This window comes from Eucalyptus grandis, chromosome 8 (genome assembly GCF_016545825.1).
Source record: "Eucalyptus grandis isolate ANBG69807.140 chromosome 8, ASM1654582v1, whole genome shotgun sequence".
In the NCBI taxonomy this organism is placed as follows: Eukaryota; Viridiplantae; Streptophyta; class Magnoliopsida; order Myrtales; family Myrtaceae; genus Eucalyptus; species Eucalyptus grandis.
This window is the reverse complement of record NC_052619.1, coordinates 73092293-73155236: the sequence shown is the minus strand read 5'-3', so window position 1 is coordinate 73155236 and position 62944 is coordinate 73092293. Positions and strand designations below refer to the sequence as shown.

General features: G+C 38.9%; 3 protein-coding genes across 5 annotated transcripts; 1 reads left to right on the top strand and 2 right to left on the bottom strand.

The window, feature by feature from the left end:
• Window positions 1-9856: 9856 nt before the first annotated feature.
• On the top strand, window positions 9857-14626 carry LOC120287673 (amino acid permease 4-like). 2 transcript variants are annotated; one of them, XM_039300849.1, is made up of 7 exons: window positions 9857-9979; window positions 12128-12278; window positions 12510-12743; window positions 12897-12990; window positions 13122-13336; window positions 13447-13586; window positions 13751-14626. In XM_039300849.1, exons 2-7 carry the CDS (start codon window positions 12128-12130, stop codon window positions 14402-14404), a joined length of 1488 nt encoding a protein of 495 aa, XP_039156783.1. In that variant the 5' UTR covers window positions 9857-9979; the 3' UTR covers window positions 14405-14626. The 2 variants fall into 2 exon arrangements, with proteins under 2 accessions (XP_039156783.1, XP_039156784.1); XM_039300850.1 differs by lacking the exon at window positions 9857-9979 and adding an exon at window positions 11793-11944.
• A 3204-nt stretch (window positions 14627-17830) lies between these two features.
• LOC104415995 (auxilin-related protein 2) lies at window positions 17831-26533 on the bottom strand. The gene is given in 9 exon segments (XM_010027440.3): window positions 17831-18350; window positions 18572-18748; window positions 18935-19024; window positions 20137-20156; window positions 20159-20201; window positions 20327-20427; window positions 20524-20659; window positions 20753-22433; window positions 25671-26533. Coding segments are annotated over 9 exon segments (2916 nt in total). The 5' UTR covers window positions 26300-26533; the 3' UTR covers window positions 17831-18311.
• Window positions 26534-29938: 3405 nt separating this feature from the next.
• On the bottom strand, window positions 29939-39410 carry LOC104415997 (ultraviolet-B receptor UVR8). Of its 2 annotated transcripts, none has more exons than XM_039298738.1 (12): window positions 38926-39410; window positions 37148-37334; window positions 36621-36767; window positions 34986-35067; window positions 34539-34694; window positions 33439-33618; window positions 32928-32999; window positions 32065-32136; window positions 31776-31894; window positions 30787-30872; window positions 30640-30692; window positions 29939-30339 (listed from the first exon to the last, which is right to left on the bottom strand). In XM_039298738.1, the coding sequence occupies exons 1-12, from the start codon at window positions 39026-39028 to the stop codon at window positions 30277-30279; spliced, it is 1320 nt and encodes a 439-aa protein (XP_039154672.1). In that variant the 5' UTR covers window positions 39029-39410; the 3' UTR covers window positions 29939-30276. The 2 variants fall into 2 exon arrangements, with proteins under 2 accessions (XP_039154672.1, XP_010025746.2); XM_010027444.3 differs by having other exon boundaries at window positions 29939-30345; window positions 38926-39398.
• Between the last annotated feature and the right edge of the window lie 23534 nt (window positions 39411-62944).

Genomic DNA, 62944 nt, shown 5'->3' with positions numbered 1-62944 from the left:
GCGTCTTTTTACATGGCTGATCATGATTGCCTCTAGTATTCGTACTTCTAATTTTCTCATCAATTTGCGTTCCTATCTAAGAATTAGCAAAGGACCATCATATATTTTGTTGATTGGTTTAGCGATCTATGTTTTGAAAGATGCATTGTCGGCCCTTTCCGTCAATACATTTACAAATCCAATGAATGATACAAAATGGTTCCATTTCCATATATTGAACCTCGAACCAAAGTGCACCCAAAAAAATGAACTTTCAATAAAGACTTGATATATCTATCAAGATGTTTATCGAGATGTCAATATTGCATTGAGAAATTGACCTTGTTCAAGCTTTGATTTGATTTCATTTGGTGTCGAATAGATTTGTTTAACCGTCCTAGTGGTGATCTACAGATCTAGGCCTCGCCCGTCTAAAGTTTTGCTCTAGTGCCCTAAAGTCTCATGTTCTATATCTATGCACTGTCTACATGAAATTTACGTTGGCATTTCAGTTTGTTTAAATGTAGACTTGTCATTGTTTGATTAACTTTTGTTCTTTATTTGTCTTTTTAAATTTTCATTGATGAACAATCTACTAACTGCATTGGGAAAAGAATTTTTATCTACTTTCAGTTTTGTGCATGATTATGCCGTTCAGTGAAGTGTCTCCTGTAATAATATTATTGCTTGACCAATTAGATCAGTGTCATGTATTCCATCAAATGTTTTTATTCATTAGGACTTCCGAAGATTGGCGATGTAAACTTTATCCGTCACTTGATGGCATAAACATTAAATGAAGAGAAGGTATTGTCTTCATTCGGTGTAGGTGGGTTCAACCTACATGCACTGTTAGATCATGTAAGTCATACATAAGATCCCCTCACGGCTGAACTAGGCAAAGCACCGGGTTCGGTACTTCTCTCTGATGACTTGGACTAATCATATATAGGAGTGTTATGGCTTAAAATCATCCGCTAACAACGTATATGAAAGCGCAAATCAGGTTTTGTAACATGTTTTGCCGGTAAAGGAATACTCTACTTACTATACACTCTTACGTAATGGAAGAACAAGTTGAGCTAATATCTTGTGCATGGAGTTCTCTTACTGGCAGCAAACTCTTAATTCATAAATGCAGAACACTTAAAGATATTGGAAGCAAGCTAATACATAGTTTAGCACAAGAGACTACCTTTCCTGAATTTACTTGCCCGAATGCATTGTCTCCATGGGTATCCACCAGTGACTGATGGCTTAATCGTGGCCTTAAAAGAGATTTTGGAATGTGAACTTGAACTCACTATGCCATTGCCAGCAGAACTCTAATGTCGGTTTAGATAGCGCAGCCAAAACAAGGACTTGAAACAAGAACGGGAAAAAGTTGTCCAATAAATGCTTGCAGTTACAAATTGATTTGGTGTAGGCGTTTTGTTAAACACGTCAAAGGTGGTAGCCCCATACACTTATGTTTCTCCTTAATGTATTCGAACTAAATCTCAATATGTGGTTGCATGGATGCAAACTAATATGATAAATTATAAGTCTTTTCCCCCATCTTTAGGCTCTTTGTAGATTCTGAAGCCCACCACCAATTCTCTAGCAACGTAAGGCCTAGGATTTTGGGCAAGCTTGCTCTTAGGACGCACAATTCTAGCTCAAGCATTCAAGGCCAGATTCTTATGCACGACTTCGACTCAGGAGTGAAGGAAAATGATTGTCGGCCCACTTGTCCAGCCCATTCATGGGTGGAGCCTATAGATAAAACTCGAAAACTCAAAATCAGAAGGAAAAAGTTTGTACCATAATAGAGCACAGGCACGGCACGCTAATATAAAACTAAGCGAACCTAAGAGAGTACAAGAATGTTTGAATGAATGATTCGACCTGTATCATCGTCAAATATAGGATTTTGGAACTACTATTGCTTTGGTTTAAGGTTTTTAATTTTAGGACGTGGGCTAACAGACCGGCCGCCTGTGTGGGCACATCTGATTTGTTCAACTAGCCATGTAGTATCGTGCCATGCCGGCCAAGCCATTATGATGCTAATCCAGAATATGGGTCCATATTGTTGTAGTGCTGAATGAAATCTTATTAAATTATGATAAGCATGTGTGTTGGAAAAAAATGTAAAAAATTTCATAGCAAGGCCTATCTTTCAATACACTATTTGCCCAAATCAAATGAGTAAGAAGATTAAATTGAAAAAGTCCTCAACTTTAGGGGTAGTCCCAATTTCATCTCAAATTTTTTTTCTCATAAAAACTTTTAGATTAGTCCCATGGATTATTAAATTATGATATGCTTTGGTTTGATCTCCTTTGATGTCAAATGGATTTGTCTGATCGTCCTGGTGGTGTGCTCGGTCTGCCCCGTCTATAGTCTTGCCCGAGTGCCCCTCAAGTCTCACGTTAAATGGCTATACACTGTCCCTAATGAAATCTATATAGGCATCTCCATTTGTTGAATGTAGACTTTTTGTTGTTTGGCCAACTTTTATTCTTTATTCGTCTTTTTAAAGTTCTCACTTATGATCAATCTACTTACTGTCCTCGATAGTAGAATCTTTTATCTGCTACTTTACTTTGGTGCGTGATTTTGCCGCTCGGTAAACTGTTTTGTATGATAATTGTATCGCTCGAACAAGTAGCATCATGTCATGTATTCCACCAAATGTTTTTTATTTATTTATTATGATTTTCCAAACATTTGTTATACAAATTGTATCTATCACATGATGATATAAAGATTACATGAAGAGTAGGTACCGCCTATGCTCTTTATAGGTGAACCCAACTCACATGCAATGTTAGATCATATGGATTGTATGTTAAGGTCCACCTCACATGTGAGCTAGGCATACACCGGTTCAGTACTTCTCTCTAGTGAGTCGGACCAATCATATATAGGAGTGTTATGGCTTGAAATCCTCAGCTATCTTTGCATACGCTGCAAAGCAAATAGACTTCATCTCTCGCGCTTGCTTGTACTCACAATGGTACTCATTGTGCTATTTACTTGTGTGCATTATTATGCCGCTCAGTAAAGTGTTTTATGTAATAATTGTATCGCATGAACAACTAGCATCAATGCCATGTATTCCATCAGATATTTTTATCTAATATGACTTTCCAAATATTCGTGATATAAACTGTAGCTATCACGTGACGACATAAACTGAATTTGCATGAAGAGTAAGCATTGCCTACTCTCTCTATAGGTGGATCCAATTCACATGTACCATTATATCATATGGATCATACGTAAGGTCCACCTCACATGTGAGCTAGGCATGCACTTCTCTCTAGTGACTTGGACCAATCGTACATAGAAGTGTTATGGCTTGAAATCCTCGGCTAACAAAGTATTGGAAAGCACGCGTCAGCCATCTTTGCATATGCTGCAAAGCACACAAACGTCCTTGCTTGGGTTGACAATGGTACTCATTTAGCGTTTTCTTCGCTAAGCAAGCCACTTTGCATCTGTTACATGTTTGTCCGTTAAAGGACCTCATGAGATAATTTATGTACTATACACTCAACAGCATTACGTGATTGAAGAACAACAGACCATCGAACTAATTTCTTGTGCATAGAGTTCTCTTACAGTCAGCAAACTATCGATTCGTAAGTGCAGAACAGTTAAAGATATTGGAAACAAATTAGACATAGTTTAGCATAAAGATTACGTTCCCCGTGTTTGCGCACCTGAACACCCTTTCTTGAATGGGTATCCATCCACTATTGACTGATGGTTTAATTCTGGCCATCAAAGAGGTTTTGGAATGGGAACGTGAATTCACCATGCCATTGCCAGCAGACCCCAAATTAGTCTAGATAGCGTAACCAAAACTAGGACTCGTGACAAGAACTTGAAAAGGTTGTCCAATGAATGCTAGCAATTAGGAAAAAAGGTATTTGATTTGGTGCAGGCGTTTTGTCACACAAAAAACGGTTTGACAGCCCCAACCATTCATGGAGTCTCCTTCATGTATCTGAACAAAATCTCAATATATGGTTGCATGCATGCAAATTAACATTATAAATGAATAAATCTCTTTCCCCATCTCTAGGCTCCATGTATATTCTGAAGCCCACGACACATTTTCTAGCAATGTAAGATCAAGGGTTTCGGGCAAGTTTAGTCCTGGGACGCGCAGCTTAGTTCAAGCATTCAAGGCTAGATTCTTACACAGCAGATGGAGTCAAGGAATATGATTGTCGGCGCCCTTGGCCCGCTCATTCGTGGGTAGACAACTACTTATTCATTCGCTGCATTCCTTTTCGTTCCTTGGATCATAGAGGTAATTAACAGTATTAAACTCATAATCAGAAGGAAAAATATTATATTTAGGGTATATTTATTTTGCGGAAAATTGTATAGAACTAGAACACCGGTGTTACTTATATTACTTATATTAATAAATAGGACTTGGAAGAAATTTTGTTTATCGAAATAATGGTCCTTTTTACGATTGGTATGAGTTGTGATGTAATATTTAAAAATAAATAAATAAATAAAGTTGAATGTTAACTTAGAATTTGCTTCATGCCTTATAGATCAAAGAATAATACAAGCTCTCATCCGTGGGGCAAACGTACAATACAAGCTTCTTAGCAAAGGAAGCCGGACAGGATCCCATCACTAATCACGGATCAATCATGGTTTGAATTATATCCAAGTGGTGCTTCTATTCAACGGACTTTTGCAGCCCTCGAAACTTCCTCAATCTACTAAGAGCGTCTAGCTAGCCATTCTGCTGAATTTGAAGAACGAGCACAAATCCAATTCAAGATCCACATTACAAGGAGCCACATTACACAACTGAATCAGGGTGTGCGCTGGATGAATTTTTTAATGATAATTTATGATCTTTAGACGTAAGTCGTGCTTTTGAGGATTACATAATAGTCAGATGAGATAGGTTATCATTCTCTGAAAGGAGAATTTATATTGGAAGTATTGATAAGTTACGTGATGATATTTTGTATGATAAAAATTGATCTTAAAACTTGTAATCTTGAATTGTCACGTGAGAAATAAAATTTTCTTTCGGTTTATAGGTTGGGGTAACAGGCGTGATCTACATAACGGTAGGTTGCGATCTTTTGAGTGGTATATTATGATATTACCTTTAAAGAGTTTAGTGGAACTAGTAGGCAAAATCAATTTCAACTGAGGTTTCATATGTAAGTTAAGTGCTTGAGTCATTGATCTAAGAAATGATAAGTTTAAGTGATGATTAATAAAGTTATGAACTTGAGAGGGATTGAATTTTTTTAAAAAGTAGATAAGTTCTAATTTTGGTGATCTAGGAAGTAATAGGCATCCAATCTCAAGTGATGACTTTTTGAGTGGCGACGTTTTTATGAGGATTTGTGGTTTAAGTTCTTGTTCTGGTGATCCTTGATCCTACAAAGGAATATAGTATATTGCCTTGGGAGAAAATTGAGATAAAAATTGAGGAAGTAGACCTTATCTTAGTGTTACAATTAAGAGTACCAGAGTCTATTCAAATATAGTGATGTTAGGAATGTTTAGGGTGTATTATAAGTTATTAATTCCGTGGTGCTTAAAAGGACTAATTTTGAATTAATGATATCAATGAGCTCTGTTTGATGAGTTAGTAAGAACAGTAAAGGTATTTTGAGGTTTTTATACTATGCATTAGAATTGATTTAGACAAAATCTTCACATGGATGATGTGACATTCTAAGGCAGTCTTAATTTTAAAGAGTCACATAGGACGACATTTGCCTTCTTTGTAAGCACTGTTAACTATCGGTGGAAGTATAAATGCTTGATTTGTAGTTTGTAATATGAACCGCCAATCAATCAATGAACACTATAATTATTCAATTTCATCTTCCTATTATCTTTACATTCCAGCATCTTTTTACATGGCTGGCCACAATTGCCTTTGGTATTTGTACTTTGAATTTTTTTCATCAATTCACGTTTTCTATATAAGAATCAACAAAGGATCCCTCATATTTGTTGTCAATTGGTTTAGCGGTCTATCTTTTGAAAGATGCATTTTCTGATACTTTTCGACGAAACATATACATATCAAATGAATGTTACAAAATGGTTCCATTTATATATATCGAACCTCCATCATTATCTCTCATTTTAGACACTCATGTTTTATAACTTAAGAAACCAAATTGCACCAAAAAATAAACTTTCAATCTAGACTGGAGACATCTGTCAGGATGTTTATCGAGATGTCAATATTGCATTGAGAAAACTAAACTTGTTCAAGCTTTGGTTTGATTCAGCCGTCCTAGTGGGGATCTAGGCCTGGCCCGTCTAAAGTCCTGCCCGAGTGCCCCTTATGTCTCATGTTAAATGTCAATCCACTGTCTCATCGTTAGATCATATGACCTCACATGTGAACTGGGCAAGCACTGGATTCAGTACTTCCCTCTATTGACTTGGAACGACCGTATAGAGGACTCTTATAGCTTAGAATCCTCGCCTAACAATGTATGTGAAAGCACACAGCCATCTTTACATGTTTTTCCGGTGAAGGGCTTTGTGAGATGCTTTACTTACTATTCCCTCAACACAGTTATGGAAACGATATCTTGTGAATGGAGTTCTCTTATAGGCAGCAAATTCTTAAGTATTAAATGCAGAACATTTAAAGATATTGGAAACAAGTTAGACATAGTTGAGCTGAATGCATATTCTCCATGGGTATCCACCAGTGACTGATGGTTTAATCCTGGCCTTAAAAGAGGTTTTGGAATGTGAATTTGAACTCATTATGCCATTGCCAGCAAACCCCAAACGTCAGTTTAGATACGCAACCAAAACTGGACTTGGGAGAAGAACATGAAAAAGCTGTCCAATGAATGCTGGCAGTAACACAAGGAATATGATTTGGTGTAGGCATTCTGTCAAACAGGTAACAGGGTTGGCAGCCCCATACATTTATGTTTTCTCCTTCATGTTTTCGAACTAAATCTCAATACATGGTTGCATGCATGCAACCTAACATAATAAATTATAGATCTTTCCCCCATCTTTAGGCTCTTTGTAGATTCTGAAGCCCACCGCCAATTCTCTAGCAAAGTAAGGCCTAGGATTTTGGGCAAGTTCACTCTTAGGACGCACAATTCTAGCTCAAGCATTCAAGGCCAGATTCTTATACACGACTTTGATTCAGGAGTCAAGGAATATAACTGTCGGCCCACTTGCCCAGCCCATTCATGGGTGGAGGCTATGGATAAAACTCTTTTAAACTCACACACAGAAGGAAAAAGTCTGCACCATGACAGGGTACAGGCAGAACAGCACACTAATATGAAACTAAGCGAACCTAATAGAGCACGAGAATGTTTGAACGAATGATTCAATTTGTGTCATCGCCAAATATAGGCTTCCTGAACTCCTAATGGCTTTGGTTTAAGGTTTTCAATTTTAGGAGGTGGGCTCGCGGGCCAGCCACCCGTATGGGCACATATGAGCTGCTCCACCTAGCCGGGTAGAATCGTGCCATGCCGGCCAAGCCATTACAATGCTAATCCGTAATGTGGGCCCATATTCTCGTACTCCTGAATGAAATTTTATTAAATTATGATAAGCATGTGTGTTGGGAAAAAAATGTGAAAAATTCCATAGCAAGGCCTGTCTTTCGATACACTAATTTGGTAATGTTAGCAACATTTTTTATTGAGAGATTTACGAGGGTGATGATCAGAAAAATCACATTGCACAAATCAAATGAGTTAGAAAATTAAATTCAAAGAGGATCCTTAATTTAGGGGCTAATTCCCTAAAAAAAACCTTGACTTTAGGTTCAATCTCAATTTCATCCAAACTTTTTTTTTTTTGTCTCATGAATATTCATCAACTTTTACTCTAATATCAAATCTATTTACGCATTCAAAAATCGCCATTGATTTCTTCAATATTATCAATATCAGAAGGTTGCTATTGTTCCTTACAAGGTAAAGATGTTGATGAAAGTGCAAGTTTTAATAATGAATTTCTAACTAGTTCTAATGTCGAAAATTTTGAGTAAACTAATGGCGATTTTTGGACGTGGAAGCAGATTTTGGGATTAGAGTAAAACTTTGGGATTTTTTATGAGACAAAACGAAAATTGGGGTATAATTGAGATTGGACCTAGAGTTAAGTATTTTTAAGAAATTAGGCCTTAAATTTAAAAGATTTAACTATGTACAAAGTAGGAGCTCTCTCCCTTGGCGGCACCGTCGTGGAAGTGGAGAGGCAAGTGGACTCCTTATTGGGTCGACTACTTGATGGCCACGAAAATTATATTAATGTCGTTATTAATTCTAGTAATAAGGTAGAACATCTAGATTCTCCAGGTCATTCCCCGGTTTTCGGAATCAAAGTGTCTTTCGAACTTTGTGCCATGTGGTCGACAATTTATTAGGGTCCCTAGATATGAAATGTACCTAACATGATATTGTTATTTAGGTGGTCTATGTGAAGTCATTCGCCCACTCATCACTTTGCTCGACAAGGATTGAAGGACGCAAAGGATTCGAAACTCCAAGGAAAGTGATGTTTTGGCACTATTGAAACCCACAAATAGGGCCAAAAAAAGATCAAACGCCACATGCTATGGAGACAAAACATGAATAGTATTTAACATGTCTTTCATGTATAGTTTAGCCAGAAAATTATGCCAATATGGTTTTTCGGGGTGACCATTGAGTAGGAAAGGATACAATTTTTTCTCTAATGTTTTGAGGGTGTTTTGAAAACTCTAAATTCACAATATTATTCTTTTAAAACTCTTACTATTGTGTAACGAAGTATTACAGATTTTCGTGTACAATTCAAAACTATCACTATTATCAAGGTGTTATATCTTACTATAAAGTAAGTAATGCTAATTTAGGGATAAATTAGACACCTTACACTTCTTGAGGCAAAGAGTTCTTGTTACCCTAGTTTCTAATAGTGTCTCTAGTAATTTTGGATGGGAAAACGACAGAAATAGTGTTTGAATTATGGCCCAATGTGCAATTTGATCATTGTGGCCCTGAATTTTTAATTTATTCAATATAGTTAACTTTTTTTACATGTTCACTACAGTTCCTAAACTGTATGAAATTGTTCAATATAATTCCTGATCTTATATTAATAGAATGACCGCATTAAATATTTTCATACAGTTTATGAACTATATAGAACATGTACCAAAATTTTATGGGCTACAATGAATAAATTAAAAGTTCAAAGACTACATTACACGTTGGGTTAAAGTTTAGATACTGTATTAGACAAATTAAAAGTCTAAAATTAAATTGTATATAAGATCAAAATTTATGGATTGTTTGTGTCATCATCCCAATTTGGAATGGAGGATGAGTCTTAAGTAATATGACAATGTCTTTAAGTTACTCATTACATCTTGCTATGTCCCTCTCTCTCATGCGCACAACATATGTTTGGAAGGCTAAAAAGCCCTCTCTACACCGATCAAAAAAGAAAAAGAAAAAAAGAAACCCCTATTTACGCTCTTTCCACCCGCCTTCGTAGAGGGGACCATAGTGTTCCACCAAAGGAGTGGTCAAAGTTTCAAAACTAAATAATTAAGGGGATAAACAATAAAAATAGGAAGAAGAAACGAAGCTAAGGTCTGCAAGTATATTATAATCTGCAATTGCTTTCAACATCCAATCAAAAGCAATAACACACGCTCTTTAAAGGTACGGACGAGAGACGAGCATCGATTCCTTTCAACAACAATGGAGGAGATTCTTACACGCGAGAGTGCAATACAAAAGTGAACTTTATCCGTAATAAATTATGATTTTAGTCACGCTACTTGCTGTCTCTCTTCTCCTGTATATAAGCTCGAAGGCTCCTGCCATGGAGAGTGCAGCGATTGGTTTTCTCAACCCATCTTTGGTTTTTCTTCCGTTAGGAATAAATCCCTCTTTGTATATAATTTCCTTTTCTTCCACTTTGATTGCCTTTGATTGAGGGAAAAGGCTCCAAAATAATTTAGGTAAGTCGTTTATATAATCAGTGCTAACTCCTGTTAATTTGTCCTTGCTGCATGATAGTGATGATCGTGTTAATGGCATTGAGTATACATCATGTTGGGCAATGGAGATTTGGGAAGTGGGCTTTGTCTTCTAATGGCTTAAATGCCGCTTTACCTGTATCACTGTCTCAACAACTTCAAAGCGTGTGCGCATTTAATATCCATTCTAGTGTGCTCTATTTTTAGATGTTATTTACTGCATTTTAGTTAGTCTGCTTTGTTTCATTTATCTATTTTTTGTAGTAATGATAATTTACAAAGAGAAGTGGTCGGTTTACTTTGATATTAGTTGATGCAATACCTTACAAAAGTATGTAGAGGAGGGAAATACATGGACCAAATGGAGCTTCGAGACTTAAGACCCAGCTTCCCATATCAATTATTGAACATAGATAGGCCCGACGCTAAAAGCTAATATATGCTCAAATAAGTTCTAAATATCTTACTAAGTGAAGCAATCAAGGCAGGAGCAAGTGAAACTGTTTATAACTTTGTATCTATGCCCCAAGAACGGTCCTTTGGTCTTTAAAATATGCTCCAACATTACATTTGTTACTAGGGATTAGGAGGGAAGAGAAATAGTTCTAAAAATACAATGGTGTTTGGATAGAGAGAAACAGATGGATGGAAAGATTAAGAAAGATTAAGAAAGAATCAATCTGATCAATTCTATGTACATTTTAATTCTCAGGGGATTTGTAGGAATCTCCATATCAAGAAACAATCTTATTCTTCTTTCCTCCTTGTTCTCCTATTTTGCATCTATTTAGAAGTACATAAAAGTCTACTTACGTCGCAATACATTCTTTTCCTTTTTCTTTTCCCTTGCTAGCATCCAAATAATATTATAACTAATTCACCTCAAATTCTTTCCCTTCTTTGCCCTCATAATTAAATCGCTTTCTTCACTTCCTAATCATTCCATTCAAAACGAGTGCTAATGTATAATATAGTTCTCTATAATGTTTAATCAGCCCTTCCTTTGCGTGGATTTCTTTCTTCTTGTTTTTTTACAAGCCATCGTAATATAATGAAAATGATTTGTACATAAGGTCGAGTAAATTTACAGGACGCGCAAAATTTTTCTTGACTTGTTTTAGAGAGAGAGAGAGAGAGAGAGAGAAGGTCTCCGATTTGGGTGGGTCCTCCTGTCACGTGGGTTCTTTTTCTTTTTCTTTTTCTTTTTCTTTTTTCATTTTCTGTCTTTTCATTTATTTTCAAAGTTCTTTTTTATAATAAAATGCAACTCACGGTTCTCTTCTTAAATTTATAAAGGAATGCAGAGATTAAGAATTTCTAGTAAATTTTATTTCCCAACATTATTCAATGAGCGGCCCACCTCGTGGATGAATTTTCACTCACTCAAATATTCGTGTAAAACCTAATTCTATGGCAATAATACTAGCATACCATTAGTAAAATAGCTATTTAATATCCTCTTCTTCTTCTTTTTGTCGGCGAGGAAAATATATTATGAATATAATTCTTTAACGGACAAATTCAACCATCGAGATAACATAAATTATCATATTTGTTGGATTCATATGAGTTCAATATATAAATTGGATCAAATAAATTTTATAGATATCATGTTCAGGATAAAATTATACAATGAGCGTTATTATGTTGCTCTCGTATATGCAAAGCATTTGATAACTTTTTGCAAAAGGTACAAACCATCTTGTCTTAAACTTTAGCTTAACACTATTCCTCTATCTTCCATGGATCCTAACTCCACGCACTATAAATAACACACTTCAATCCCTCCTCTCCCTCCATTCTAAGTTATCTCTCTCCCTCTCTCTCTCTCTCTCTCTCTCTTTCTCTCGAAGAGTGTTTTGTGCACCCTTTGGTTTTTAGGTGGGTGCACAAAACACGAAGCAACCTGCGAGTAGAAGAAACACACTCTCCACTGATTTTGATTCGGTTAGTGTTAACTAAACTTTAAAGTAGAACTAGATGCTACACAGATTGAGACAACATGGCCTCCGATGGATGAGTAAATTTGAAGTTCCTTTCATTTGGCAAGACAGGGTTTAGTTTCCACACACACCACTTACTAACAATTGCTATTTCCTTCTTTTTTGGTTGCTCTTCGGGACATTAAAGATGGGTGAGAGCGCTGCCACCAAGAACAACCAAAACCACCACCACCACCACCACCACCACCAAGTTCGTGACATGTCCATTGAAATTCTTCCTCAGAGTGTCTCCAATTGCTTCGACTCCTTTGATGACGACGGCCGCCTCAAACGCACCGGTAATCAACCTTTGACTTCTTGAACTATATCATCTGATCCAATTCTACTTGTTCACTACAAGTTTGACACATCAGCTGTGTGAAATATATATTGTTTGTACTAGGAATAACAGTTTTATATGCTTAATCCAAGTGTTATTCCTCACAAACTACTGGAAAAACTATCTTGAGAGACAATGAAAACTTTCCAAATGTAAAGAGCTGATCGGATTTCGTCAATTGACTAATTAGGGACGTTATGGACGGCGAGTGCACACATAATAACAGCTGTGATAGGATCGGGAGTGCTTTCACTGGCATGGGCCATTGCTCAGCTAGGGTGGATTGCTGGCCCAGCTGTGATGTTCTTATTTTCCTTTGTGAGCTACTACACGTCTTGCCTCCTCTCTGATTGCTACCGCGCTGGTGACCCCGTCTCCGGCAAGCGTAATTACACTTACATGGACTCTGTTCGCTCGATTCTCGGTATGAATTGATATAGACTCCTGCACTTTGCTTAATTTCCTACTAACTCATGTCTACATATGTATAGCAAAATGAGTCGCGAAACTTTTAATTAGGTGATAATAGTAACTCTGCATTCTTAGAATATGAACATTTTCAAGGTTTTATTCTCAGGTGGAGCAAAGGTAAAAGCATGTGGTTTTATTCAATATTTCAACCTATTCGGAATTGCCATCGGCTATACCATTGCAGCATCTATCAGCATGATGTGAGTACAACTCTTTGTTCTCAAACTCTTAACAAATTTATTTAGCAGATCACAGTGAACTTACAATTCTACTGTTTCTTATATAACCTGACTGATTCAATTTCATATATGCTCCCTCTTTACAATGAAAGGGCGATAAAACGTTCGAATTGCTTCCACGAGAGTAATGGGGAGAACCCGTGCCACATGTCGAGCACTCCGTACATGATCATGTTCGGCATCACAGAGATTCTGCTGTCCCAGATTCCGGATTTCGATCAAATATGGTGGCTTTCTATTGTGGCTGCTGTCATGTCCTTCACTTACTCTTCAATTGGTCTCGCCCTAGGAATTGCCCAAGTTGCAGGTACAGATTTCTTCTTTCTCCAGACAGATGACCTAGAAGTTTCAAGAGATAATATTATCAATATCTTAAATAAGAAGTTGATTCCAGCAATTTCTTTTCTTGATGAGCAGCTAATGGAAGTTTCAAGGGTAGTCTTACCGGAATAAGCGTTGGAGCTGTGACTGAAACCCAAAAGATATGGAGGAGTTTCCAAGCTCTCGGAGATATTGCCTTTGCATACTCATTTTCTGTCATCCTTATCGAAATTCAGGTACTTAAACGTAATTACATCCGTTCAAAAACTGAGGAAATACTTAAGAGTGGATAAATTATTTTTCTTGTTAATTAAAAGATCTAAGCAAATATTTGTGACGGCTAAGCCAAAAAGTTAAGTTATGAGTGTCGCAAGCTCAGGAAAAATCGTGTCTTTGGCAGGACACCGTCAGATCCCCACCATCAGAAGCAAAGACCATGAAGAAGGCTACTTTTCTGAGCACGGCGGTGACAACGACTTTCTACATGCTCTGTGGCTGCATGGGCTATGCTGCTTTTGGTGATGCCGCTCCAGGAAATCTTCTGACCGGCTTCGGTTTCTACAACCCATTCTGGCTTCTTGATATTGCCAATGCTGCTATTGTGATCCATCTTGTTGGAGCATACCAAGTATACTGCCAGCCGATTTTTGCCTTCGTTGAGAAACAGGCCGCTCAGAGATGGCCTGATAGTGAGTTCATCGCCAGAGAGATAAAGATCCCGGTACCAGGCTTGGGCCAATACAATATGAACCTCTTTAGGCTTGTTTGGAGGACGATTTTCGTGACCTTGACCACCGTGATATCAATGCTACTCCCGTTCTTCAACGATGTCGTGGGGATCCTTGGTGCCTTGGGATTTTGGCCTCTAACGGTCTATTTTCCCGTCGAGATGTACATTAAACAGAAACAAATCCCCAGATGGAGCACCAGATGGTTATGCCTCCAAGTGCTGAGCATGGCCTGTCTTGTGATATCAATCATGGCAGCTGCGGGCTCGATCGCAGGAGTTATGCTCGACCTTAAGAGTTATCAGCCATTCAAGACGAGCTACTAAAAAAAGACAGACGTTTAGTTGATCGGTCATTAAAGAAGAAAGAAATAATGTCATTGACGTTTTCCAAGTTTCATTGTGCACAATTCCTTAAGTGGGCGGTGCTAGTGTGGTTTGCATCTTTGTCTTGGTCAGTTTGTTTTCTAAAACAGTTCTTGTTTGGAAGAAGGAAGAACTTGTATGTAATTGTGTGGAATCCTCAACATAAATCTCTTTTCTTCTCAATTTGCTTGTTAGTGTAAAAATCTTGCTATAACAAGGGTGAGAAAACACCCATCAATATCGTTTTATGATAAAACATCCTTCCGACAGCCTACGGCACACTTGATATCCATGATTTACACCAACCTACCAACCTCCTAGCATGTTTCTAGTAAACAGCAAAGCGATATAACATGTGAACTGAAACAAACATTCATTTGAGTGACTTTGATCTCCAAAGAACAAGCATTTATTTACAACAATAAAAATACCGTAATAGTGCGGCTAAATGTGGGGATGTTCATGTTTGCTGCATCCGAAATTTCCTGATTAGTTAAACAAGCTTTGGAACATGGTAAGATATCACCATCTTCCTTCTCTTCTGTCTGATCGTTTCTCCTCCGTCTTCCAATTTTATTCATAATCCTGCTTTCTGCTCCAACGTTACCCCCGACCAATGATTTGGCGTCACATCCAACAAACTTCTGATTTCACTTTTAGGGTATGTTCATTTCACGGAAAACAACTTCCGAGAAAACATTTGCCGAAATTTCCAGTGTTCGGATGGCGGAAAATAGACGGTCAAAGAAAATGTTTTCTAATCAATAGAAAATCTCCTCTTAAGATTGTGGAAAATATTTTCCTCTTTTGATGACTTCTTCCACCTTGTTTCTTTTCACCAACACATTTATGCTTTCTTTTCTTTTTCTTTTTACAAAATCAAGTTTTTAATTTTTTTTTTTTTTTTTTCCATTTCATCTTCTTCCTTGGTGGCCAGCCGCCAGCCACGGTGGTGGCCAGCGATCGGCCGTGAGCCAGCTCAAGCCTCACCCTAGGCCAACGAGGCTCCACCTAGCACAATTTGGCGAAGCCAAGCTCGGGCCTCGCCATCCGGAAGCGGGGCTCGGCCTCGCCCGAGCTTGCTAGAGGTTCACTGGCTCGGTAAGCCGCAAGCTTGCCAAATTTGGCAACCGGGTCTTGGTCGGCCACTAGGCAGCGGCCCGACCATCGTCAGGCATGCGACGACGGAGGAAGGAGGAGGAAGGAGACGAAGGCAGAGGAAGGAGGAAGGAAAGAAAAGGAAAAAGAAAGAAATAATAAAAAATAACAAAAATTTCGACTTTTTAAAAGTACAAATAATTAAAAATTCATTTTTAAAAAAAATATATAAAAAATAAAACTAATTTTTTGTTCAATTAAAAATATTAAAATTCAATTTTGATAATTTTACTTAAACAATTAAATTAGTTAACGAATGGTGAAAAATATTTTTCACTAGAAGTTTAGGTTTCGACAAAACATTAAATAACTTCTACAGGAGAATAATTTCCGAAAATATGATATTTTCCGTAAAACGAACGGACCTTTAGATAAAACTTCCTGGAATGATTTTGCCCGTGTAGGTATTCTCATCCATGCGGGGGTATATGCTTGACATAGACAGTGCCCATGTTTTATTATTAGTTTAAGTTTTTGAGATAAACAGTCATCTGATAAGGAAAATAAGGAAATCGGAACTAAAAGAAGAAGAAGAACAGGAACAAGAAATGAGAGAAAAACAAGATCTCGAGGAAAGTTGGCATGATCGGTCTGTGTTAAACAACATCCTCATCTGGGTAACTTCAATCCTATCAAAGTAGGGTCGCCACCTTTTCTGACCACATATCAAACCTTCATGCATCTTTTTCTACGTCCTCTCTCCAACGTACAAATCGGCATAGAATTGACCTTTCAGATCCTGAACGCACCCCCATTGTTGCCAGCAATATCTTTCCCTACCGGAGGGACAGACAACGACCTTCACTTGTTGGAAAAGACGTCGAGTCCTCAAGAGATGCTGCTCATTACCCAAAGATTTTCATGAGAACCCATATAAATAAATAAATAATTGTCATGCATGAAGATCTGAACCTCAGTCCTGAGTCCAGGAAGGTTTCATTTGAGCTGAGAATAGAAAAGCTGACAGCGAAAAGGCAGAATCAAAAGGGGGTCCCAAATAAATCGAAAATGAACGGTCGCTCAAAATCACAGAAAAAATTTAATGGGTCGGACTCGGAAATGTCAGGCAAGAAATATGCTCTTGCTCAGCACTGTTTCTGTACTTTAAGCAGGAAGCAGCCAACGTGGAAGACAACACTCCACAGGACTATCAAGTAGAAACGACTTTTAGGGAGAGTACATATTCAAATGATGGAAATTTTGGGATGCTCCATCAGAACCACCAAAGGTGCTGCTTCATGTTGACTCCTCTTTTCCATCATAACCTGTGGCCAGTAACGTTAAATATCATCTAGTGGTGGAGATATCATGAGCATCTGGTCCACTTAGACGCGGTTCTTCCTCCCAAACAAAATAGAATCCTTGTGAGGTACTTCGTTTGAATTATCTGAGTGTAGACGATAATGTAAAGTGGATGACACTAGCATGCACGGCACAAGCAGCTGTTCCATTCTTTTCATTATCTTCTTTCTGCTCTTAATTCAGATTCTCCAAAATGGAGATCAAGAAAATCGTGGAAGCAGAAGGCAAAGATCCACCTCTACTTTGCGGGAGCTAATCACATAAAAAGGATCCCCAGATGACGTGAGATAGTGCAACAGCACGAATTCATCTCGTTAGAAAGAAATCCATTCACCCTGGGGATCATGTCAGTTTGAAGTCGTCCATATTTAATACCCATCTTAGTATCACTTCCAATTGTCCAAAGGAATTTACTCATTTTCTTCATCAGTCACAAATCTCAAGTTTTTCCCAAGCTCTTTAAACCAGTTTTGCCAGCACCAAGATAATTTACATATATGATAGACGTCACAACGCACCCAGATATAGACACGAATGTCCTTGTAGATGTATAAATTTGCAGATTTGTTAATTCAAAGGGAAACCTCTCCACATACCGAGTAATATTACTAAACCATCTGCCAAAGGCGAGTTGCTTATTTTAGGTACAAGAACACGACCATTTAAATAAGAGGTCGGCAGCGTCCCCACTATTTTCTCTTCTTTTTTTTTCTTTTTTTCTTTTTGGGGGTGGGAGTGGAGGTGGTTGGGGGAGGGAGGGAAACCTTAGACCTCGCGCGATGGCGAAATAAGTTATCTTATAGGAAGAAATAGACTGTCAGCTTACATGCAACACCCAAGAAACCTCACCATCATTTTGAAAATGATACCGCAATGACACTTACAAATACACCGTCGGAGGTGTTATGTTTCATCATCGAATGGAACTGTCCACTAAAATAAAGACTTTCTTCTATATAGAGATGTGCAGAGCAATCATACAGATCGATACAGATGAGGTTATACACTCAATAAATGGAGCTATATCACAACCCAAGAGGGAAAAAATTACCAAAAGAAGACAGTCTTCTCAATCTCAATGAGAAGCAAATCTAGTAAGAGTTTTCCATAAATGGAATCAACAGATGCTATTCTACAAAGGCACAACATTCCAACCGATAACTCAATAGCTTTCAACTTCTTTTACCTCGAGAGACGCTCAATTGCAGCAAGCGACGATGTTCTGCAACCTTTGGGAGAAATCAAATGGATTGTGTGTATCTATGCTCTATGTCTGCACATGTGCACAGTACATTTCATCAAGAAGACGTGCTACCATCTTCTGCATGAAGCAGACTAGCATTCCACCAAAAATATGACACGGTTGCCAACAATGCAGCGTTAAAAGATGCAAGATCGCTCCAGGATTTCAAAAGAGCTCCTCAGAATTTAATCTGTTCCAAGCTTCCTGAGCATTATTAAAACAACGATATCAGTAAAAGGTTATCCCTCAGACAAGAATTCTTCATTTGACTTGTGACTAGTTCCTCCACCTTTCAACAAATTACTTCCTACATAGTGGCACTAAGACAACCCACATTTACAAATATGTCCTGAAAGTTTATGGTGATAACATGCGCAATACCAACAGAGACATGACCCGTTAGGAAAATTTGATGTCCCAAATACCTTAAGGAGGTCAAACACTTTTTCAGCAACGTATTTCTGCTGAAGATTAGCACCTTTCTGCTGCACTTTATCAGGATGAATGCACAAGGTTGCTTTCCTGTATACCTTCTTCACCGCTGCAACAGTTATCAAATCTGTCAAAGACACAGGCTGCCAACCACATTCAGGCCAGAGCACCTACCAAAAATCAGAAAAAAGAAAAATCAGCCACTGCAAAATACAAATCAATGACCAAAATATCTATAGCGAAAGCAAATAATTTCTGTCAAACTGACTAATCAAATTTCAAACCAAAGTTTTCCATTTAGTAAACTGCAATAATCATCATTAGTTAAAAAGGGGAAACAAGTATCTACAACATACATATTGTAAACTTGAAAGCAAGGCCCGAAGGTTCCCCTCTTTGCCAGCAGCCCATCGCTTGATCTCCACATCCAATGTTTCAGAAATTCTCTGGAAATCACCCAAACCAATATTAAAGAGAGAATCTCACTAATTTGTAATTTTGACCAAGAATCATTGTAATTAAAGAGCTAATGTGGGATGAACATGAAATAATAGAGGAAATATGCAACCCATATACAATGATCATCAACAAAAAGTATTAATTCAAAAATCGAAACAAGCTTCAAATTTATTCTGCCATCTGCATTCAAATTTACTATTTCATGCCCTTCGTCATCTAAACTGTGTAGGACACATCAATGTACAAAAGCATCCACACTTACCTTGACAGCAGTAAGTGCATTCTTAAAGGCAATTCATAAGAAGCCATTTGTTGTTTACTTTTCCCCAAAAAGAAAAAAGAGATTTGGAATTCAAGGAGAAATATTCCTAGTCCAATTGCAGAAAATCCTTCAAAAATGAATGTCAAATAGTAGAACCCAAACAAAGCAAAACCTAGATAGAACCGCCAAATTCAACCTCTAACGAAAAAACCCAACAAAATCCAAAACGCACACAAATTATAGTAACCAATGTTATGATCTCCTCAGTAGGAGTCTAAATCTGTGTACCACCAGCTCCTGCGCAGCGCAGTTCAGAATGAGATGCTTCTTATATCTTCCTTTTTACCTGGCTCCTATCTATTAGGCCATACAAGACATTAAAAATCAATCACTAAGGAGAAAAAAAATTTGTTTTCAAATGTCATATCTATGTTCAATCAGTCTCAAAGAGTGGTAAAAGCAAGGGATTGATGTTGGAGAAAGTTGCAAACTGGTGAAAGATTCACTGACAGCATAAGTAAGTTTATTATACAGCATTAACAGCCAGTTGTTTTCAGCCCTTCTTTAGGGGAGTTTAAAGCCTGAACCTAACATTATTTTAAGACTGCAACATAGAAATTCAAGGATTAGCCAAGCTTTATGACAGGGCATACCCAATAATCATTACACCTGCAGAGTCTTGATAAGTTAGGTGACAGCAACAAGCTTTAGCAATAAGTAAAGCCATAAAGACTTGAATATGTCTTTCTGTATTGAAGCCACGATCTCAATACTCAAAAGTAGCACAGACACATAAAAAGAAACTTAAACAATAAGGAAATCACAACAGCATCTTACATGTCTCTCAGCCTGCTCCTTTGAACCTGAAGATCCCGCTGGTTCTTCTCAGCCAGGGCTTTTGCCTAAATAGGATAGACAAGACATAAATCTAAGAGAGAGGTCCATCAAACCAGTTCAAATAAGGCTAAAGTTTCAGCATCCATCATTCACGAGAGAATAACATAATGTCCCTTTAGCAACCATATACCGCTCGTTCTTGAGCCCTCTGCTGGCGTTCCAACCGAGCTTTACGTCTTTCTTCACTTTCTCCTTCAACTTCCTGAAAATCCCCAGATGATGCTACTCCTCCTTTTAATTAACAAAGGGAGTAACAGTTCAGTAAACAATCAAAACGAAAAGCATGTGAGAAAGCTTTTATCTCTCTGCGAAATTCATGCATGCTACCTCCAAAAATTGAAGAAAGATCGTCAACAATATTTGTGTTTGATGAAGCTTTTTTCATGCTTGATGAAGTAGATTCAGATGTCTTGGCCACATCAGGCCCCTTTCTGCTTTGTGACTGTGTTTCAAAGAAAGGATCCTGAGTCATCAAAAGTTGCAATAAGGAATCATTCATTTACGACCATTGTAAGGTCAAAAAATGCAGCAACTTAGCTCTAATTCATATACTCACTGTAGAATTGGCCCTGGGCCGCGGAGCACTGCTTGCTCGACCCATGCTGAAAAAAGATTCGAGATCATTATCATTCTTTTGTTGGTTGGCCCTAGCAGCCTTTTCTCGAGCCTCCGCAGCAGCCCTCTCTCGAGCCTCCACAGCAGCCCTCTCTCGAGCCTCTGCAGCAGCTCTCTCCACAGCAGCTCGTTCTGCTTTCATCCGTGCTTCAGCAGCTCTCCCCTGTGCTTCCCTATCCCTTGCTTCTGCAGCAGCCTTTTCAGCTCTTTCCCTTGCCTCTACAGCTGCTCTTTCACGGGCTTCAGCTTGTGCTCTAAACACTGCTGCCCTTTCTGCGCGCTCTCGAGCTTCAGCATTCACTTTATCCACAGCAGCCCTTTCAGCTTTCTGGCGAGCATCTGTAGCTGCTCTCTCACGTGCCTCAGCAGCTGCTCTCTCACGTGCCTCCCTCGTAGCCCTTCCCACGGCTTGTCTGGCCTTTTCCCTCTCAATCTCTCTTCTCTCCCTTTCCTTTTCAAGTCTCCTTTGTTCCCTCTCTTTTTCTTCTCTTTCTCTCTCTTTCTCAAGTCTCCTTTGCTCCCTCTCTTCCTCTTCCTTCTCCCTCTGCATCCTCTCGCGATCTAACCTCTCTTGCTTTTCCCGCAGAGCTCTCTCATCAGCATCCAGAAAATCCTCGTCCTTCTCGAGATGCACAGTGTCCCTACTTCTAGCAGTCTTACTACTCTCTCTTTCCCTTACCTCCTTTGCATGCCTAAACTTAGCCTCTGCCCTCTCCATGGCTTCTTTCATGGCTGCTGCAGATGCAGCAGCATCAGAGTTCATCCCCATCTCCTCACTATAAAAGCCGTTGGAATGATCATCAACATTATTTCTACTCCTGCCCATTGCAAAATCTCCCAATTCATCTATTGGAGATGAAGCTGAACTCCTAAAAGTAGGAGGAACTGACTTAGAATCCTCAAAATTTTGAGTGGAATTTGGGAATGAAGAAAACTCATTAACATTTCTCTTCGCATTTGCAGATCCAAAAGAGCTACTTCCTGCTCTTATGACTCGTGCTGGTCTTGGAGGAGGAGGTCTAGACGGCGGGGGCACACTCGTAGGTGGTGTAAAAAGAGGAATTTCTGATACCGTGAGCCATACCTCATCAGAGGATGAGACATGTTCCTCGTATCTTGGGGACATATCTACTGGACTACTGGCATCATTCGGACTGGCCTGTGCATAGGGAGGATCAGAAGCAGTTTGACCAGCAGACACGGGAGTACCTCGAGAAGCAGGAGGAATATCGAAAAAAGTTTTATTAGATTTAAGATCATTATCATCAGGAAAAGACTCTTCCACATAGTTGTCTGGACTCCTCCTAGAGCTGTGCTCTCTCCTCAAAGGACTTCTATCCTTGCCACTATTGGTTCTTTCAGATGAAAATGACGGCACAGATTTTCCCAAGCCATCAAATGGATCCATGTCATCATATACTCCCCCACTGGATACAGATGGAGCATCAGTTTTCATGCTCTCGGATTTCCCAAGCTTACTAAATTCTTCCAATGGGTCAGTGGAAAGGCCGGAAGATGAGGTCACATGGGGTGAGGTTGATCCCAATGACGCAAATGGATCTTCTGTCATTTTACTCGTGTGATGCGTTGGCTCAGAAGACCAAGTAGGCTCTGGCATTGGCCTGCGGGAAAAAGAGAAGTTGGTGCATGTACTGAGGAATATCTTATATATTTGTGAAACGGAAAAATAGGAAATGTAAAACTTCCAGCATAATTACAACAGACAAGATAGTGATCCCAGATCACAAGACCCAGTCATTCCATCCCAACCTCAATTGTGAAAAAACAAGCAAAACAGAAAATGGCCAATCCCCTTCCAAAAGATTAAGTATGCCAAATAACCTCACAAACTGCTACCAGATAACTGTTAACTTCATGATTTGGCTGTTGCTCTTGAAATGACCCTTAAACTTTATAACATTTAGATTTAGAAAGAACTCAGTCACTGCCATGTTAATTTTCGATATACTTACTGATCTCATCATGTCACATATTCAAATTCTTACTTATAATCTGAGAAAAATAGATAAATAACCCATTCGCTCCAATGGCACCCCCCCCCCACCCCCGCGGGCCCGGGGCAGTTTTTCCTTTTCTTTTTCACCTTCCAAAGGCTAGGTCCTAGTTGCGAATTTTTTCCACAGATCTACATAGTTAGAATATACAAACATTTCATGTAATCCATTGGCTGCAGTCGTAATTAGGCAACTGAATCAGAGTCAAAATTCTTTCGAATGTGATAAACTATACTACCAGTTCTCCTCTAGAACTAATAGTGTCTTCCAGGGTGATTCACATTACTTAGTTAAACTGAAAAATCTTCTGATGTCAGCATACTGAGGAGTTTATCATAAATGGTTGACAAAGCCAATCAAAAGCAAATCATCATAAGAATAGCATATGTTGTCTCCTAGTTTTTCCACTAACAAGGCATGGGTTATGCAAATCTTTGGCAAAATTTTGGCAAAATTTGCTGTATGTTTTACCGCTTATTAGTGTTTAGCAGTAGAATTTCCACGTCCGTACTATGAGTTACATTTTTTATTCAATTATATACATTTTCTTGAACAAAACGCATAGATTGGGAAACTTTGATCCTCCACCAATGCATACTACATTCTCATGGGATTTTATCCGATCCCATGAAGTCTGTAAGTTTTTAACCATCACTAGGAGGTTCATATTTGAGAAATCTGACCAAACTTGACCCAAATGTCATGTCAAGACTCCACATTACCCAAAGCTACAAAAAGATGAAATATATTAAAGTTAGCTTGTTCCAAGACATAAAATCTGATGGGTTCGACTGTTTTGGTGATACTGTTAGACTTAATCGAAAGTGGAACAGCTAAGGATATAGAATGAATATACCTTCACATTTCTGAGTAGGCACCTCCATGCTATAGAATGAATATCCATATCCATACTCATAACATCTCTCTCTCTCTCTCTCTCTCTCTCTCTCTCTCTCTCTCTCTCTCTCTCTCTCTCTCTCTCTAAAGAACTACGGCATGCACAGGACAATTTCAAAGGCAAAACAACATTCACCTTGACAATTGAGATCATAAACTAGTGGAATCACTCAAAAGGCATACAACTGCACAAAGTTGATGAAAGGGGTCATTAAAGGAGCTAACTTATTCATGCATCCAATGGAAGAAGTACAGAAATGAATGCATTCCAAGAAATAGGTTTAAGATTAGAAGAGCTTGTTTGCGATGGTATAGACTATGACGTCCAGTTGCTCTAGTGAGAAGACGTGATTATAGGGTCAAGAAACAACTAACAAAGAGTAGAAGAAAACCTAAAAAGACGTTATAGGAGACGCTAAAAAAATATGGGGAGTACCTAAGGTTAAAACTACAGAAAACTTTGTACCAAATAGAGAAAAATGGTATAAAAGCATTGAAATAGCTGACTCCACTTAGTCAGATAAAGTTATGAAAGTAGCAATCACAGTCTCCCAACATCTTTACAAAAAGTGAGAAGAAAATAAGTTTTCCCCTTCACAAATCCCAATTTCTACAAAAGAATATTGTTCTAAGAGCTAAAGAAAGGAAAGAAAAGGTAGATTCTGTGTTCAACACAGCACTTTTCCACATAGAGATCAAACTTTCCATTTCCAGTAAAAAGAATGTATAGACCATTTCATGCCGAATGCAATAGAGCACATCAAATAAAGATGCTTGATCATTGCCATGAAAATGCCGTGTTTATACTGTTAATCACAATAGGAAATAAAGAAATACTGATTGCGAGTTTGAAAGAGAAAAGGAAAGAATAGGTGATCAACTGAGCAAATTTTGGCAGTGAGAGCAGAAAGAAAAATCAGAGTAGCAGAATTTAAAGCAAACACTAGACACTATTTGTTTGGGCTTGTTAACGAGTGTCTTTGAGGCACTTGTTAAACATGTTTAATGAGAAAAAAATAAAACATTAACAGTGCATATCACAAAAACAGTCTGATTAAATGATAAGTCAATTCATTCTTCTTATATACGTATTGTCCTTCTCAATGTACTAAGGTATTCATATAATGATATCTTGGGAAAAACAAGTGGCAATTTCCTCAACATGTTGTGTTTGGGAAGGGTGTGGACTGTGCATGGGAGGAATTTGTGGGAATATAATAAGATTTGGAAGTCATTTTTGGAAATAAAAGAGAAAAAGTATGTCATAGGCCCATTAATCCACACTCTCTAATTTAAAGGGAAAAAAAAAATTATTTACAGGAAGGTACGAGATACGTATGCCGGTGACCTGCTCAGTATGGTACATATCTACTAATGAAGGTTATAAAAGTAATCAGTCTAACGTTTCTTCTCTATCATTCCTCCTAACCAAAAAAGCAAAAGAAAGTTAATTCTCAATCCCCATTTTCAATGGCCTTACTTCCCTTCCGTTACAATCCTCTTTCCTCCCACTTCTCTTCATGTCGAGCACAGCATAAAAGTGGGAACCCAACTTTCAAAAGTAACAAAGAACCAATAGATCATCCTGAAACGCTGATAGCTACTGCGTAGAGGTTACAACAAATTTATTTGGCCCTGGCAGTCAATGCATACCCTAAGATCGATAACAAATCCACTGAGATCATAAATGAAAACCAAAGAAAGAGAACCAACGTGCATAGTGCAAACAGCAGACAATGCTGCAAGATATTAAAAAACAGATAAACTAGTTAAATCAAACAATTGCCAACACTACCGGGATCAACCAAAGCTAGCTCTAGCTGGTGCAATCAAAATACGCTCAATTAGGAACAATGCTGACAAATACTAAATCTCTGCAGCAGTAGAAACACTTAAAAGTCCACAATGTAATCAAGAAACAGAGAACAAGACAATCAGCATATATACCTGTTTTTAGCAGGAGCACCACTTCCTCCAAACCCAGGAATTAAATCATCGTCAAAAGCAGGGACGCTCCGATCATATCCCTTACTCTTCGACTCACTTTCCTTCTTTCCAAATCCCCCCAAAAGATCGTCGAACCCACTATCTTCATTCCCTTTCCTCCGCGGCGGGGAATCGGAAATGGACCTGAAGACGTCCTCATATTTCACCCCGGAAGAGCTCTTGATCCCCGGAATGCCTTCGAATATATCATCGTCGTAGACAGGCTTATCGTACACCGGCGAGCCCGGCGATTTGGCGCTCGAAGCGAACATCGAGTCGAAATCGAATCCCGACCCGCCGCCGCCGCCGCCGCCGCCGCCGCCCTCCGATCTGGTCGCGCCCCTCGCATTGCCGCCGAAGAGGTCCCCGAAGTCGTCTAGGGTTTGGGACTTCGCATTGGGCTTCGAGCCGTAGGCGTGATCGGAACTGGCGGCGCGGCCGGATCGGGATCCGAGATCGAAGTCGAAGGCGGGCATGGGGCCGGGGCCGGGGCCGGGGCCGCCGCCGCCGCCGGAGGGTTTCATGGGGGCCGATTTGCCCTGGGGCTTGAAGCCGAAATCGGCGGTCAGGAGGGCGTCGAAGTCGTTCATTGCCGGGGCGGGTCGGGTAGGGCGATCGGGGCCTCGGACGATGACGGGAGGAGGGGTCGATCAAATCGGCGGATCTCCCCCTCGCCGGGAGATCGGACGGCCGGAAATCGGCAACAACGGAGCGGGGGAGAACTGGAGCAGAAGCTGAGATCTGATGAACGATGAAGATGATGAAGATGATGATGATGATGAGGATGGAGGGAGGGAGGGAGGGATAGAGAGAGAAAGAGAAAAAGAGAAAAAGAAAAAGAGAGAGGGGGAGGGATGGAGAGAGAGGTTGGGGCTTTGCTTTGCTTGCTCCTTCTCTGGGGAATGAAGGGGGGAGGGAGGGAGGGGGAGCATGAATTTTGGTTAAAAAAAAATCCAAGAGAAAGAAATAAATTGAGGGAAGGTGGTGGGGTGGGGTGTTTTCTTCCCTTATGGGCGCGTGGGGAGGGGATCTGACCTCTTCTTTCTCCCTTGTGGTGTGGCTTTGGTACGTTGTCCTCCTCTCTCTGTCTCATTCACCTCCCGCTCTTTATCTTTATTCTTTTGGATTTATATTACCAACGTCTCACATAATTATCCCACATTAATATCTGACCTAACGAGAGTCTTAAATTAATATACTTATCACAAATTTAAGGCAAATTAATTTTTGGATTTCCAAAAATCTTGTATTGATACTCATCTAATAAATTTAGAGTTAATATCCTAAAAACTTTAAATTAATACATCTGTAATAAATTTATCCTAAATTAATTTTTTTACCATAAAAACTCCAAATTTGTAGACTTTTGACAAATTACTAGAAATCGGTATACTTGTGATAAATTTATCCTCTATTAGTTTCCATTAATTTTACTGTCAAATTATTAAATTAAATGACACGTGACAGTTAATTGATATGTCAGTTTAGGATTTTACTCTGTTTATCACAATTTACAATCTTTGTTATATTAATCCAATGTCACAAATGTATCAATTTGGGATTTTTGACAGTCGAATAAATTAGTTTGAATAAATTTGTCATGAACATACCAGTTTAGGATTTTTCGTGATTAATGTGAAACAAATTTATCATGGGTGTACTTAATTTGGGGTTTTTCATAATCGAAAAATTAGTTTTGGGTGTTTTTATCACATGTATACCAATTTTGATTTTTCAGAATATTAACCCATAAATTTGCCCCCAGTTGATATGAATTTACACGTGAACTTGCCTTGTCAATTGAGTTATGGCCATCTGCCATTTAGTTTAGCAATTTCACGATAAGTAAATACTTGACAAAGACACCAATTTAGAATTTATGGTGACCTAATAATTAGTTTGGTATAAATTTGTTATATATATATCATATTTTGAAAATTTGATGATTCAAAAATTAGTTTGACATAAAATTGTTATAAATGTATGAAAAAAAAAAAAAAAATATGGTATCAAGCCTTTTTTTTTTTTTTTTTTTTAATTGTCATTTTTCCGTCTCTTGTCATCTGCATGTTTTGTCATCGATGAGAGAGTGAAATTGTGTGGAACTAAAGAGTGCCATTAACGACGGTCTTCTTTTCTTTTCTTTTTTTTCCCTTTTTCTAGTCCACGTTGAACTGGAGCAAGATTAATATTTGCTCAGAATGAAGTTAAGGGACCCACTGCTATCTCAACGAATACTTCAGAAACTTTAAAGTCTCCATTTAGGATAAGATAGAGGTGGATAAATTAAAGTAATTAATGGTTAAGTCATTTTAAATTCTATTTTTTTTTTTATTAAGAGGTTATACTATTCTATTAGTAAAAATACTTTTAAAATTTTCTTTTACCATTTGATTTTTTGTGATGTTATTACCACTAGTCAGCTTTCCAATACTTTTTTCCATACAAAATCAAAATGCTTATTTTTTTCATGTGGGAAATTAATATAGACGATTTTAAACTTGAGCTCAATATATAATATTATGCCTAAACTTTTAATTTATTAATGTAATTTTTGAACTTTAATCAAATATACAATGTCGTCTGTCATATTTTAAATTGTTCGATATGGTACATGTTCAATTTAGTTTAGATACTAAATTAAACATAAACAAAAAATTTGGGGATAATATTGAACAAATTAAAGTTCAGTTATTACATTGCATATTAATATGTTAAAGTTAAGAAATTATTTGTGATTATCCCCTTTGATGTCAATCTTGTTTGATTTTCATAAGCCAACTCTAACACATGCATGTTAAAAAAAAAAAAAAAAAAACGTGCCAAGTGGCAAAACGAGAATGAAAGACTTCAAGCTTTCAATTTATGTTTGGAGGTACAAAGAAATTGATAAATGACAGGCTCAAGCCCATAATGGTATTCTAACATAATAGCATTTTTCAGTTCACTCGCTTTACATTATTAGTATTAGTGAAATTTCTATTTCTATTTTTATCATTTAACTTAATTTTCCTAGCCATCTTACCACTTAATTCTATTATTATGAAATCGCTTTCTTGGCCATCTCATCACTTTCTTTTACTATCAAATCGCTTTCTAATTTATATAAATTTCTAGAATTAATTTGCCAAGAAAATCAAATCTGGAAAATGCAGAAGTTTCCTCCCTAAGAAAGCGAAACCTGTCCATCACTAATTCCGAGACCGTGTTTTAGCCTGGCCGTGTTTTTTACGTTTTTGTTTTGCTAGACTTTTTTTTTTCCAAAACTGTCGTTCTACCTTTTAAAAAAGCGCCATCGGCCGGCTTGTTCCGGTAGTAGTTTTTGCCGAGGTGAATTTGACCCGTTAAAAAATCATAAATCCACAACTTATTTTTGGCAATCTAAGTTGACTCTGTCTCTCTCTTCTCACCACACTCACATAAACACAGGCCGTCACACATATCCAGACACAACCAGCACCCGCACGACGCCATTGTAGGCTTGGGGGGATGGTGCCGGCAAACCATGGTGTGGCCGGCCCCGGCGCCGGCGCTTTAAGAGGCTGATTTCAGCATTCTTTTTCAACTTATTGACTTTAGTTCTTTAAACTCAGCATTTCCTCATTGGGACAAAATGAGGTCTTTCTAGCGAGGCAACCCATATCCTCATTTGTTTATTTTTGATTTCTTTATTCAACCCAGCATGATTTTAATGTGAACTAGGACAACCTATTTATCATAAATTAATTTACCACATTTCACAATTTTCAGGGACACATTTCACATTGATTTATCGATAAAATAATAAGCATTTTTACTACATTTTAGTAAGGGCAACCACTCGATAACACCATTCCCAAGTAATAACATGAGAACCTTCGTGCAATACCATCTGCTGGACATTCATGAGATAAATCTTGGTGTCAGTATTTTACCAGAACTAATGGTCAATGCAATGTCCATCTTTAATGAGAGGCTGCATGAGACTACTCGTCCATACTATGTTTGAAGTCTGTCTCGCAGCTTAAAAAAGTTTTCCCCTTGGTACAAAATACTGATGCCGGAATGTAAGTTTGAGTTGCTTCAGAGCCTTCTGTAGAAAGGCCGATGTAAAGCCCCTGTACTCACCATCCCGGCATCGACATGAGCAGACATAAAAACCCTAACCACCAGAGATGCCGCAAATTAGTGCCAGCACCGTAATATTTCCTTTCCATATCTTGTCATCACAGGATCACCAACCCATCCAGGGATGATAAATACTCCGGTATAATTAAACAGAAGCAATTACGGGAAGCAGTTCAGCAATAAGATTTAAGCTTCCCTCAAGCCTTACAAGCCTATTTAGCCACAAAAGTCAAGCCCCAGCCAAACTATTCACATTGGCATTAAGTTCTAATATGAGGATTCAACTATCAAAATAGAAGAACAAAGGCCAGCAGCGCAAGTCCCTGCAAGGAGAGATTATTTACAAAAAAGAAAAAAACTAGGTGGAGAAGTTGAAACCAAACTACGCAGATGGCGCAACCTTGTTGGCCAGTATTAGAGTCTCAAAAGGATTGGCTATCATGAAGCATCTTTCAAGCGATCACATTTGCATCTGCCTGACATCAGTCTCGGGAACACTCACATCATTTCTGATTTCCTGCCACTGAACCTAGCAATAGGAAAAGCAAATCAATGATCTAACCTGTCTCATTACAAGCTAGCACCTTGTTATGCTGAACTTAATAGCTTTGTCAATTACATTATCTAGCCTTAACTGCATTTTCTTTCTTTTATTGGTCAAGTAAACTAATTGCAATCCTAAAGATAACAAGTAGAACTAGTCTCTGTATTAACAGACTCAATGGCAGAGATGTCATGGTCAGGAACATCACTAGATTTGTGGCTCCACATGTTCACATCAGCAACAATTGTGGTATTAGAATTTTAAGAGCCAGTGACTTACTGTTTCATCAGGAACAAGGGCATATCTCTCTGATGGGGAGACCCATGTTTTTCCTGTGTAAAGTTTCCGTGCAAAAAGATGCAAATATTGGGTGAATAGTGAGTAAACATGTGGTAAAAGGCAGGGAAAATCAAGATCATTAAGCACCTGATGAGAGATCAAGGTTTGAGGACTGAATTTGCTGTCCACTAGATCCATCAACACTCAAAGCCTCTATTATCTTTGGCATGTTCCTACACATTTTCAAGCAATTATCATCAGTAAGCAGAGATTCAGCAACAACTTCTTAATCGCACAGACATGAAGTAATGTAGACCATGCTCATTATGAGCAGGTAAAAGTCTTATATTTTCCTTTTGCATTCTTTCAGATAATCATCAGCTCCCTAACACGACCATGTATCTTCACTGTTACCACCGTTATATATTCCATAGAACAGTGACTATGATCTAGATCAATCAATATAGTTTTGAAAAATGTCAGCTGACCAGAAAAGAAACCAAGGATAGTTATTTGTTTTTTTCTTGAGCTTTCATGTCTCCAACTCAATGCATTTGACTATTAGAATATTACAGAGATGAACCCAACTTGGACTGTAAATCATAAAAGAATATACCTATTAAACCGATCACAGGAATACTAATTATGAGACCTATTATCCAGAGAGGCATCCTTCCAATAGTATCGGCCATTCAGTCTACCCAAAGAAGAACCCACATAAACAGATGGCACACTCAAGAGTCACCATGTCCATCTAGTACCAGATACTTTCACTTCTTAGGCATGGTAAGAGAACTCAAGACTTGATTCAATCAATTCATCACCAGAGTAAACATCCCAGCAAGGGGTGACAACATACTATCTTATGATCATTTCCTAGGCCCAGATTAAAGATTCTTCTTCATATTCAAATAATAGTTCCTTGATAGATGCCATAAGGAAGGTGTACACTCGCACCATTTTCCCAATAGTTTGTAAATGAACAGTGAGAGTTCTCTCAGGAAAGAAGCAATGAAGTTACATCAAAGCATATAATGACTGTATGTAGCAACCCACAGGGTACAGAGTTCATTGCTCTTAAATGATGCCACAAGCATAAGCAGCAATAACCAAAAAATGCATGTAGACACTTTTACCTATCAACAGATTCCCCATGCCCAAGCTGTCCATTAGTTCCTCTACCCCAGGAGAAAACATTGCCTTGTTCAGTAACAGCTAGTGTGTGCCTCCATCCACATGAAACCTGAACCACTTTCTGTCTCAAAGGAAAAGAACAAAGAACATATTAGCACCAGAAGTAGGAAAAGACAACGAGGATGATGAGTCGCACACTCATGCATGCAGGAAAGAAAAACCCACAAAACTGAAAATAAATGCCATGAACTATCTCATCAGTTATCCCAATATATGGAAATAAGGATGTGCCTGCTCATTAGGGATTTTGACTTGCACAGGAGCACAATGATCAACGTTATTGCCCACTCCAACCTGTCCAAACTGCAAGAGGAGAGAGTATCAGGTAATCTGCAGTATCACAACTAAAGCTTTAGCTATAGCAAATAATTATGCAAAAGTTGAAGAAATATAGAGGGGAAAATCAGAAACGAAAACGAAAAAAGTAGTAATATACATGAATTACTTTAACATCCCTCAGGTTTAGGCAAAGTTGCAGGATGAGTACCTCTACTTTGGAAAAATACCTCAACACAGTACATCCACTAATCAAAATCATATGATGCACTGATTTTTATTCATATATCTCTATAATCTAGATAAACTGAAAAAAAAAAAATAACTTGGAAGGCATCAATCCACATTAGAGTTATATTATAAAAGTACATCAACTCAACTACTTTGATATTTATGATAAAAAAGTGCATATTGAAGTCACATAATCATATTTCTTATTTACTTAATGAATCCAATAAACTGTGATAGAGGGTATCAATGTAATTTTGTAAAACACATGGGTCTCTCTTCAATTTTGCCAAAACCTGACAGTCAATCAAGGAAATTTATCCAACAGAACATCAACTCCCACTCTAACACAACCAATACCACGGGGAATGGCAGATCCGGACTGTACATGCCGAAAAAAGAATGCCCAAGCATTCAGTAATGTCCATTAAATGAAGGAAAATATATCCATATATGGAAAGAGAAGAGCTCAGTTAATCTAAAAGGCTTCATAATGTCCCAGGGCAAACAAGACTGGGCAATTGCTGATTGAACTGATTAGCAAGGAGAAGTCAAACCAAGTGATGGTGAAAAGGAAGTCAATAACCAACCTTGTTCCAACCCCAGCCATACAATTTTCCATCATGAGTGAGAGCCATAGTGTGCCTCCAACCACCAGATATCTGGAAAATTGACATTGGGACATTTGAACAGAGATAACATGTTCAGCTGACCAGATACATTCAGCAAGGCTATCTTAACATTTAGCAAACAAGTTATCAAAAGTATTAGCACAAATAAAAAGCCTAAACTAGAGGAAGAAAGAGTGCGGAAAAGGAGATAATGTGATCACGATTAGACCTACAAAAGCACACATCTTCATCAGCTGCGAACTATAGGTTGTAAGAGAAGGTTGAATATTATTTATACAATGTTCAAATCAAAATCAGGTAACCAGCAAAGCTAAGTTCAGAAGATCACTCCCATGGATCCATTCACAAGCACTTTCTAGGAGTCGGGCATTTCATTTTTTCTGTAAGGACCTTTCATCAATAATCATGAGTAGGCCAAGAGACAATGGAAGAGAGACAGAAGGACAGCTGCAATTCAAGGATGTATCACCTGAGAAACAAAATTCCCATGCAAAGCCTCCAGCTTGTGAGGAACAAGGTGATCTTCAAAATTTCCATGTCCAAGTTGACCATATTTGCTCCATCCAAAGGTGTATAAGGCACCAGAAGCAGACACTGATATTGAATGTCGCCATCCGCAGGCAACCACAACCATTGCTTCTCCATTCAACTGATTGAATTCATAAGAAAATTAGAACAATAGTCCTCGATACCATACAATGAAATGAGAACCAACAGTTATAAGAACATTATGATAAGTTTAATAGAGCAACTTAAAATGTTTTTCCTTGAAGTCAAACGGAGCATTTTTTTTATGCACATCAGAAGCAAGCAACAGACCAGCATGACAAAATGTTCTCTCCATGTCAGGAAACAATTGTGGTCTGTACGGCATGCCACATAGCACGGAATTTCATAAAGCTGAAAACAATTATTACCCTAAAATTTATATTGGGTTGGCAAAATGCTGCTTGCTTTGGCTACAAGAATTATCACTCAATCTACAAAAACAGTGCCCCACAAGGCAATATGTCACTTAAAGAGTAAACTAGTTGCTGGTGAAAAACCATCTGTTCCAGAAGAAGCTAGCACACATGAAGTTTGAAAGACAAAGAAAGCTGGCACAATCACCAAGATGAAACTAATAATATACAAAGAAGAGGTTTCTCAATGACTCGGAGCTACAGAACCAAAACCATTTCTCTCATGGTAATTTATTAGGTAATCATATAAATGGCTTCCTATGTCTTTTTATTCTTTTTCAAAAAAAAAAAAAAAAGTCCTCTAAACTTAAGACTACTGGAAGTATTAATTATATAGCCTAGCAGTGGCTTGCCTTCACGTTAAACATTGTAGCCTGTTAAACAGTAAATAACATATATTTTATGAGCACAGTGGTGATGACTGTTAAAAGAAGTCAAAACTGCCTGGTCCTTTTCTCACTTCAAATTCTGATCAGTGAGCAGAGAAAAACTTCCAAGTATTAGCATAACTCTTCATGCATAGATCTCCTAAAGGACAAGTTAGCATCATAGGATAAACAGCATGGGATGACTGAAAATTATTTTAAGTACCAAAATCTTAACTTACATGTAAAGGAGAAACTTTCTCAGGAACTAAGCGATCATTTCTGTCACCTAGGCCCAGGTTGCCATAGCGGCCCCAACCCCATCCATAAAGTTCTCCAGCTTCTGTTACTGCAGCAGTATGTTCAGCTCCAGCTGCAACCATTATAACAGGGATGCCCTAGAAGTTGCATCACCATGGCAAAGCAAACAAGTTAATTCAGTAAATCGCTTATTATACACTGTAAAATGTTCCTTAATGTCATTAATTTGCATGGGACACAAATGGAGGCTCACTGTAAAGGCCTCAAATATTTTGATGTTGCCTTGGAAGAAAGATTAAGCTTAGTTTCTGGCATGAGGAAACACAGAAATCTTTCTTAAAAAGGATATTGGTGAGAGACAGCTCGTCTAAGCATTGAGCAACAAACATTTTTCCTGACATTATTCCCAAGAAATAACTTGCCAGTACCTGAAATGCACGTATCTTCTGTGGCAGGAGAGAATCCTCAGTGGTGCCAAGACCAAGTTGACCATTTTGATTCCTCCCCCAGCTTCAATTGAGCAAAGAACTTGTAAGGAAAAGTATAAGGCATTTGTCTGGTTTTACATTGGTGACTTTTAAAGTAAAGCATTCTATCACGAAACAAAATCAACATGGAGGAAACACACTGGATAAGTTTCTTTTAAAACGCACAAAAGCAGTAGGAAAATCATACTTTAGATTGATGAAGTACCTTTTACTGAGATGGTTACAATAACCTCTAAAGTAGGGTTGGCAATTCCATTTTTTGTGTCACCAATCGCATCATGTCAAATTTAGGTCTAATCCAAACATCGCCACATTTAGCAAGCACTAAATATTTTTGAAACGCAAACTGAAATTTAGTTAATGGGCTATACAATCAACATGTTCAGATGTCGAACAGTTAGTGATACAATCTCTTATCTAAACATATAAAAATGTTTTTAAAAGCATATTAATGTGCCTTAATAATATGGCTAAACATGTTGAATTGAACGAATAACGCATTCCTGTCATTAACAGGGTTAAAAGGTCAACCTGCGAATGGCATGTTTACTGTTCATGTGTAAACAGGTTGACCTGTTTATGACATGAACACGTTGAAGCTCAACCAAAACATGCTTATTACATGTTAAGCAAGAGGGTGGTGTTGAAAATCGATAGCCCTACTCTGGAGCTGTGAAAGGGTTAATGCTGATGGTCATGTATTACACTGGGCAAGCACTGAAGCACTGGTTTTGGAAGGTCCAAGATGAACACACATCATATCACCAGCAACTTCTGTGTCATCCATCACCAAAACTTATAAATGGGCCAGCCATTTCTAGACCATTTATGCTAGCTTGGCAGCAGATATAGGCATTCACCGGAATATACAGAACTGAAGATGCAGAATTTAACTTTTGTAGGTACTTAGAAGGAAATAAAGCTCATGTGTGAGTAACTTTCAGATACATTAGATTCTATCCGTCATATGTGAGCTCTTTTGTGTATATGCTTGTTAGCACCCCAATTCTTTTCTTATTCAGTTCAATCCCCACAACTTTTGGTTTTTGTTAAATCCACATCACATGAGAATGAAACAAGGCACCAATTTAAAGATCACTCATTCACTTGGCCCAAAAGTTCCACACTAGTCCTCCCCCCATAAGAAGTAACGTGTGTGTGCCCCCACGCTTTGACACAGAGAGAGAGACAGAGAGAGAGACAGAGAGAGACCAAACAATATCTTCTCAAAGGAAAAAAATTATTATGTGCGCTCATCAGAGATGTTTCCATCAAGTAATTATGTAATTAAGGAATTTAGCACTTGTCTACCGGCAGTGATACATTTCAAACTGAAATACAACCAAAATACGATGAAAACACGATATCGAAATTCCCGTGAATCACAATCACAAGTAGAGCAATTCAGCAAAAAGAATCTGAAGACAGTAAGCATTTAAACAGTAGGTTATCCACACCTACAACTGTGAGGATCAAGAGAAGTTCAGGATCGGTTTAAATCTTAGTCACCTTCAACAATTACTGAGTCACTGATAAACACAGCATTAACATACATAAATAGAGAAGATAATAAACCTTTGGACTTCTCCCTCCATAGTCACAGCCAAACAATGGCTGTCCCCACAAGCAATTTGCTTTATTCTCAAACCCTGTAAAACTTTGATGGGTTGAGGTGTAAAGACATCATAATGGTTGCCATGACCCAACCTCCCAAAGTCACCCCTGCACAATCAATGAAAACCTTGATTCTCCTCCGACTGACTAGATTCGTAAGTATTAATGTTGCTTATGCAATAACTAACTTTCCATCAGGATAAATAAGACATTTTGTAGGATAAGACAGGTGCTTTAATTTTATTTTGTGTTAGACCCATTCTTTTCTCGTCTTTGTTATAACCTCATTAAGAAAATTCCTCTCGACAGTAGTTATTTCAACCAGAAATTCATGCAACGGCCAAATAAAAGTTAAAGCCAATCCGAAAGCAAAACCATCTACTCAAGTCCAAACGACTGCCCAAGGTAAAAAAAATCGACACTACTATACAGCAGAATGATTAGAAAATAAAACTTTTATACTGTAAAATTAAAAGATTTGGACAGACCATCCCCAACTATACACCTCCCTACGTGACTCAGAATATGCATTAGTGTGATCAGCTCCACAAATAACAGATACTACTTCTTGACCATCCAATGCACTCAAATGCGTAGGTAATGAACGATCTTCAGCATCCCCATGGCCTAGTTGGCCATCCTCTCCTCGTCCCCATGAGCAAACAACATTTCCAGCTGCAAACGACATAGAGTAAGTTTTAAAAATGTACGATGCCAACCTTAATTCAAGAAGTTATAGCTAAGCGAAACAATCGGGCCATGCAAAACACTATACTTCTTTTCTCAAATGACTTTATCACAAAAACACGAAGAGAGAGTACCTAGAATTCATATATCACAAAGTCAATCCAAAAGTAAACAAAGATTCTTACACTTGTGCTGTATCTTGCCATTCTATTTTCTCCACAAACTAATGTTCATGATCCATGAATTTTGAATTTGGAAAGAGTCTATACCAATTAATAATACATATTTTTAAAGAAAAGCTCTCCTCAGTTGTACAGACTTAAACAGTACTGCACTGGAACGATGATTGAACTAGAAACACACACAGAATCTTGACCCCAGTGATTTACCAAATGAAGGTGCATAAGATTCCCAGCCCTTAAAACTCCATTAGATCTAACCAAAAGTAAAGCAGTTGCATACCAAGTCACCGGCTCACAATCAGCAAATTTCAGGCAAAGGTTTTTGTCCACAATTTATCATCCTACGAAGGGAAGGCAACAATACACATTGGCAGGAGTACCGGTAAAATAATCTCAGATTTCCAGATCCTACGCTGTCGAGCAAGCTTTCCGGAAATTCTTATCAACGGGCTGGCATAGGTTTATGTCCATTGATTGCATCCAATTACACCTTGATTACCTTTCAGACTAGGGGTCTAATCAAGTCGAATCGAATCAAACCAAAATAGTTTAACAATCAAGTATGTGCAGTTTGATGCTCCACTCGAGCTTGATTTCTCAAGATTGAGCTCTATTTCCCAAGATCGAGCTTGACTACTTTAAGTTTTTTTAACAACTGCAAGCTCGAATAAGCTCAACTTGATTAAGTTTTGGATGTCGGATCCATATTGTAAGCTCAAGTTAAGCTCAAAGTCCAATACTTTGAGTTCAATAAATATCATAAACGTATAATATACTTAAGACAAGAAACATTCAACGACTTCATTGAACCTGAGAGCTACACGGATCAAGTATTATCAAGCTCGAGCTCGACTCAATAAATTGTTTGAGCAACTAGAACTCAACTCGAACTCGAGACGGACCAATCCGTCCTCCAAGTAGTCTACAGTTTGAGATTGCAAAGATAGGTCAACTAATTTACACCCTCATTTCAAACACTACAAGGAACAGGGACGCACTTATATTCCCTTAAAAATGCACAGAAACGCCTGAAGACAGAACCAGAGCTATGAAGCGCCAAAAGGAGAGGGACCAAGACACCCAATGTCAGAAGACATACGACAACTCACGCGACACTCTCAATTACAATGCCCACACATTTTCCAAAATACCCACCAAAAAAAGAAAAAGGACCCAGCTTGTAGCTCGTTAGCGTAACACTAGAGCGCAACGTTAGTAAGCAAGGCGGCGGCAAACTCGCTCAATTGCACACCGACAATTCAACGAATCCAAAGAACCAAGGACCGACAACACCGATGGCGAGCCACATTAACGCGCATTTCGCCGTACGGCAAACGAGAAAAACAGCGACCGAAAACGATAGGGTAAGCGCGAAGTGGGAGTTCGCGGAGGCTTACAGAGAACGGCGACGGAGTGACTGGCGCCGGCGGAGATGAGAAGCACCCGCCGGACGGGAGCGCTGACCTCGCCGCTGCTGACACTACCCGAATCCACCTCCATTGTTCCTTCTCCGTCAAAGAAGAAGAAGAAGAAGAAGGAGAAGAGAGCGCACGAGTTCGCCTTCGCGTCAGCGAGCGAGCGACTGAACTGAAACGGCGGTCAACAATCGAGAGAGCAGCAGGCGCTGGAGAGGAGGAGAGGAAGACTGGGAAGTATTTAATAACGGGAGAGATGTGAGGCGGTGGTGGGACTTGGCGGGACGGTCACGTCACGTGGGCGACGTCCTAACATCGCCCCTTCATCTTCTCTTTTGTCCGCTTCCACCCTTCTTCATTTCCTCACAGAGCCGCAGAGCGAGAAAGCGAAAGAGAGAGAGGGATGAAGAAGAAGATGAAGAAGATGAAGAAGAAGAAGGGACGGGTGGTGGTAAAACGAGAATTTATAAATTGGGAAGACCGGTGAGAGGAGACGGAGGCAGTTGAGCCCCAACGCCAACGGCATTGAATGCCGCCTTTGCCTTGCCCCGCCTAAGGCGCGCCCGGAAATTGTCGCCTGTGCGCGCGCTCACGGGTGTCGAATCCATCCCCATCTCTCGATCGTTTGACTTTTTGACGCGGTTTCCACACCCTTCTCCATCGAAGGGAAAATCGATGCCTGTATTTGCCCGCTGTCGGTTTGAACATTAGTCTTCCCTCCTCCGATGTCCCGACAAAACCCCCCAACCCCCTATAGGCATGTCTATTCTATGTTATACAATAATGAAGAAAATGATGGTGTCCTATAATCAAGGGTACTGGGCCAATTAGTCGATTATGAAATATCGTGCAAAGCACTGACCAACCTATAAGTTCCACCCCTCACCCGAGGCACAGGAAGCTGCTATAATTGTCTCCCAACCTATAAGTTCCACCCCTCACCCGAGGCACAGGAAGCTGCTATAACTTTCAGAGGTAGCCTCTTCTGAAGTGAGATAGGGAGGTGAGAAGATAGAGGCGGTCAAGCCTAACATTAGCGGCATTCAATTCCGCCTGTCTACTAAGGCGTCGAGGAAATTGTTTTATGTGTCCACACTCATGTGTATCGAATTCATCTCGACCTCTTGATCATTTGACTGTTGGCGCGGATTCCTCGCCCTTCTCCATCAAAGGGGAGATCAATGATTATAATCGCACGCTGTCGATTCATGTGATAGTCTTCCCTTACGATATCACGACAAAACCCCTAACTTCCTACAAGCGTGTCTATTTTATATTATACAATAATGAAGAAAATAATAGTGTCCTATAATCGAGGATACTTGGCCAACAAATCGATTACAAGACATTGTACGAAGCATAAGCCGACCTCGAGTTCTATGTCCTCACTCAAAACATGAGAGGCTACTATAGTTGTCTATATGAAGGTAGCCTCTTCTGAAGTGAGACAAGGAGGTGAGAAGATAGAGGCAGTCAAGCCCAACATTAGTAGCATTCAATTATGCATGTCTACTAAGGCACCCGAGAGATTGTTCTTTGTGCCCACGCTCATGTGCATCAAATTCATTTCAACCTCTTGATTGTTTTGACCATTGGTGCAGATTCCTCGCGCTTCAATTATTGTAGTCGCACATTATCAATTCTTCCAATAGCCTTCCCTATGATGTCATGATAAAAAAAAAAACCCCAACCTCCTATAAGTGTGTCTATTGATAGTGTCTTGTAATGGGGGGTATTGGGCCAACAAGTAGGTTATAAGACATTGTGCGAAGCACAGGGCGACCCAACAAGAACCCTTGCGAGTTCCACCTCCTTACCCTAGATGCAGGAGGCTGCTATAATTGCCTACACGAAGGTAACCTCTTTCAAAGAAGAGATGAGGAGTCTACTATCCCCCAAAGGCCCCCCTTCATAGGTGTATATTTATCTTCCCTACCTAGAAGGGAATACCCCCGATATTTTTACATCCGAGAGTTCAAATGAACCTTTTAATGACATGCTCAAATCCAATCTATTATATTATGCAATAATAAAGAAAAATGACATAAATGGTTTTTGAATTTTGATTCAAATCTATTTTTGAACTTTTAATTAATTTGATTTAGTCTATGAATTTTGGTAAAATGTTGAGAATACGATACAAATGGTTTCTAAATTTTAACTCAATGTACAATGTGATTTTTGAATTTTGAATTTGTTTAATATGTTCCATGAGCTAAGTTTAATGTGCAATATAATCTCTGAACTTTTTGTGCATGTTTAACTTAGTCTTTAAATTATATGAAAATGTTTAATGTTGTCCTTTGATCAATTCAAGTTAATGAATAAAATTAAATATTTCCATGTAGTTCAAAAAACTAAGAGTTTAATGATCATATCGTACATTAGACAAAAGTTCATAAACCATATCGAATAAATTAAAACTTTATGGATAATATTATATGTTATATCAAAGTTCAAAAACTATTCGTGTTCATTATTCTTCCAATATTTAGTGTAATTCATGAACAAATTAGCATTTTTATATAATATACCGATTACATTGAACATTTACCAATAAAACCACAATGAACAAATTAATTGTTTAAGGCTAGCATTACATATTAATTCAAAACTTAATAATCACATTAAAAAGATTAAAAATTCATACACAACACTACATGTTGAGATCAAAATTTAAGGACCACCGTCAAGCGTTTCGAATAACTTAAGCGGAGGGGTTAGTGGACCTGAGAATCACAGCGAGCCTTCCTCCATTTTATATGTGATCAGGGACAATAACGAAATGCCTCGGGCAAAGAACAACGCGACAACGCACGGGGGCATACGTTTGTTTATCACCTTTTTTTGACACTTTTTGTCCTTTCCCGTTGATATTAAATTACAATCGACACGTTGTAAGAAATTATGACAAAATTTGTTGGTGAACGTACGTGCCAATAAGTGACCATTGTAAGAGCTTCGACAGTCTGGAATTTAGAACCGATTGACATCGTAGGGACAGCAAAATTTGAATTAAACGGAAAGTTAAAAGTCAAAACACCTTCAGGGTTGACGTGGTGGTGATTTACAGCCGAAGGGGAGACTAAAAGATGGAAAACGCCAAAATACGGCCCTGTCTCGTGAAGCACATTGCATTTGTCGGGGCGACTTTTTTTCTTTCTTTTTTTTTTTTTTTTTTTTTGGGGGGCTCACCCTTGTGCTTGCGATGACCCATTTTTCTTCCTCTTTTTTTTACTTTTTACTTTTTTCCAGCGGGTGAAGTACGGTAAAGGACGATCATTAATTCAGTTCAGGCCAAGAGAGACCTAACGGTCAGAGGAGGAGAGAGGTAAAATCGCCGCACTTGACTTGTCGGGTGAAACAGTTGTATACCGCGCACGTGCCGAAAAGCTGAGAATGGCGGACGAGGAAGGACGAGGGAGAAAGGGGGAGACAGGGAATCGAGGGGGCACGCTAATCGCGGTCTATCAAGTCTGGATGAAAAATGTAGGAGTGAGAAATTAGGTGAAACTCTCAGCGGTGCTTGATCTCGACTTGGTACGGTAACTTCTTTGGTTTCTTTTGATCGTTGCATTGTCTCGTGAGTAGACTTCACATGCTCAGACGGGGACCGCGACGGTTCGGATTGAAATCAAATTAAACCAAACATGAGATTTCGTCTTTATTACCTCGAGTGGGAGGGTCATTTCATGGGAATAGCAATTGCAATTACATGATGGCTCGGATTGAAACTGAATTAGATCAGATATGAGGTTCGTCTTTGTTATCCCAAATGAGTTTATTTCACGAGAATAGCAATCGCAATTGCAAGATCATTCGAGTTAGATCAAAGTCACATCATGCATATGCAAGCCAAAGACAAATACCACTTTCGAGATAGTACAAAGTAAACACCGTTTTCAAACAGTACATGAGCCCGATTAGCCAAGGACGTGTATGATAAATGCTGAGATTAATGGATGGACATCATGATCTGTCGATTAGCTTGTTATATCACATCAATCGTGTCACAAGCATGTAAAAGTTTCTCTATCTTGGTGATTCAAGGATGAGATCAAAAGATAGGACAAGAAAACAAAAATGAGACTTATTTATCGAAAATGAGAAAAGATTGATATTTATTTTATTGGATAACTTTAACTCAAAAAATATATGATTTTTAAATTTTCCGTCTGCATCACTCTGAACAAAACTAGTAAACGGAAAAAAAAATTATACTCAATAACAATTTATGTCATCTTCTGCTAGTTTATTTCTATAATATGATGCAAATGATCGTTTTAGCCACAAAACAGTTGCCCATCCATTGAGAAAAGGCATTTGGATCCCTCGAGGAAGAGAGAGAGAGAGAGAGAGAGAGCCTGATTCAAGCCACTCCAAAGCCCAGAAGAAAGGAATCAAACAAGAGGCCTGATTCAAGCCATTCCAAAGCCCAGAAGAAAGGAATCGAACAAATAAGCCCATTTTCAAGCTGTACTCACGAACTCCCAAAAAGCCCATGAGGAGGATACTCATGAAAGCAGCATGGCCACTTTAATCATTGTAGGACGACAAGCTATCGTTGCTTCAGGGAGCTCTACCACTAGTCTATAAAAATACTTGCTCAATGCCATATTTCCATCATTGATTTGTGCTAACGACACAAATGATAAATGAAATTTGACCCAATATGAAATATGATCCTTGAACTTATAATTTTTTAAAAAATTTGCCTATGATACGAGTTAGGGAAAACGAAAATAGAATTTGTGACAAGTATGCTATTCCACACACACAGTCCTTCCTTAATCTCAAAATAGGAATTGCTTATTAGTCACTAAATTCATTTTTCATTTTTGACTTATATCATATCAAATTTTAGGATAGCAAAATTCTAATGCATGGGTTCCATATTGTGACAAGTGTAGATCTACTACCAATATTGATAAACGCATTCCCAATCTTAATGGATGGGCAACTATTTTGCAGCTAAGGGCGCCTGGAAATTATCGCCTGTGCCCACCCTCAAGGGTATCAAATCCGTCATAAACTCTTGATTGTTTGACTTTTGGTGCGATTTCCACACCCTTCTCCATCGAAGAGAAAATCAATGACTATAATTGCCTGCTGTTAGTTCGGGCAATAGTCTTCCCCCTCCGATATCCTGACAAAAGCCCCAACCTCCTATAAGTGTTTCTATTTTATATTATACAATAATGAAGAAAATGATGGTGTCTTGTAATTGAGGATACTTGGCTGACAAATCAATTACAAGACACCGTGTCGAAGCACAAGCTGATTTACAAGTTCCACCTATAAGCTGATTTGTAGCAACATCCCAAGGCACAGGATGTTGCTATAACTGTCTATTTGGAGGTAGCCTCTTCTAAAGTGAGATAGGGAGGTGAGAAAATAGAGGCAGTCAAGCCCAACACTAGCGACATTCAATTCTGCCTATCTACTAAGGCGCCGGGAGATTGTTCTCTATGCTTGTGCCCATGTGTATCAAATTTGTCTTGACCACTTGATCATTTGATTGTTGGTGCGGATTCCATGCACTTTTCCATCAAAGCGGAGATCAATGATCATAATCGCATGTTGTCGATTCTTGCAATAAACTTCCCTATGATGTCAGGACAAAACCCCCACCCTCATATAAGCGTGTCTATCGATAGTGTCTTGTAATTAGGGATACTAGGTCGATAAATTAGTTATAATACATTGCACAAAGCATTGGTCAACCTAGTAGGAAACCTTGCAAGTTCCACCTCATTACCCTAGGCATAGGTAGCCTCTTTTGAAGAAGAGATGGGGAGTCTACCTTCCCTCGAAGGCTCCTCTTGTTCCTAGTTGTTTATTTATCTCCCCCACCTAGGAGGGAATACCCCTAGTATTTTTATGTCCCAAAGTTTAGATGGAACCTTATAAGAACATGCTCAAATCCAATTTATTTTATATTTTACAATAACGAAGAAAATGACATGAATGATCTTTGAATATTGATTCAAATCTATCTCTAAACTACTAATTAATTTGATTTAGTCCATTAATTTGGTCAAATGTTGAGAATATGATACAAACAATCTCTAAATTTGACCCAATGTACAACGTAATTCTTGAAATTTTAATTTATTTAATATGATTCATGAACTAAGCCTAATGTGTAATGTGGTCTTTGATACCAATGAAGGGATTTATGCTTAGAACAAGGGAAAACTAAGTCAGTTGCAGCGGGTATGCTATCTCACAATAGGCAAATCACATGTTCAAGCCCTTTGGAGATTATTTTTTAGCTACAGACTACCTAGAGATTTAATTAAGAATAGAGAGACATTCAATGATGCCAAGATAATAACATTTCTAATAATCAAGTTGCATTTCTTAAAGGATCCTAACAAGTTGGAGAAGAAGAAGTATTTAGAGAAACATGGAGAGACTTGGAAGATAGGGAAATTTACTACATAGCCTCCTACTTCTTCATTACCATTACAAGGCCTTTTATAGGTGATGAGAACAACAAATTTAAAGTAGCAGTAGAAAATAAAGATAAGACAAGACATCACAATAGACTGGGGTCCTTGATATGGTTACAATGGACAAAGGTCCTGACCCAATTATTGCAAACTTAGGATTCTAGGCAAGTACTAGCTACTTATTACTACATTAGTGAATGGTGACTAGTACTACATTAACTTTATTACAAAATTATCTCCATATGGAGTTATAGCCATAATTTGAACTATTTGAGCTGTGATATGCAAGTTGTTCTTCCATGTGATGTAGTTTAACATCAATGTTAGGAGCAAGAGGACTTTCTGAGCCTTAAGCGTTCTCCCTTTGTGATAACAAGGCATTCCACACGCCTAGACCACTTGGAGAGGATCTTTGCTCAAGTTCATGTGTCCTAAAAGGTCCTAGAATGTCACTGTTTAGATTCATCTGTGGTCCCTTAACTTTTGATGCATATTCAACTTAGTCCTTGAACTATTTGAACATATTTGAAATTGTCCTTTGATTAATTCAAGTTCATGAATAAAAAAAAATTATTATATAGTTCAAAGAACTAAGTTAAAGATGTATCAAAAGTTCATGGATCACATTGTACATTAGATAAAAGTTCAAAGACCATATTGAATAAATTAAAAATTTATGGATCACATTACATATTAGATCAAAATTTGAGGACTATTTGTGTTCATTATTCTTTTAATATTTAATATGGCTCATGAACTTTTAAGTATTTTTATATAATATAAAGATTAGATTGAACGTTTACCAATAATTTAGAACCATAATAAACAACTTAAAGTTTAATGATAACATTACATTTTGATTCAAAACTTAGAGATCACATAAAAAAGATTAAAAATTCATGCACGATATTGTACGTTGAGATCAAAATTTAAGTACTATTTATGCTATTATCTCTCTAAAAATGAAAGATGAGTTCACAACTGACAGGTCTTAAAAGTATTTTTCCCATCCCCAAGCGTTGCTTAGGGTGCGAATGGTAACGTGCGTTTGGTTGTGTTTGTTTCTATTCAAGGAACGGTTTAAAAATTTGGTAACGTTTGTTCCGGGGAATAAAAATAAAAAAAAATTGTATTCTTTTTTTGTTTCTTTTAATTTTTTAATATTTTTATTTTATTTTTCATTTTTTCCTTTATTTTTTATTTTTTCTTAACAAAAAAACGCGTTTGGTAAACTTGTTCTAACAAAAAATAAATAGGGCCCTCGGCCGGGCGAGGCTCGACCTCGCCTTGGCACGTTTGGTAAATTTGTATAATTTTTTATTTCTTTTATTTTTTTAATATTTTTATTTTATTTTTCTATTTTCTTTCTTATTTTTCTTATTTATTTTTCCTTTTTTTTTTTTTCTTTTTAAGCGGATTGAGCATTACACCGAACCTTCGTTCCCCCTGTGATCGAGGACAATAAAGAAATGTCTCGGGGAAAGAATAACGCGACAATGCACGGGGCCATGTTTGTTTATCACTTTTTTTTATGACACTTTTTGTCCTTTCCCGTAGATATTAAATTACAATCGGCACGTTCTAAGGAAGTATGACAAAATTTGTCGGTGAACGTCCGTGTCAATAATTGACTTTTTTGAAAGCTTCGATACTCTCGAATTTGGAACCGAGCGAGTACTGTAGGGGCAACAAAATTTGAATTAAACAAAAAGTTAAAAAAAGTCAAAAACACTTTTAGGGTTGACGTGGTGGTGATTTACAGCCGAAGTCTTAGGGTCTGCATGGTAACCTTCCCCAGCCCAAAAATTTCTATTCTTCTCTTCCCCCAAAAAAAAAGAATAGAAACTCCGTTTGATAACGGCAAGTTAGTTTTTATTCCAAAAGTTAGCCCTAGGGAATGGTTTTGAATAGAAATGAGAAGTAAAAAAAAGTTGCTTCTTATTCCCGAACAAGTTTAAGAAATAAGTGAATTTTTTTCTTTTTATTCTTCTCTTGCTAACCGCCATTGATCGGTTGACCACCACCCGGCGAGGCTCGCCGCCGCCCGACCGGGCTCGGCGAGCTCGAGCTCGCCCGTCGCCAGCCGTCCCGGACGCCGCCCAGGCCCGGCGCTCGCCGTCGGCCGGCCGCGAGCGGCCTCGCTCGTCAGGTCCCGGAGGCCGAGCCGCCACCATCGCCGGTCGCCGGAGGCCGACCGCCTGCGCCACCGGCCGACTGCCACCGCCGGCGGCGGTGGCCGCGGGCCGGATCGCGCCGGCCAGCCTCGCCGACGCCCGGCCGACCGTTGCTCAATCGCCCTCGCCGCCGCGCCCGGGCGAGCTCGGCCTCCCACCGGATCTGGTGAGCTCGAGCTCGCCCGGCCACGGCCGGCTCGACCTCGCGGGGGCGGCGAGCCTCGCCGTGGCCGGGCGAGGCCGCCGATGGGCCTCGTCGGCGCGGGAGTCGCGGCGCGGCGTCGCCAGGCCATGGCCAAGGCCGGCCAACCCGGCCAAATAAAAAGAAAAAAAAAAAAAAAAATAAAATAAACTTTTTTTACCAAACGCAACTTTTTGTTCTTTTTTTGTTTCTTTTCGTTCCGTGAAATTTTGAACAGTTATCAAAACGCACACAAACGCGTTTCTGTTCCTTTTGTTCCCGAATAGAAAAAATGAAATTTCTGTTCCTGGGAACAGAAATAGGGTGCAGCCAAACGCACCCTTACAGCCGAAGTCTTAGACTTTAGATGGAAAACGCCAAACGCGCCGTGTCTCGTGGGAGCACATTTGTCGGGGCCTTGTGATTGCGGTGACCCATTTTTCTTCCCTTTTTTTTTTTTTACATTTTACTTTTTGCTTTTTCCAGCGGGTGATTTAGATAACCGGGGCGGGTGAAGTACAGTAAAGGACGGTCATTAATTCAGTTCAGGCCGAGGGAGACCTACCAGTCCGAGGAGAAGAGAGGTAAAATCGCCGCACGTGACTTGGTGAAACAGTCGTATTCCGCGCACGTGCCAAAAAGCCGAGAATGGTGGACGAGGAAGGACGAGAGAGAGGGAGATAGAGACAAGGAGATGGGGGGTACTCTAATCGCGGTCTATCTTGTCTGGACGAAAAATGAAGGAGTGAGAAATTAGGACAAACTCTCGATAGCGCTTGATCTCGACTTCATACGGTAACTTCTTTGGCTTCTTTCGATTGCTGCATTGTCCTGTGAGTAGACTAGACGTGCTAGGATGGGGACCGCGGTGGTTCAGATTGAAATTGAATTAAATCAAACATGAGGTTCCCTCTTTGTTATCTCGAATGGGTCTATTTCATAAGAATAGCAATTGCATTTACACAATGATTTGGATTGAAATTGAATTAGATCAAACATGAGGTTCCATCTTTGTTATCACGAATGAGTCTATTTCATGAGAATAGCAGTCACAATTGCATGATCGTTCGAGCCAGATTAGAGGTCACACCATGCGTACTCAAGCCGAAGACAAATACCACTTTCAAGAGAATACAAAGCAAACACCATTTTCAAATAGTACATGAGCTTGATTAGTCAAGGGCATATATGATAAATGCCGAGATTAACGGATGGACATCACGATCTATTGATTAACTTGTTATATATCACATCAATCATGTCACGGGCGCGTAAAATAGTTTCTCCATCTTGGTGATTCAGGGATGAGATCAAAAGATTGGACAAGAAAATAAAAATGAGGCTTATTTATCGAAAAGGAGAAAAGATTGACATTTGATTCAATGAATAAGCTTACTGGAAAAACATATAATTTTAAAATTCACCTTCTGCATCACTCTGAACAAAATCAGACAATGGAAGATTTTTTATATATTCGATAACAATTTATGTCATCTTCTGCTAGTTTATTTCTATAACATGATGCAAGCAATCATTTTAACCGCAAAACAGTTGCCCATCCATTCAGAAAAGCCATTTGGATCCCGAGAGAGAGAGAGAGAGAGAGGCCTGATCCAAGCCACTCCAAAGCCCAAAATAAAGGAATCAAACAAATAAGCCCATTTTCAAGCGATACTCGCGTACTCCCAAAAAAGCCCATGAGGAGGGCACTCCCAAAAAAGCAGCATGGCCACTTTAATCATTGCAGGACGACAAGCTGTCGTTGCCTCGGGGGGCTCTAACGCTAGTCTATAAAAATACTTGCCCAGTACCAGTATTTCCGTCCCTGATTTGAGACAATGGCACAAGTGGTTCATGAATTTTTTCCTAACCCTTGGACTTTTAATTTGTTCTGAAAATTTACCTATGATATGAGCAAGAGAAAAAAAGAAAAGAATTTGTGACAAGAATGATATCCCACATGGCCCTTCTTCGATCTCATAATAGAAATTGTCCTTTAGCCATCAAATTCCTATTTCATTGTTTGACTTATATCATAAAAAAATTTGCAATAGTAGAATTTTGAGACATTGTGACAAATGCATAGTATACTACCAATACTGATCAGTACATTCCTAATCTTAAAGAATCATACTAGATAGAAAAGAAGAGAGAAGAAAACTTTAGGGATTCATAGCACACCACACAATATTATTTCTAGGGAGAGTACATTTTGCCCCCTAACTTGTACAAGCATTGCCTTATATAAGCATAAAATAGACACTCAAGATATACGTATGAATATTGGTGATAGTTCTCAAAGCCACCAATAATTTGATGGACTCCTCCTATAGACCCTTTTTGGCTGACAATGGCCAATCATTTGACCCTTAGACATACAAGAATAGTGTATTGCAGTGCTCTTGACAGACCCTTATACCTTATTTTTCGCTTTTGCTACAGTGCATTATAGTGCCAAACAACATCAAATAATACATGAATAGTGCCAAATGGTGTGTGAATAGTACTTCTGCCGTGATACTTTGAGTAAATTTTCCTCTTCTTCACGTGGCTTGTCAAACTTTCTTTTGGTTTGCTTATGATTTCTTTCCTCTTCTTCAGTTTCTTCTTCATGTGAGGGTACTTTAGGTTTCTTTACAGGTCATTCTTGCGCATTGGCTTGTCATCATCCAAACAATCTGAGTCGTGTCCATCCTTTTTTTTTTTTGGTTATGGAGGAACAGGCCGGTCAACTGCAGCGGGCGTCGACGAGCGACAACGAGCGTCGCGGATGTCAATGTAAACCCCCAAATGACACGTAAGGTGAGGAAGATAGAGGACCCACCACCCCTTTTGAGTCACACTTCATACACCTAGCCGCCTTCCCCGAGCCTTTAAGAACTGGGAACCCTTCACCTCTAAACAACATCAAATAATACATGAATAGTGCCAGGATCGCGAGAAATTTTCTCTTCTTCACGCTTGTCAAACTTTTTTTTTGGTCCAAGTTTCTTCTTCATGTGAGGGTACTTTAGGTTTTCTTTACAGGTCACCACGGCTTGTCATCATCCAAACAATCTGAGTCGTGTCCATCCTTTTGTCTCTTGTATTCCTTGATGAGTTTTTTGACTTCTATAGCTTCAAGATGTTCATTTCCTATTTTGCCCGGGGTTTGGTAAGGAACTAGATGAGATGTCAAGAGGACTAAGAGTGCTTTTCTTTGGATACTGTTACTTGAAATCATATTAAACAAATTAAAAAAATTCAAGAACCACATTACATATTGAGCTACATCTCATAGATCGAATAATATATTTGGCCAAAGTTTATAAATCATCTATGTCATTTTCCTCGCTTGTTCAGACAGGCGGTTCTCTGAAAATGAGCAGTAGCGCAATTGGTCTATAGAAAGAAGTGGCCGCCTCCTTTGCCGGATGAGTGGGGTTGGGCTTTTTAGGCTGTATCAGACTGGGGTGCACCTCAAATGGAATGGAATGTGCTTTCACGTTTGCACCGAAATGCATGCGAAATCAAGCCTACGGCGTTGCTCATCTTACCGCTTTGGCATATCGAAGCCCTTCGAATGCGCATGAATCCAAGGACAATCCGACAGCAACGATACTTCCCCGTGCGTTTCACGAAGTCGCTTCATAGACTTAGTCGTCGACTCACGAGGAAGACTAGTTACTGTGGAGTCGTCGAGTCTTTGGTCTGCGGCCGCCCCACAGTTCCGAATTCCACGAATCAATTGTGTGGAACTTGCGTGGCGTGCGGGCGATGAGATTTGACAATTTTTAATCTTTTTGGAAAGGGATGACGAAATTTCCATGGATCAGATAAGCATGTAAGATGGGGTCAAAATTGATAGGAACTTACTTTAAAAGTTTTGAGGTCCAAACTTTTTAACATGGTAAAAATTACTTCGATTCAAAGTTAAATTTATATATTAATTGGAAAGATATATTTGAGCGGAGTCAATTGATCTCCACAAAATATACTAAGCACCGCATGCTTAAAGGGAACATCATCCAAACAAATCTAAATCTATAATACTTTGGTCAACTCAATTCTAGATCTTTTTAATTTTGTTATTTGAGTGCTAATTATTTTGATAATTTGCCAAATTAGTCTATCCGATCAATATAAAAAATTATCTACGTTAACATGGCACGTAGGATAACCAATGTCTATATCAGTCAAAATTGGTTGGATTAACTGAATTAATAAATTGTTAAAATGTTTATAATTGAATTGATCAAAGTATAATAATTTTAGAATTTTTTTAGATGATGTTTCTCATGCTTAGGTCATGTAACAAGTTGGAAGTTGACATTTAGATAAACGAGTCATATTTTATTTTGATAATCATTTAACGCATTAGTTGCTACTTTAATTTGCGAAATCAATTTTACTACAACTAGCAGTGGTCGAAACTTTGGTTTTTTTTTTCCTGTGGTCCCTCTTTAAAGAGAGAGGGAGAGATAGAGTTGCCAGCGCAGCTAGACAAGGGGATAAGCAAAAGCAACATTTGGACCATATAGTGGCCTATGAAGTACCGACACTCATAAAGAACATTTTGTGTCGGACACTTCGATATTTGTCTGATACTCTTCAATACTCTCTGACACTTGGTCAATATGTGTCGGAAAATCGACACTTGGTCAATTTTTTCGATATTTCCGATACTCGAGTTGAAATTTTAATATACAAGTTTTCGATAAGTGATTTCGATATCGAAACCAATTTTAAAAATTCAATAAATGAGAGGTCAATATATATATGTGTGTGTGAAAATAAAACACAATAATAAAAATAATAAATAGAGAAGAAAGAAAAATTTAGTATTCTCTTTTCCTCTAACTTTCATTTTCTGTGATACATGATTTTTTTCTCCTCTTTCAATATATCTAATATGCGAGTCCATGCGAAGTCATCGCCCGTATCAAAAACACCCCGCAAGTCACCGTCCAACTCGTACGGACGTTTTTTTTAAGGCAACTATTATTCCTTTCTGGATCGCACTTCTCTTTATAAAGCATCCCTCGATGGCTGTTCTGAGCAAGTGATCCCCTTTTTGTGTCCCCTTTCTTGTTTCTTTCCCTGTGGTTCCCACGTCCACTTTCCCTGTTCTTCCTTTTTCTCCGTTCTCCCTCCAAAGGCAGAGAAATGGAGGATCAAAAAGGAAATGTCCTTGTGTTCACATACCCTAGACAGGATATAAACGAAGCCCTCCTCCTTGACCACCTCGTCTCTGCGGCTATAGGTCCGACTCGCTCCACCTCAGTGCAATTCACGCTCTTTGCAAGGAAATTTAGCACATTGGTCCAATGGATTTTTCCAAAAAATAAATGGGGAGAAGGCGAAAAAAGGCGAAGAAAGGTAATGAAATGCCTAGATGACCTGCTTGTGAGCAAAGCTACTTTTGTGAATCTAATTCATAAGGGTGATCATTGTCCAGATTGGGCCAATCCAATACCTAACTCATGAATTAACCCGCACAGCATTGGTCTCCAACTTTTGGGATTGAGGATCAATCTGATTGAGCTTAGGATCGAGGATTGGACTGACTCCATGAGTTCGGTCCAGTTCTAAAGTCAACCCAAGATCGATCCTTGAAACTCTCAAATCAAGTGCAAATTGTGAAGCAAAAATGGAAAAATAAAAATCTAGCACAAATGAAGAACATACATGAGGATGAAGCTCTAAAATCAAGCACAAAGTGGAACTGCTAAGTCGTGTTTGAAAAGATGAGCAAACAATGGTGAACAACAAACATTGCTCATGAGCGAAGAGGGTTTCTAACTAAGGCTTTGTTTCCTTTTGATTTACTCGATGACGAGCGAGGCAAACAAAAAGGGATGAGTGACGCAGGCGTTGAGCAACAAGCACCAAGTGGCGTGGGCATTGAGCGGTGAGCACCAAGCGGTGTGAGTGTCATGTGGCAAGCAGGGCAAGTTTACTCACGAGTGAATTTTTTTTTTCTTTTAAGTAAAAATTGAAAAGGATAAAGAAGAGAGGAGAACAAGACAAGAGTATCGGAGAAGGAGGGCACCTTTTAACGCCATTGTACGCCATTTAAATTAGGGTTTGCTCTTTATAATATATATATATATATATATATATATATATATATAATATGATATATAATATATAATATATATAGTCGGATTGATTTAGGTTGAGTCGGTTTAGGGTCGGTTCAAAGTTGATCCTAAACTGTTCAAAGTTGATCCTAAACTAATCCGCACTCCTACTAATTCACTCCTTGCGTAGAGAAGGGGTTTTTGATGAATAGTTTCGGATGGTGGAGAGTATGCATCAAGGCTGCCGCTCTCACCCTTCCTAGCTGCTTCTCTTCATTGGGGTGAACTCCTCCACCTTCGTGGGGCTCATCATATGCATAGTGCACAGCTTCCTCGTGCCTCGCCATTATGCGCCACTCCCTACGAACGCGATCCCTTTGTTGTCGTTTTGACGTGGCGCAGAGGCTTCACTCAGGCGCTTGTGGGTCCTCATGGACCCACTCAATTGCCTCCGCCTACACAAGCGAGGAAGTTTCCAAATGGAGGAACTAGCTGCTGGTTCATCTCCAGATCTGCAGTTATGGCAATGGAGGTTCGTCCCAAAAACAAAAACAATAACAAGTGTGGTCGGGTAAAGTGAAGCTTGTGGTCCTTTTAAGCTTTTGCTCAGAAATAAAAACCAGCAAAAATGGAGCTTGTGGTCCTCTCAAACAAAAACTTGACCGCACAGTCTCTCTCTTTTCACCTTTTTATCCCTATAGTTCCACTCTACCACCATCACCATCTTCCTCGTTAGCATTACCTTCTTCACTCCGTCACTCCCCATAATCGTCTGCATCGTCAGTTCACCGCAACCATTCCACAGAGTCGGTCGAACTTCCAGATCTGGAGCCATGGCCGCGAGCGACGATGGCGGCTCCTTCAGCACCGGCGGCCATGGGACGGGCAGAATGGAAGAGCCAGGCCGAACTTCCAGATCTGGAGCCATGGCCGCGGGCAATGACGGCTTGTTTGGCGCCGGCGGACATGGAAAGGCAGAATTGAAGAGCCATGAACGACGGCCGGATCCGGAAGGAAAGTGGGTGGAGAAAAAAGAAACGAAAAGTTACAAATTTTATTTTATTTTTTATTTCCAACTGGGCTGATACATGCCAATCTATTAAGGAAAAAATCTACGAAAAACCCTAAATTTGGCTCAAAATAACAGATTTACTCTTTTTTTTTGTGACATAAAAAACTCTGAACTTTGCCAACCGTGACATATTTACTCAAACTTTTTTTTTTTTTGTGACACAAAAACCTTGAACTCTGTCTATGATACATTTGCCATAAATTATAGGGTATTTTGGTTTTTTTACTTTTTTTCCTTCTCTCCTCCTCCGTTGGTTGCCAACGGAGGAAGCCGTCGTTTAGCGAGGGTTGCTAGAAAAATCTTCTTGAAGTGTTTTGAAGTTGACAAAACGTTTCTATCGCCTAGTCTCGAAGGCTTGCGGACTCGCTATTTAAATTACAAGACCTCGGACAGCCGGACTCAAGACTCAAAGTCTATCCTCATTGACAGTCTCTAATCCGTTGAAGAAAGGTTATCCGAAACCGGATGTTTCGTTAAGGATTTAACCTTATCAACTGGAGAAGATCTCGTGGCTGGAGAATACATAACGGAGTCCTTTGATTGATCGAAGATTGACTCGATAATTGAAGATCCGGTGATTGCCTAAATATTATTGGAAGGTTACGCTTATGGAAACCGAGATCCCGATTGTATGGGCGAACATGATTGATGGGCTATCAACACGTTCCTTTAATAGCTTGAACAATCTTCCTAATTGATTCCGTCCAACGGGTAGATTGGAGGAATTCCTTTGGTAAGTGCCAATGGGTATGATGGCATAAAGGAGTATATAAGGAAGACCGTCTTAGTTGTTCAAGGTGTGCGCGATAGAAGAATTCCAAAGTCCGAAGCTCCTTTTTGTTTAGACAAATCCTTTGAGTGAATACTTGTATACAAAAGAGAGTCTATATTTGTGAGAAATCTTGAGGAGGTGTGGTAGAACATCTACACTTTGTGGAATCAAGGCAAAGCGTGCCGTAACTTCTCTTTTGTTCATAGTGGAATCCGGCCAATAGGGTCGGTGAAGAAGAGTGGACGTAGGCTTGATATAAGCCGAACCACTATAAACCGCGTGTTCAATTTTCTCTTCTCTCAGTCTTACTTTGATTATCGTTTCCTTCAACTGTCTAGTATTGTGCAATTGTTGAAGAAAAATCCTTTATATACCTATTCACCCCCCTCTAGGTACTCATACTAGCAATATCAATTGGTATCGTAGCACATGTACTTACTTTATTTGAAGTGTTTTACTTCGTAGTAAAAGATCCATCGCTAGTATGCTAGCACTAGGGCTGATGGAAGGGCAAAGCAATACCGCACCACCCTACTTTGATGGAAATGATTACAACATCGGAAGAACAAGATGAAAGCTTTCCTACGATCAAAGGATCCTCTGGAATGGGACGTTGTAGAAAAAAGAATTACTCCTACCACTGCATCAGTCTATGAAAGAGGAAAAGAAACTGATGAAACCAGCGGAATGTCTCAGGAAGAAATAATCAAGAGACAAGCACTCGATGCAAAAGCAATTTACTCCTTATATTGTGCTTTATCACCAACTGAATATAATAGAATATCTTCTTGTGGTACATCAAAAGAAGTTTGGGACAGATTGCATATCACCTATGAAGGAACAGATCGAGTGAAGGAAACAAGAATCAACATTCTTCTCGGTCAATACGAAGCCTTCAGAATGAAACCGGGAGAATCTATATCGACATGTTTAGTCGTTTCGAATATTGTGAATGGTCTTGAAAATCAAGGTCAACCAACTTCGATCCCATGAAGGTAAACAAGCTACTGCGTGGACTCTCCGAGGATTGGAATCACATAAAGACTTCGATAAGAGAGACGCAAAGAATTATGCCACTATCGTCGACGAGCTAATTGGAACTCTTGATCTTATGAAGTGGAACGGATCAATGAAGATGAAGATCCAAAAGGTAAGAAATCCATTGCGTTAAAATCAAATGATGATTATGATGATACAGATTACGAAGATGATATGGACGATGAGGAGCTTGCTCTCATGATAAGAAGATTGAAAACTGAATAGAAAAGGAAGAATGTTCAACTCAAAGAAACAAAGCTTTCAAAGACAGCGGACCAAGTCTGTTGATGATGAGGAACCAAACAAAGACGTAGTCTGCTTTGAATGTAAGAAAAGGGACACATCGGACCCAACCGTCCTCTTCAAGAAGAAGAGAGGAAAAGCTGAAAAATTTCGAAAAGCTCTCAAAGCCGAAACCTGGTGATACGGAGTGTGAAGAAAGTGATAATGAATATGCCAATCTATGTTTGATGGCACAATCAGACTCAGACTCTAGATCAGACTCAGACAGTGAATTTGATGCAAGTAATTTTAAAATTCCTGTCAAAGTTTCTAAATACATTGATGAACTATGTTTTAGTCTTAAGACTTCTCTCAAAAGAATTTCCGAACTGAAAAGAAAAACTCAGCTCTAAAACAAAAGGAAAATATTTTAGTAGAAAGAGTTAAAAGTCTAGACTTGACTTTTCCAATCTTAAAGAAAATGAAGATAATCTTTTAAAAGAAAATGCTTTTTTAAAAACAGACTTATCAAATATATCAAAGAAATTTTCAATAGGGTCTGAAAAACTTGAGAAAATTCTTTTAGCACAAAGACCTTACTTCAATAAGTCCGGTCTAGGTATGTCGAAGAAACAATTCCCTTGATTGATTTTCCTAAAGTAAAAGAAAGAATTAAGAAAAGACTCTCGAGAGAGTTTACAAAAATCACTTCAAGAAAGTTTTTGTAAAATGCGTAGGTAGAAATGCTCTAAGATGTTCAAAATGCAACGGTCCGGATCACTTTGAAAAAGAGTGTCCTATGATTTGGAAACCCATTAAGAAAATATGGGCTAATCTTGCTTATGTTACTAACACCAAAGGACCCAAGAAAGTTTGGGTATCAAAGAAAGCTTGAGACTCTTTTTTAAATGCGAGTCATCGTCAAGAAAAAGGTAAAGTGGTATCTTGACGGTGGATGCTCAAGACATATGACAGGGAGACTCAAATTGTTTTATAAAGCTTGCTCAAGTAAATGGTGGAAACGTTTCATTTGGAGGAAAACAAAGAAAGGGAGTATTGTGGGATTTGGAACTGAAAATTGGAAATCTCACAATAAGTAATGTTTCCTTAGTGGAAGGACTCAATTACAATCTTCTCGGCATTAGTCAATTGTGTGATACTTGGTTTCAAGATCTTCTTTCAAGAAGGAATATGTTACTCGGGAATCAAGAAAGACTCTACTCGATCTTTCATGGGTCGTAGACATGGAAACATCTATCTTCCGGATGTGAAACCAAATGAATCGCAATGTTTTATCTCAATTCAAGACGAAGCAAGCTTATGGCACGAAAGCTTGGTCATGTCAACATGAAGCAATTAGCCAAAATCTCATCAAAGCAGGCTTGTTCGAGGACTACCCAAATTACCTTATCAAAAGACCGATCCATGCACTCCATGTATTCGGGAAAGCAAGTAAGAAATTCATTTAAGCCAATAAATCATGTCTCTACTAATCATGTACTACGCTTGCTGCATATGGATCTCTTCGGACCAACCAACACAGTATTGGAGGTAAGAAATATTGCCTAGTAATTGTGGACGATTACTCCCGTTTTACTTGGGTATATTTCCTTGCAAGTAAGTCCGAAACCTTATCGTATTTTGAAAAGTTTGCTAAAAAGGTTCAAAATGAAAAAGGATGTGTTATCTCAAGTATAAGAATAGATCATGGAGGTGAATTTGAAAATCAAGATTTTACAAAATTTTGTGATGAATCGCTTTAATCATGTGTTCTCCTCTCCATATACTCCTCAAAAATGGAGTTGTGGAAAGAAGGAACAGATCTCTTCAAGAAATGGCTAGAACTCTTTTAATTGAAAGCAAGATTTCTTCACGATTTTGGGCCGAAGTTGAAAAATGTTTCAACAGCATGTTATATCATCAATAGAGTCTTCTTAAGACCTATTCTAGAGAAAACCCCTTATGAGTTGTTCAAAGATAAGAAGCCTATTGTTTCATACTTTCATGTATTCGGTTGCAAATGTTTTATATTGAAAAATGCAAAAGATCGAGTTGGTAAGTTTGAAGAAAGATCGAGGTGAATGTATCTTCCTTGGATATTCTACATCAAGCAAAGCCTTCGAGTCTATAACAAGAAGAGCTAGTCCGTGGAGGAGTCAATGAATGTCAAATTTCAAGACTCAACGCAAGATGAATCAAGTCGACTCATCAAGAAGAGTCTCAACCCGCTCCAGACCTTCCAAAGCTTACAACTCAAGAAGCATCTCGAGACTGGAAAACCAGCATCGGGATGTTCGTGAAGATCCAAACAAAGAGAGAGATCATCAACCGAGACAAATCAACAAGTAACTGGAAGCATAAGTCCGGTCATCCCAAAGATCTTATAATTGGCAAAATTAATGAAGGAATTCGCACCGCATCCAAAAGGCGAGAAGAGTCTAGTGCTTTGTGGCTCTTGTTTCGAAATTGAACCAAAAAGCATAGAAGAAGCTTTATCGATGAAAGCTGGATTGAAGCTATGCAAGAAGAGCTCGAACAGTTCAACATTAATGATGTCCGGGAATTGACATCCAAACCAAAAGGTAAAACCGTTATTGGAGCTAAATGGGTGTTCGAAACAAGATGAATGAGAAAGGAAAAGTCGTACGAAACAAAGCAAGACTCGTGGCCAAGGGATATACGCAAGAAGAAGGAATAGACTATGATGAGACTTACGCTCCAATAGCAAGGTTAGAAGCTATTCGACTATTACTTGCGTTTGCTTGTTATAAGAATTTCAGTTATTCCAAATGGACGTCAAAAGCGCATTCCTAAATGGATTTATCCAAGAGGAAGTTTATGTGGAACAACCACCGGGTTTGAAGACCCAAAGAAGCCGGACTCGCCCTTTAGACCGAAAAGGCTTTGTATGGTTTAAAGCAAGCACCTCGAGCTTGGTACGACGTATTAAGTAAGTTTTTAATACAAAATGGTTTTGTCAAAGGTAAAGTAGATACGACTTTATTTATCAAAAAGGAGAACAAATGTTTCTTACTTGTTCAAATATATGTGGATGACATTATTTTCGGATCTTCTAATGAAAATCATGTGCAAGAAATTTTCTAAGTCTATGCGGGATGAATTTGAAATGAGTATGATGGGAGAGTTAACATTCTTTCTTGGTCTTCAAGTAAAACAATTGAAGGAAGGAACTTTTATTTATCAAGAAAAATATGTTAATGATCTTGTCAAAAGATTTGACTGAAAAGTGCAAAAAGACCGACATACCGATGTCAAGTTCTTTGAAGATAGACAAAGATGAAGAAGGGAAGAAAGTTGATCAAAAGCTGTACAAGAGCATCATTGGTTCACTTCTTTATCTTACCGCTTCTAGACCTGACATTTTGTTGAGTGTTTGCATCTGTGCTAGGTTTCAATTAGATCCTAGAGAATCCCATCTCGGTGCTTTGCGAAACGCATCATTAAATACGTTGCTTCATCATCAAGCATCGGTCTTTGGTATCCTAAGAAGGGAGACTTTAATCTTTTGGGATATTCAGATGCAGATCTGGCCGGTTGCAGAGTTGATAGAAAAAGCACTTGGGAACCCGCCGCTGCTTGGAAGCGGACAATGTCTTGGTTTTCAAGGAAACAAAGCACCGTGTCCCTTTCAACAACGAAGCGAGTATGTAGCCCTTGAAGTCGCTGTTCGCAAATTCTATGGATAAAACAGAGCTAAGAGATTTTGAAATTGAAGACTCATGCACGGAGATTAATTGTGACAACACCGGCGCTATCAACCTCACCAAAAATCCAATTCTCCACTCAAGAGCAAAGCATATAGAGATTCGACATCACTTTATTAGAGACCATGTTCAAAATGGAGATGTTTCAATTCAATTTGTTGACTCAAAGAATCAACGGCGGATATATTCACAAAGCCTTTGGAGAAAAATCAATTTGAGTCTATACGTTCCGGACTCAACATTTTGAGGTATGAGGATATCAAAGTCTAAATACTTTCAGACTCGGACTTACAAGACTTTATCCGAAAGACAGTCTTGGTACGTCCGTCGACCATGTAAGTCTTTCTCTCTTGAATCTCATCTTGAAAAGGTACGATTGTCGATGTGTTTAAATTGTTGCTATATTTAATTGACGTAAATATTGCATCGTTTCATTTTCAAAAAGGAAGTTATTTTTGAAATGGCTATTTTTGCGAAAAAGACAGTTATTTTGAAAAAGGCATATTTTTATTTCCTTTGTGACGGTTCGTTTATCCCTCTTTTTAACCGATCGTGCACCGTCGATTCCTCTTCACTTTTCTCTCAAAAACCCTAGAAAGCATCGATCCTCCATTCCCGTTTGTTTTCTTCGTTTAATCCTCAAAAAGTTGTCATCTTTCCCGGAAAGTCAAGCAAGGAATCTTCCAAAACGAGAAAGATGTCATCTTCAAGAAAGTCTTCAAGAATCGCAAAGGGGGACCACGGCGGATGAGTGAGGGGCCTACGCACTTCGATCTTCAAGAAGAAGTGACTCCGAACGGCAAGCGAGCCCACAACATTCTCGGCGGCGTCATTCTCCTCCATCTAGTCCTAAAGGCGTTGGTCAACAACAACGGAAGAAATCATCGAGGAAGCGCACTCGTAAGAGTTCAAAAGCCCGCTTATATTTACCGGTTATATCGTGCCTTAAAAGGAATTCGTACTCCTTTGAACTACATTGATGAGTTTCTTAAAGACAAAGGACATGGGAACGAATATATCTTTACGCGAAAAATGGAAAGTTTGGGAATTGCTCGAAAATGGGTGGTGAGGAAACCCTTGCAAATATCCCAAGTGATCCTCGTGATCGGGGCCAAATCCTGAGATGGGAATGATGATGACAAATTATACACAATTTCAACCAAAAATGGGTGTTGCGGTTGAAAATCAAGGAAAAATGGGAGATTTGTTCGGATCGAAGGAGCAAAAGGATCTCGTACTCGAAATTGCTGAAGCGTGGGGTAATAAACCCTAGGAGTGTTGATTTTGATTTTCTCGGATGCTTTGTGAATATGAACTTGAGGGAAAAGTTCAGTTATCTTCAACTTGAAAAGTTACGCTCGACTCTACGGAGGCATATCTTTGAATTAACATATTTCTATTCAAATCTAAGCTTTTTAGATGCGAATAGATTCTCTTTCAGCGTTAAAGACCAAGACTATGTTGTGGATATGAATATGCTTTGGCGAGATGTGTTAGAAGTCGAAAGAGGAAGATATCAACCAATCAAAGTTTCCATTGCTTGGGCCACACTTGAACTGGTGAAGGACAGGAGAACAGATGAAAATATCACGTACTTAAGGATGGGTGCATTCAACATCTTGCTTCCTAAGATTGTGATTAATTGCCTCCGACCGAAATCAACTTCCAAGACCGATGTTTCAAGTTCGAGGCCAAGGCGATGTATGCCATTCTCTTTGGAAAAGGTTTTCTCTCCCACACCTTTGTGATGTTTCACATGTATAGAGCAATGATGAAGGACGAGGTCAACTCCCTTACCCAAGCCTTGTTACGAAGTTATTCGGACATCTCAATATTCAGCCTCCACAAATCTTTTGTGTTCGACCATGCGATAATATGGTGGTAGGACCGAAAATGGTGACCAAAATGCGTTTGAAGGAACCGAGCAAGGAGTTGGAGAAATTCAAGGAGAAGACTCCTGCAAAATCTCATCAAATCTCTTCTGTAGCTAAAAGAAAAGGGAAGGAGCCCATGGTTGCTCCATCCAAGAGAAGAAGAGCTCTCCTCGTTGAGGATGAAGATGATGAGGAAGACATCACCATCTCGCATTGGCTTTGAAGAATTTAAGTCGTCCTGTTCCACGAAAGAATCGGAACAAATGACGAAAGAAGCGAGAGGAGAAGGAAGAAGAAGAAATAGAAGCTGAAAAAGAAACAGAGGAGGAAAAACCAGAAGAAGAAAGAAGAGAAGAAGGAGAACCCGAGGAACACTTTTCTCCACCCGTAGGCATGGAAACGGGGAGATCGGGAGAAAGGAGTGAA

Coding starts and splice junctions, on each gene's coding strand:
- LOC104415997 (XM_010027444.3), bottom strand. CDS start 39,028: ATGGAGGTGGATTCGGGTAGTGTCAGCAGCGGCGAGGTCAGCGCTCCC. Junction 36,768..37,147: donor GAGGTGTATAGTTGGGGATG/GTCTGTCCAAAT, acceptor TTGATTGTGCAG/GGGTGACTTTGGGAGGTTGG. Junction 35,068..36,620: donor ATGGAGGGAGAAGTCCAAAG/GTTTATTATCTT, acceptor GCTCAATTGAAG/CTGGGGGAGGAATCAAAATG.
- LOC120287673 (XM_039300849.1), top strand. CDS start 12,128: ATGGGTGAGAGCGCTGCCACCAAGAACAACCAAAACCACCACCACCAC. Junction 12,991..13,121: donor GCAGCATCTATCAGCATGAT/GTGAGTACAACT, acceptor TTACAATGAAAG/GGCGATAAAACGTTCGAATT. Junction 13,587..13,750: donor TCATCCTTATCGAAATTCAG/GTACTTAAACGT, acceptor TGTCTTTGGCAG/GACACCGTCAGATCCCCACC.